Source organism: Eschrichtius robustus, chromosome 10 (genome assembly GCF_028021215.1).
Source record: "Eschrichtius robustus isolate mEscRob2 chromosome 10, mEscRob2.pri, whole genome shotgun sequence".
Lineage (NCBI taxonomy): Eukaryota > Metazoa > Chordata > Mammalia > Artiodactyla > Eschrichtiidae > Eschrichtius > Eschrichtius robustus.
The window spans coordinates 21,010,601-21,079,672 of NC_090833.1; the positions used below are offsets into that span (position 1 = coordinate 21,010,601).

The 69,072-nt window shown below is 41.9% G+C and overlaps 1 protein-coding gene and 1 pseudogene across 1 annotated transcript; one reads left to right on the top strand and one right to left on the bottom strand.

The window, feature by feature from the left end:
* Nucleotides 1-232: 232 nt before the first annotated feature.
* LOC137770597 (ferritin light chain pseudogene) lies at nt 233-963 on the bottom strand (annotated as a pseudogene).
* A 25,237-nt stretch (nt 964-26,200) lies between these two features.
* Nucleotides 26,201-31,198, top strand: LOC137770911 (allergen Fel d 4-like). Its single transcript, XM_068553970.1, is given in 7 exon segments — nt 26,201-26,296; nt 26,656-26,792; nt 27,543-27,616; nt 28,313-28,423; nt 28,785-28,802; nt 28,805-28,896; nt 31,058-31,198. Coding segments are annotated over 7 exon segments (669 nt in total).
* Nucleotides 31,199-69,072: the final 37,874 nt, after the last annotated feature.

A 69,072-nucleotide genomic window follows, 5' to 3' on the forward strand; every position in this document is an offset into this window, starting at 1 on the left:
CTGCAGAGATGGAAGTGTTACATAAAAGACTCAACAGTATGGTCTCCTTCTCACCAAAGCTGATCTAGCTAATGTTGCTGTTGAATACCTGAAAGTTCAGCAGCAGAGACTGGCTCTAAGCCTCTGTGGTAACATCTCTGAAGAGATCAGCCAGCCACTTGGTGGCAAGTTGATTACAATGGGCACATTCCATCCTGGAAGAGATGGTGATTTGTTCTTTTTTTTTTTTTTTTTTCTTGCCGCTGCAAAAAGCTTTATTGTTTCCATTTGGTCCAAGGCTTGGGAGAGGGCTCCAGGGTGGTTAAAAAGCTGCCTAGTGGCTGCAGAGAGGGGCTTCAGGTAGAAGCCCTAACACCAGAGGGGCTCCTCAAAGGCCACTGGGCTCCGGAGGCTCCTAATCGTGCTTGAGGGTGAGCCTTTCGAAGAGATACTCGCCCAGCCCAGCCTGGGGACCAGCCAGCCTGCGGAGGTTGGTCAGGTGGTCACCCATCTCCTTGATGAGTTTCACCTCCTCATCTAGGAAGTGGCTCTCCAGGAAGTCGCAGAGGTGGGGGTCTGCGCGGGCACAACCCAGGGCATGCAGATCCAGAAGGGCCTGGTTCAGGTTCTTCTCCATGTTAATGGCGGCTTCCATAGCGTCCTGAGTTTTACCCCACTCATCTTGAGATGGCTTCTGCACGTCCTGGAAGAGGGCGCGGCCGCCGCGTTGGTTTTGCATTTTCAAGAGACGCTCGGCGCTCTCGTGCTTCTCTTCGGCCAATTCGCGGAAAAAGTGGCCCACGCCCTCCAGAGCCACATCGTCGCGGTCGAAATAGAAGCCCAGAGAGAGGTAGGTGTAGGAGGCCCGCAGATGCATGTTGACCAGGCGGTTGACGGCGGCCTCCACCTCGGTGGAATAATTCTGACGAATCTGGGAGCTCATGGTTGATCAGTAATAAGGAGTTCGGCTCAAAAAATGGTGTTGGCTGGTCCCGGTGACCGAGGACAGCTGAGTGCCTGACTCCGAAGGTTGGAGGGTGGATAGATGAGTGGCTGGCTCCGAAGGTTGGAGGGTGGTCGGAGGCTGGAGGAAAGGGCGACCCTGGGTCTGTTCCGTCCAAACACTGTTGAAGCAAGAGACAGATCCGGGGAACCGCCGAGCGCAATGGAATGGTGATTTGTTCTTAATGGAATTGACATCTAACCTGGGTGTGGGTTTGCCTTTGCTGTGTGCAGTGACTCTGGTTGCATAAGTAATTGAGAGCTTACTGAATGCCTAAGTTATGAATGTGGGATCCTACAAATCATTGCCTCAGACCAATGTACCCAGTTTTTAAATTTATTTTAAAAATTTTATATAATTGTATTTTAAGTTTTTTAAAATTAATTAAATTTATTTTTGGCTGCATTGGGTCTTCGTTACTGCGCACGGGCTTTCTCTAATTGCGTCGAGCGGGGGCTACTCTTCGTTGCGGTGTGTGGGCTTCTCATTGCGGTGGCTTCTCTTGTTGCGGAGCACGGGCTCTAGGCGCGTGGGCTTCAGTAGTTGTAGCACTTGGGCTCAGTAGTTTTGGCTTGTGGGCTCTAGAGCGCAGGCTCAGTAGTTGTGGCACGTGGGCTTAGTTGCTCCACGGCATGTGGAATCTTCCCATAGCAAGGCCTGAACCCGTGTCCCCTGCATTGGCAGGTGGATTCTTAACCACTGCGTCACCAGGGAAGTCCCCCCAAAATTTTATACAATTTTAAAGGTTACATTCCATTTACAGTTGTTACAAAATATTAGCTATATTCCCCATGTTGTACAATACATCCTTGTAACCCATCTTACACCCAGTAGTTTGTACCTCCCCATGTTGCGCCCCCCCCTCAACTGGTAACCACTAGTTTGTTCTCTGTCTGTGAGTCTGCTTCTTTTTGGTTATATTCACTAGTTTGTTGTATTTTTTTAGATTCCACATATAAGTGATACCATATATCAATAGTATTTGTCTTTGTCTGACTTACTTCACTTAGCATAATGCCCTCTAAGTCCATCCATGTTGCTGCAAATGGCAAAATTTTGTTCTTTTTTATGGCTGGGTAGTATTCCATTGTATGTATATGTGTGTGTATATGTATATATATCACATCTTCTTTATCCATTCATCTGTTGATGGACACTTAGATTGCTTCCATATCTTAGCAATTATAAATAATGCTGCTGTGAACATTGGGGTGCATGTATCTTTTTGAATTACTGTATTTGTTTGTTTGTTTGTTTGTTTGTATCAGATATATACCCAGGAGTGGAAATGCTGGGTCATATGATAATTCTATTTTTAATTTTTTGAGAAACTTCCATACTGTTTACCACAGTGGCTGCATCAATTTACATTCCCACAGTGTACAAGTGTTCACTTTTCTCTACATCCTCACCAACCAACATTGTTATTTGTGTTCTTTTTGATCATAGCCATTCTGACAGGTGTGAGGTGATATCTCATGGTGGTTTTGATTTGCATTTCCCTGATGATTAGCAATGTGGAGTATCTTTTTGTGTGCCTGTTGGCCATCTGCATCTCCTCTTTGGAAAAATGTCTATTTAGTTTGTCGATGAAAAATTAATCAGTCGATCTAAGAAATAAATGGAAAAATTTTTTTGAGCCAAATCTGAGGGTTATAACCGGGGAAGAGCATCTCAGAAAGTTCTTAGAACTATTCCACTGGTTAGAAATCAAGGCAGAGTTATATAAGTCTCTTGAGACAGAGGGCTGTACATCAAATGACATATTATTGACAGTTTACATAATCCAGATCTAAGCGTTATTATGGTGGGTCATATGTACCCTCACAGGATCAAGAAGAAATGTTACCTTTTAAGGAGTTGTCTTGTTGATGGTAGGAGAATGTTGCTTTTTATGGTTGAGGAAGTATTAATGCCAGTGGGGGAGGTTTGGTTGATGCATAATGCAGATACACAATGCACAGTGTGGGGAGAGAGGAGGTTAAAGGGCAGAAAAAAATTTATGTTTAAATATTTCTTGTCTTGCCATAGAATATAAATTTTATTTCACAAGTTCTTCTGCCCATTTTTTAATTGAGGTGTTTGGTTTTTTGATGTTGAGTTGTATGAGCTGTTTATATATGTTGGATATTAATCCCTTTTTGGTCATATCATTTGCAAATATTGTCTCCCATTCAGTATGTTGTCTTTTTGTTTGTCCATAGTTTCCTTTGCTGTGCAAAAGCTTTTAAGTCTAATTAGGTCCCATTTGTTTATTTTTGCTTTTATTTCCTTTACTTTAGGAGACAGATCCCCCCAAAATATTGCTGCGATTTATGTCAAAGAGTGCTCTGCCTATGTTTTCCTCTACGAGTTTTATCGTATCTTGTCTTACATTTAGGTCTTTAAACCAGATCAGTGTACCCATTTTTGGTGAAGGATGTGTGAAAATGGGTGTATGATCAAGGAATCCACTGGTCCTCCCGTATGCTGTATGACCTACCAGCTGCCATTCTAGTAGAATTTTGCGCTGGCCTCTTCAAGACTCAGCTAAGGCACCAGTTTAGGAATGACACTCTTCAGGGTTCAAGTGCTGTTGTCCAAGTTGTGGCACATACATTGAAGCTATGCCCCCCAAGTTGTCCTCCATCCCTGGGCCAGAAAAGCTCAGTTCTTTCCCTCCTGAGTGGGGCAAACCCAGTCCCCCACCTCCTGGGTGACTCTTTTATGCTCACACCACTGCCACGCTCACACAGAACTCTTCACTTCTGGTCACCAAATGTGTGGGTTTGTTGCCTCACAACAAGCAGTTCTGCACAGCACCAGCTGGTGTCCTATACTTTAACTCAACTTTAACACTATCTACTTGGCAATGGCGTCAGATCCCGCAGGCTGAGGGCTCGGTCCCATGAGACTGCTCCCACCTTAATCGGACGCCAGTCACAAGTAGTAGGTCCCTGAGTTACCCACAACTTCTGTCTGGTTTGGCTACAAATCAGAGGTTCACACGGCCCCCTCCTCAGTTTCAATTAATTTGCTAGAGTGGCTCACGGAACTCAGGGAAACACTTACTTACGTCTACTTGTTTATTAAAGGAGATGATAAAGGATACAGAGGTCTGCCAGATGAAGAGATACATACGGTGAGGCCTGGGAGGATCCCGAGCTCAGGGGCTTCTGTCCCTGTGGAGTTGGGGTGAGTCACCCTCCCGATGTGGATGGGTTCACCGACCCAGAAGCTCTCTGAACCCGGTACTATTAGGACTTTATAGAAGCTTCCTCACACAGGCATGATCAATTATTAATTCCATTTCCAGCCCCTCTCCCCTCTCTGGAGAAATTGGGGTGGGGCTGAAAATTCCAAGCTTCTAATCATGGCTTGGTCTTTCTGGTGACCAGCCACCCTCCAGGAGGCCAATCAGAGTCGCCTCATTAGAACAACAGATGCGCTTAGTGCTCTTATCACCTAGGAATTTACGAGAGTTTCAGGAGGCCTGTGTCAGGGACGGGGTCAAAGACAAGCATTAAAACAAGAGATGCTCTTAGCGCTCTTATCACTTGGGAAATTACAAGGGTTTTGGGAGCTCTGTGCCAGGACCGGAGGCAGAGACTAATACACATTTTCTGTTATCTCACAGCCCCCAGTGGCTGTTAGACACAGGCCCAGGAACCAAGGGTTAAAGTAGGACCGGCTCCTGTCACCATCACTCCCAGAGTCCCACTTGTCCTTCCTTTCCCACAAACTTAGGCTGTGCTGGAGTGGAGGTCCTGTTTTCCAGGGCAGGCTGTCCACTGAACGTGAAGCTGTGACCTACCACTGGTCTTTAGGGCTCTCATGTCAGTAGATCAGCTGGTACAAAAAAAAGATATTGCTGGGTAAACTGTGTGACCCCAACCGGTTAGATATTTTCTATTTGTCTCTCTGTTGTTCTTTATTCTTCAACCTATAAAAGCTTCATGCTTTCTGCCCCGTTTTGCAGTTCTCTGAAAAGAGACTGGCCACTTCATGAAGTGTTTAATAAAGTTTGTCTGTATCACCTAAGTGTTTGACAGCACTAAGAGAAAGTGGTCAGAAGGGCCAGGCTAGGAGGGTTCAGGGCCTGCTCTGGGCGCTTCCTCGATCTTACTCCTCTTTTCAGAGTGAAAGTGGTCCAGGATGAGAAGATTCATATTGGTAGAAACCACCAGCCTGTGGGACTGGGGCTTTAAATGAACTACCGCAGCACACCCAGACCTCCCACCTCTAACCATTAGCTGCTTCGGGCCTGCACACAGACAGCGGCTCTCAAACCACCACGTGCCCTCTGCCTAGAGGGAGGATCTGCCAGGTCTGGGACCCTGGCACTGAGGGGCACCAGGGGACCCAAGGAGCAGAGCAGTGGAGGTCATGCTGGAGGTGCCCACCTCCAGCATTTCCAGTTTACTTTGCTTTTCTTCTACAAGCCTTATGGAGTGAAACGTTGGGTCATTGATTTTTAGACTTCTTTTTTCATAAAAAGGAAGCATTTAAAGCTACAGATTTTCTTCTAAACACTGCACTGGCTGCAGCCCACAAATTTTGCTATATCACATCTTCATTGTCATTTAACTGACCCAAGTATTTTCTAATTTTCTTGTGATCTCTTCTTTGGCCCAGGCCCTAGCTGCCCATTCCCAGCTCCAGTGGGCGTCTGGGCCAAGCCCTGGATGCCTTCATCTCAGCCTGTTAGGTATTCAAGCCAATCTCACCTTCCCACGATCCGGCCCCTGTGCACTTGGCCTTAGAGGCAACTCGCGCGTGCGCGCACACACACACACACACACACCCTGCACCACCACGCTCCAAACGCCATGTGCGGGGCCTGGGCCCTCTGCAGTGCCGTCTGCTCTCCGGCTCAGGTTTGAGTCAGGTTTGTCCTTTCCTCTCCCTTTGGTTGGGCACAGTTGCCCCTTCACTTTCTTTTCATGGTCTCCATTTTCTTCTCATCACCTGCAGAGGTTTCTTTCTTTCTTTTTTTTAAAAATTTAAGTATAGTTGATTTACAATGTTTCAGGTGTATAGCAAAGTGATTCAGCTATATATATATGAAATACATGTTCAGGTTCTTTTCCATTATAGGTTATTACAAGATATTGGATATAGTTCCCTGTGCTATACAGTAGGTCCTCGTTGTTTATCTATTTTATATGTAGTCGTGTGTATCTAATTTATCCCTCCTTCCCCGCTTTCCCCTTTGATAACCATGAGTTTGTTTTCTATGTCTGTGAGTCTATTTCTGTTTCGTACAGAAGTTCATTTGTATCATTTTTTTAGATTCCACATGTAATTGATGTCATATGATATCTGTTTTTTTTCTTTGACTTACTTCGTATGATAATCTCTAGGTCCATCCATGTTGTTGCAAATGGCATTATTTCATTCTTTTCTATGGCTGAGTAATATTCCTGCAGAGCTTTCTTGACCGGCCTCCTTGACCTGTTGCCATGGCTTGGTGAGGGCCCTGTGGGGAGAGAGGGATGGAAAAGAGCGAGTGGTTGGCTGATCTCGCTATGGAAGTCTGGCGCAGCGGGCATTAGACCAGGCATCCAGTGGCGCCAGAAGTGACCTCACTCTCAGAGCTTTGTCGCCGCCTAGCGGCCACTAGCCTCAACGACAACTTCCCAGGGCCTTGCCTTGCCGGCAACTGCTGATTCTTCCGATGAATAAAGGAGTTTTGGCCTCATTTTAGTATGGAACCTGAGACCAGTATGGAGATTTCTTCTGGCCTGGTGGTGAATGAGGAAGTCAGAATTTAGACTCGAGGGTATGTCAATTAGAATGGGAGAAAATAAAGAAAATAATTAAATTCCCATGTGCACTGTGGGACCGTGGGCTGTGCACCACCCGTGGGCACTCACAGGAGGCTGGCCCCCGGAACCGACAGCTCGCCCAGGGCTACTACCCCCAGTGCACCCATGTGCATGAAGAACATGAATGTAGGCTGGGCGCTCAGGCTGCCAAGACAGGTGGCTTGAACCCAGACTTTACATTATTTGGTCCCTTTAAATACGATTTACACTGGAACGTCATAGTGTAATATTACATTATCTTTTCTTCTAAAAACTTACGTTTTCCTTGGAGTTGTTATTTCTTTATAGGTTTAGTTTCTTTATATACATCTCCCTTATTTGGGTAGCTGGCAGAAGTGTAAATTACCTTTTAGTTATTTCTTTTCTTCTTCCTCTTTCTCGGTTTTTTCCTTCTGCCCCTCCTCCTTCTTCTTTTAAACCTGGAGACATATTCCTGGAGCTTTTCACCCTCTCCAGTCAAATATTTGCTCTTGTGCCAACTTTGCTGCTTTGGTCTTGGGACGATCCTTTCCCATTATCCTGAGTTCCTTTTGCTTCTCTCTTGTGTATCATCCCATTTCCCACATCTTTCTTTTTCTTTGTTTCCTTCCTCATTTCATGAATATCTTCCTCCAGAAACTTCCTGATAAAGGATACAAGGAAGTAAAAATGTTCACTCTTCATCTGTGAAACTGTCTTTATTCTACTCTTACCCTTGATGGATAGCTTGGCTGGATGTAGAGCTCTAGGTTGAAAAATCATTTTCTCTCAGAATTTTGAAGATATTTCTCCACCATTTTCTTACTTCCAATGGTCCTGTGAGGAACGCCATTCTGATTTTGTATGTGACTTATTTTTTTCTTTGTAACTCTTAGGTTCTTTTGTTTTTCTCAAATTTAAGTGGGATGGTCCTTGCTTTTAGATTTCTTTCATCCATCGGCATATAAATCGGTCACTGTATCATTTTACCTTCCACCAGCAATGTATGAGAATCCTGGTTGTTCCACATTCCTCCAGTATGTGATGTTGTCAGGTTTTTGGTTTTGCCTTTTTTTTTTTTTGCCATTCTGGTTAGCACATAGCAATATCACATTGTAGTTTTAATTAAAGAATGTAAATAAACAATAAAATACCAATTTGGTCTCCAAATTACTTAACCAAAAACGATATTCCTACTCTTTTTTCTTCAGTGGGAGCAAACATAAATGACATTTTGATATTTATCACATTATTGCTGAAAGTTTAAATTTGTGGAGGCCCTTTGGAGGGCAATTATCTATTCAACAAATCCTCACTTACTGTCTGTCTACTACGCAAAGTACTGTCCTAGGCGATGAGTATAATGCGGAATAAGACAAGTCCTGCCTTCGTGGGAGAGACAAATGATAAAAAAGTAAATAAATACAAGATCTTATATATCATTATCAATGCTAAGAAGAAAACAAATAGGGTGCCACAAAGTAAAGCACAGGGGTCGGCATACCTAGATGGCAGGGTCATAGAAAGCTCTTCAAGGAGGTGATATTTAAGCAAATTTGGATACATATCTAAAGGTCAAAGGTGCTTACCTCGTGACCAAGAACTCCCACTTCGAGGAATCCAGATTACAGAAGTACACGCACACAAATATATGTGTGAGGATGTGTACCAGTGCTTCCTCTCTTGTCCCACCAACACTGCATCTTAGCTCACAGCAGCCAGTGTGATCTTTGGAAAACTTTATCTGATCTGATCATGTTCCCTTCCCAGCTTAAAACCCTTCAATTACTTGCACTTTGGACAAAGTCCAAACTCGTTACTTTAGAAATCCCACAATAATCTGACCATTCCCTGGTTATAACTTAACTCTGTTTCATACCATTCTTCCCCTGCTCCTTATGGTCCAGCTGCCCTGCTCTGTTTTCTGTTCTTCACATAAGCTAAGCCTTTACACATACCATTCCCTCTGTCTGAAAGCTCTTGCCTAGATTATTCCTGTGGTTGGCATATTCTCGACCTCAGGTCTCAGCTCAGGGCTCATTGCTCTCCGAAGGTCATGGTAGTCAGATGTGGTGATGGACAGATGGATGCAGAGGTGCCCAGCAGATTCCAGCTGGTAGTCTTTCTCCCTACCCTCATCCCACTGTGTCTGGCTCTTCTTTCTGACTCCTGGCCCTGCTGACAGCCTCAGGCCCACCTGCAGCAAAGGCAAGGGACGTAATTGAGGCATCCCACCCCACATGGGCACCGAGAAGCTGAGGCTCGTGAAAGGTGGTCAGTGCAGCCAGTAAAACAGGGAAATGAGATAATTCAGAGGCCTCCTGCCTGTTATGCTTCTTGGTCCCCAACACACATTGGGCAAAGTGGCTGTGATGATTTGCCCCTGGGAGGAGAAAAAAGACTGGATACCCACAAATTATCCAATTTGAACTATCTGAGGGAGAGTATATTAATCATTTTTATTGATTATTTCTGATATGCAATTTTCCGAGGTCTTTGCTTGGCTGTTTTTCTCTTTTCAGAAAAGTTGAAAAATGTTCAGTTGAGAAGATGCAACAAAAAACAAACAAAAAAACAAACAACTTTTGCATGAAACATCCAAAGCAGGATTTTTGACATGCCACATAGCCAGTGTCTTACTATTCCTTTATTCTTTATTTGCCGTGTGTTCATTTAGCTCCTGCTCTGTGCCAGGTGCTGTTTTGGGCATTAAGGACACAGCAGGGAACAAGCGAACAAAATCTCTGTACTTGGGGAGTTTATATTCTATTCAGAGAGACAGACAATAAGCAAACAAATGAAACAAGTGTATAATAAAATTGGAGGGACGATGTGCTAATGGAGGAACTAAGCAGGCTAGGCAGTGACTTTGGGAAGAACAAGCCTTGCCACCGGGTAGGAGAAACGTGTTTTAGAGGGAATAGCAATTGCAAAGGTCATGGGATGGAAACAAGCTCGACATGTTCAGGGAACAGCAAAAAGCCCAGTGAAGGAGGGAGCCAGCCAGGACATGAGGGTGGGCTTGGAGAGGTCAACATTGGAAGCAGTTTGGATGGTTTTTCTAGGAGTGATGGAAAGATCGAGATTTTCAGCGGTAAAGTGATCTCATTTCCATTTTTATAAGTTTTCTCTGGAAGTTGTGTAGAAAATAGATTACACTCGTGAATGAAAATCAACCAGATGAAGATTAGAGCCAATAGCCATTGCTGCAGTTCTCAAATTTGTTAAAATAACAGACATTCCAATTTTTTAAATATAAATTTATTTATTTATTTATTTATTTATTTATTTATTTATTTATTTTTGGCTGCGTTGGGTCTTTGTTGCTGTGTGCGGGCTACCTCTAGTTGTGGCGAGCGGGGGCTACTCTTTGTTGCGGTGCACGGGCTTCTCACTGCGGTGGCTTCTCCTGTTGTGGAGCACAGGCTCTAGGCACACGGGCTTCAGTAGTTGCAGTGCGCAGGCTCAGTAGCTGTGGCTGGCGGGCTCTAGAGCTCAGGCTCAGTAGTTGTGGCGCACGGGCTTAGTTTCTCCGCGGCATGTGGGATCTTTCCAGACCAGGGCTCGAACCCGTGTCCCCTGCATTGGCAGGCGGACTCTCAACCACTGCATCACCAGGGAAGCCCCCAGACTTTCCAGTTTTTAAAGGTCGCCATAATGGGTAACACTTCTGTACTCTGCTGAGACTCTTCAGCTAATAGTTGCAAATTATATTTACATGTGTGTATATGACAAAAATAAGCATTCAGTACTCCTGACCTCAGAAATCTTCTCACAATGCACAGAGGGGGAGAGGAAGCAGGAAGAGGCTGTGCCTGCGGGGCCAGGAGCAGCCAGTGTGGCTGTGGGGAGCAGGTCATCCCTCCGGCTGGCCACTAGGGGGCGATCCTGCACCTTGCTGCACTTTCCGTCTCTGCTCCGCTCTGCGCGTCTTCCTCTTCTGACTTCAACCAGCTTCAGCTGTGTCCCAAGCTGCTGATGGAAAATGTGGTTATGAATTCTTTCCCTTTCATCTCTGGATGATCTGGGACAGATCCAAGCATGAACAGTTACAGAGATCTTGGAGAGGCTGCTGCCCCTGTAGCTTCATAGAAACAGGTCTTTCTAAGGCCACCTGTTATCTTCAGAATACTAAATTGCACAGACCTTTTTTCAGTCCTCATTTTACTTGGCTTTTCATCAGCATTTGACCTGCCCCTTCCCTCCTTCATTTTTCTATATACTAAATTAAAACTCTATTGAATAAAGAACCCTCTCCAAAACACATGACTGGATGGACTACATGACATGCGGTTAGACTGGACACTACAGTTGTTTAACATGGAAAATCACACAAATCGGCACTTCTACAGAATCTAAAAAAGAATGGATATATGCATTTGTATAACAGATTCACTTTGCTGTACACCTGAAGCTAACACATCATTGTAAATCAATTATACCCCAATAAAATTTTTTTTAAAATTTGGCAGTTCTCACTGTACAAAGCTGTTTATATACTTGCTTTATAATAAACAAAGTGTATGTTACTAGACTTGCAAATAATGTATTTGAAGAAACTGGTAGATTTTTAAAGCATATATTTTAAAAAATCTGTTCCATATATACTATTCAAAAACTTTTTCATTGTTTTACATTCTAAATAAAACCTAAATGCCAACATCAAAACTATGGTCATCCCAGAAAATTGACTCTCAAACTCAGACTGCAAGTTCGGAATTAATGTCTATTAAGTGAGTTAAGTAAGGCAAAGATCAGGAAATACCAGTCATTTCCAAATTCATCTTGGCACACTTAATAGTCCAGTTTTAAGGATTTCTTTAGGCATTTTTAAAAGTTTCTCACATTAATGACAAAAATATATTTTAAAATTCTATGTTTTATATTGAAGTATAGTTGATTTACAATGTTGTGTTAATTTCTACTGTATAGCAAAGTGATTCAGGTATATACATATATACATTCTTTTTAATATTCTTTTCCATTATGGTTTATCACAGGATATTGAATATAGTTCCCTGTGTTATACAGTAGGACCTTGTTGTTTATCCATTCTATATATACTAGTTTGCATCTGCTAATACCAACCTCCCACTCCATCCCTCCCCCAGCCCCCTCCCCCTTGGCAACCACAAGTCTGTTCCCTATGTCTGTGAGTCTGTTTCTGTTTCGTAGATAAGTTCATTTGTGTCATATTTTAGATTACACATATAAGTGATATCATATGGTATTTATCTTTCTCTTTCTGACTTACTTCACTTAAGTATGATGATCTCTAGGTCCATCCATGTTGCTGCAAATGGCATTATTTCATTCTTTTTTGTGACTGCATAGTGTTCCATTGTATATATGTACCACACCTTCTTTATCCATTCATCTGTGGATGAACATTTAGGTTGTTTCCATGTCTTGGCTATTGTAAATAGTGCTGCTATGAACATAGGGGTGCATGTATCTTTCTGATAAAATCCTATAATTTTTTTTTTTAACATCTTTATTGAAGTATAATTGCCTTACAATGGTGTGTTAGCTTCTGCTTTATAACAAAGTGAATCAGTTATACATATACAATATGTTCCCATTTCTCTTCCCTCTTGCATCTCCCTCCCTCCCACCCTCCCCATCCCACCCCTCTAGGTGGTCACAAAGCACCGAGCTGATCTCCCTGTGCTATGCGGCTGCTTCCCACTAGTTATCTATTTTACATTTGGTAGTGTATATATGTCCATGACACTCTCTTACCCTGTCACATCTCACCCCACCCCCTCCCCATATCCTCAAGTCCATTCTCTAGTAGGTCTGTGTCTTTATTCCCGTCTTGCCACTAGGTTCTTCATGGCCTTTTTTTTTTTTTCCCTTAGATTCCATATATATGTGTTAGCATACTGTATTTGTTTTTCTCTTTCTGACTTACTTCACTCTGTATGACAGACTCTAACTCCATCCACCTCATTACAAATACCTCCATTTCATTTCTTTTTATGGCTGAGTAATATTCCATTGTATATATGTGCCACATCTTCTTTATCCATTCATCTGTCGATGGACATTTAGGTTGCTTCCATGTCCTGGCTATTGTAAATAGAGCTGCAATGAACATTTTGGTACATGACTCTTTTTGACCTATAGTTTTCTCAGGGTATATGCCCAGTAGTGGGATTGCTGGGTCGTATGGTAGTTCTATTTGTAGTTTTTTAAGGAACCTCCATACTGTTCTCCATAGTGGCTGTATCAATTTACATTCCCACCAACAGTGCAAGAGTGTTCCCTTTCCTCCACACCCTCTCCAGCATTTATTGTTTCTAGATTTTTTGATGATGGCCATTCTGACCGGTGTGAGATGATATCTCATTGTAGTTTTGATTTGCATTTCTCTAATGATTAATGATGTTGAGCATTCTTTCATGTGTCTGTAGGCCATCTGTATATCTTCTTTGGAGATATGTCTATTTAGGTCTTCTGCCCATTTTTGGATTGGGTTGTTGGTTTTTTATGTTATTGAGCTGCATGAGCTGCTTGTAAATCTTGGAGATTAATCCTTTGTCAGTTGCTTCATTTGCAAATATTTTCTCCCATTCTGATGGTTGTCTTTTGGTCTTGTTTATGGTTTCCTTTGCTGTGCAAAAGCTTTTAAGTTTCATTAGGTCCCATTTGTTTATTTGTGTTCTTATTTCCATTTCTCTGGGAGCTGGGTCAAAAAGAATCTTGCTGTGCTGTATGTCATACAGTGTCCTGCCTATGTTTTCCTCTAAGAGTTTGATAGTGTCTGCCCTTACACTTAGGTCTTTAATCCATTTTGAGTTTATTTTTGTGCATGGTGTCAGGGAGTGTTCTAATTTCATACTTTTACATGTACCTGTCCAATTTTCCCAGCACCACTTATTGAAGAGGCTGTCTTTTCTCCACTGTATATGCTTGCCTCCTTTATCAAAGATAAGGTGACCATATGTGTGTGGGTTTATCTCTGGGCTTTCTATCCTCTTCCATTGATCTATATTTCTGTTTTTGTGCCAGTATCAAACTGTCTTGATTACTGAAGCTTTGTAATATAGTCTGAAGTCAGGGAGCCTGATTCCCCCAGCTCCATTTTTCGTTCTCAAGATTGCTTTGGCTATTCGGGGTCGTTTGTGTTTCCATACAAATTGTGAAATTTTTTGTTCTAGTTCTGTGAAAAATGCCAGTGGTAGTTTGATAGGGATTGCATTGAATCTGTAGATTGCTTTGGGTAGTAGAGTCATTTTCACAATGTTGATTCTTCCAATCCAGGAACATGGTATATCTCTCCATCTATTTGTATCATCTTTAATTTCTTTCATCAGTGTCTTATAATTTTCTGCATACAGGTCTTTTGTCTCCTTAGGTAGGTTTATTCCTAGATATTTTATTCTTTTTGTTGCAATGGTAAACGGGAGTGTTTTCTTAATTTCACTTTCAGATTTTTCGTCATTAGTGTATAGAAATGCAAGAGATTTCTGTGCATTAATTTTGTATCCTGCTACTTTACCAAATTCATTGATTAGCTCTAGGAGTTTTCTGGTAGCATCTTTAGGATTCTCTATGTATAGTATCATGTCATCTGCAAATAGTGACAGCCTTACTTCTTCTTTTCCGATTTGGATTCCTCTTATTTCTTTGTCTTCTCTGATTGCTGTGGCTAACACTTCCAAAACTATGTTGAATAATAGTGGTGAGAGTGGGCAACCTTGTCTTGTTCCTGATCTTAGTGGAAATGGTTTCAGTTTTTCACCATTGAGGACAATGTTGGCTGTGGGTTTGTCATATATGGCCTTTATTATGTTGAGGAAAGTTCCCTCTATGCCTACTTTCTGCAGGGCTTTTATCATAAATGGGTGTTGAATTTTGTCGAAAGCTTTCTCTGCATCTATTGAGATGATCATATGGTTTTTCTCCTTCAATTTGTTAATATGGTGTATCACATTGATTGATTTGCGTATATTGAAGAATCCTTGCATTCCTGGGATAAACCCCACTTGATCATGGTGTATGATCCTTTTAATGTGCTGTTGGATTCTGTTTGCTAGTATTTTGTTGAGGATTTTTGCATCTATGTTCATCAGTGATATTGGCCTGTAGTTTTCTTTCTTTGTGACATCTTTGTCTGGTTTTGGTGTCAGGGTGATGGTGGCCTCGTAGAATGAGTTTGGGAGTGTTCCTCCCTCTGCAATATTTTGGAAGAGTTTGAGAAGGATAGGTGTTAGCTCTTCTCTAAATGTTTGATAGAATTCACCTGTGAAGCCATCTGGTCCTGGGCTTTTGTTTGTTGGAAGGTTTTTAATCACAGTTTCAATTTCAGTGCTTGTGATTGGTCTGTTCATATTTTCTATTTCTTCCTGGTTCAGTCTCGGCAGTTTGTGCATTTCTAAGAATCTGTCCATTTCTTCCAGGTTGTCCATTTTATTGGCATAGAGTTGCTTGTAGTAATCTCTCATGATCTTTTGTATTTCTGCAGTGTCAGTGGTTACTTCTCCTTTTTCATTTCTAATTCTATTGATCTGAGTCTTCTCCCTTTTTCTCTTGATGAGTCTGGCTAATGGTTTATCAATTTTGTTTATCTTCTCAAAGAACCAGCTTTTAGTTTCATTGATTTTTGCTATTGTTTCCTTCATTTCTTTTTCATTTATTTCTGACCTGATCTTTATAATTTCTTTCCTTCTGCTGGCTTTGGGGTTTTTTTGTTCTTCCTTCTCTAATTGCTTCAGGTGCAAGGTTAGGTTGTTTATTCGAGATGTTTCCTGTTTCTTGAGGTAGGCTTGTATTGCTATAAACTTCCCTCTTAGCACTGCTTTTGCTGCGTCCCATAGGTTTTGGGTCGTCGTATCTCCATTGTCATTTGTTTCTAGGTATTTTTTGATTTCCCCTTTGATTTCTTCAGTAATCACTTCGTTATTAAGTAATGTATTGTGTAGCCTCCATGTGTTTGTATTTTTTACAGATCTTTTCCTGTAATTGATATCTAGTCTCATAGCGTTGTGGTCGGAAAAGATACTTGATACGATTTCAATTTTCTTAAATTTACCAAGGCTTGATTTGTGACCCAAGATATGATCTCTCCTGGAGAATGTTCCATGAGCACTTGAGAAAAATGTGTATTCTGTTGTTTTTGGGTGGAATGTCCTATAAATATCAATTAAGTCCATCTTGTTTAATGTATCATTTAAAACTTGTGTTTCCTTATTTATTTTCATTTTGGATGATCTGTCCATTGGTGAAAGTGGAGTGTTAAAGTCCCCTACTATGATTGTGTTGCTGTCGATTTCCCCTTTTATGGCTGTTAGTATTTGCCTTATGTATTGAGGTGCTCCTATGTTGGGTGCATAAATATTTACAATTGTTATAGCTTCCTCTTGGATCGATCCCTTGATCATTATATAGTGTCCTTCTTTGTCTCTTGTAATAGTCTTTATTTTAAAGTTTATTTTGTCTGATATGAGAATTGCTACTCCAGCTTTCTTTTGATTTCCATTTGCATGGAATATCTTTTTCCATCCCCTCACTTTCAGTCTGTATGTGTCTCTAGGTCTGAAGTGGGTCTCTTGTAGACAGCATATATATGGGTCTTGTTTTTGTATCCATTCAGCCAGCCTGTGTCTTTTGGTGGGAGCATTTAATCCATTTACATTCAAGGTAATTATCGATATGTATGTTCCTATTCCCATTTTCTTAAATGTTTTGGGTTTGTTATTGTAGGTGTTTTCCTTCTCTTGTGTTTCTTGCCTAGAGAAGTTCCTTTAGCATTTGTTGTAAAGCTGGTTTGGTGGTGCTGAACTCTCTCAGCTTTTGCTTGTCTGTAAAGGTTTTAATTTCTCCATCACATCTGAATGAGATCCTTGCTGGGTAGAGTAATCTTGGTTGTAGTTTTTTCTCCTTCATCACTTTAAGTATATCCTGCCACTCCCTTCTGGCTTGCAGAGTTTCTGCTGAAAGATCAGATGTTAACCTTATGGGGATTCCCTTGTGTGTTATTTGTTTTTTTTCCCTTGCTGCCTTTAATATGTTTTCCTTATATTTAATTTTTGACAGTTTGATTAATATGTGTCTTGGCGTGTTTCTCCTTGGGTTTATCCTGTATGGGACTCTCTGTGCTTCCAGGACTTGATTAACTATTTCCTTTCCCATATTAGGGAAGTTTTCAACTATAATCTCTTCAAATATTTTCTCAGTCCCTTTCTTTTTCTCTTCTTCTTCTGGGACCCCTATAATTCGAATGTTGGTGCGTTTAATGTTGTCCCAGAGGTCTCTGAGACTGTCCTCAGTTCTTTTCATTCTTTTTTCTTTATCCTGCTCTGTAGTAGTTATTTCCACCATTTTATCTTCCAGGTCACTTATCCTTTCTTCTGCCTCAGTTATTCTGCTATTGATCCCATCTAGAGTATTTTTAATTTCATTTATTGTGTTTTTCATCATTGCTTGGTTCCTCTTTAGTTCTTGTACGTCCTTGTTAAATGTTTCTTGCATTTTGTCTATTCTATTTCCAAGATTTTGGATCATCCTTACTATCATTATTCTGAATTCTTTTTCAGGTAGACTACCTATTTCCTCTTCATTTGTTAAGTCTAGTGTGCTTTGACCCTGCTCCTTCATCTGCTGTGTGTTTTTCTGTCATCTCATTTTGCTTATCTTACTGTGTTTGGGGTCTCCTTTTCACAGACTGCAGGTTTGTAGTTCCCGTTGTTTTTGGTATCTGTCCCCAGTGGCTAAGGTTGGTTCAGTGGGTTGTGTAGGCTTCCTGGTGTAGGGAACTAGTGCCTGAGCTCTGGTGGATGAGGCTGGATCTTGTCTTTCTGGTGGGCACATCCACGTCTGGTGGTGTATTTTGGGGTGTCTGTGGCCTTATTATGATTTTAGGCAGCTTCTCTGCTAATGGATGGGGCTGTGTTCCTGTCTTGCTAGTTGTTTGGCATAGGGTGTTCAGCACTGTAGCTTGCTGGTCATTGAGTGATGCTGGGTCTTGATGTTGAGATGGAGATCTCTGAGAGATTTTTGCCGTTTGGTATTACGTGGAGCTGGGAGGTCTCTTGTGGACCAGTGTCCTGAAGTTGGCTCTCCCACCTCAGAGGCACGGCCCTGATGCCTGGCTGGAGCACCAAGAGCCTTTCGTCCACACGGCTCAGAGTAAAAGGGAGAAAAAATAGAAAGAAAGAAAGAAAGAGGCTATAATATAGTGAAGTAAAATAAAGCTATTGTAAAGCAAAGCTATACAGACAAAATCTCACCCAGAAGCATATACATATACACTCACAAAAAAAAAAGGAAAAGGGGAAAAATTAATATATCCTGCTCCCAAAGTCCACCTCCTGAATTTGGGATGATTCGTTGTCTATTCAGGTATTCAACAGATGCAGGCACATCAAGTTGTTTGTGGAGTTTTAATCCGCTGCTTCTGAGGCTGCTGGGAGAGATTTCCCCTTCTCTTCCCTGTTCGCACAGCTCCTGGGGTTCAGCTTTGGATTTGGACCCGCCTCTGCGTGTAGGTCGCCTGAGGGCGTCTATTCCCCGTCCAGACAGAACGGGGTTAAAGGAGCCGCTGCTTCGGGGGCGCTGGCTCACTCAGGCCGCGGGGAGGGAGGGGTACAGAGGAGGCGGGGCGAGCCTGTGGCGTCAGAGGCCGGCGTGACGTTGCACCAGCCTGAGGCGCGCAGTGTGTTCTCCCGGGGAATTTGTCCCTGGATCATGGGACCCTGGCAGTGGCGGGCTGCAGCGGCTCCCGGGAGGGGCGGTGTGGAGAGTGACCTGTGCTCACACACAGGCTTTTTGGAGGCGGCAGCAGCAGCCCCAGCGTCTCACGCCCGTCTCTGGGGTCCGCGCTGATCGCCGCGGCTCGCGCCCTTCTCTGGAGTTCGTTTAGGTGGCGCTCTGAATCCCCTCTCCTTGCGCGCAGCGAAACAAAGAGGCAAGAAAAAGTCTCTTGCCTCTTCGGCAGCTGCAGACTTTTTCCCGGGCTCCCTCCCGGCTAGCTGTGGTGCACTAACCCCTTCAGGCTGTGTTCACGCCGCCAACCCCAGTCCTCTCCCTGCTATCCGACCGAAGCCCGAGCCTCAGCTCCCAGCCCCGCCTGCCCCGGTGGGGGAGCAGACAAGCCTCTCGGGCTGGTGAGCGCTGCTCGGCGCCGAGCCTCTGTGCGGGAGTCTCTCTGCTTTTTCCTCTGCGCCCCTGTTGCTGTGGGATCCGCGCTGTTAGCTGCGGCTCGCGCCCGTCTCTGAAGTTCGTTTAGGCGGCTCTCTGAATCCCCTCTCCTCGCGCACCAGGAAACAAAGAGGGAAGAAAAAGTCTCTTGCCTCTTCGGCAGCTGCAGACTTTTTCCCGGGCTCCCTCCCGGCTAGCTGTGGTGCACTAACCCCTTCAGGCTGTGTTCATGCCGCCAACCCCAGTCCTCTCCCTGCGATCCGACTGAAGCCCGAGCCTCAGCTCCCAGCCCCGCCCGCCCCGGCGGGGGAGCAGAGAAGCCTCTCGGGCTGTAGAGTGCTGGTCGGCACCGCTCCTCCGTGCGGGAACCTCTCCGTTTTGCCCTCCGCACCCCTGTGGCTGCGCTCTCCTCCGTGGCTCCGAAGCTTCCCCCCTCTGCCACCCGCAGTCTCTGCCCGCAAAGGGGCTTCCTAGTGCGTGGAAATCTTTCCTCCTTCACAGCTCCCTCCCACTGGTGCAGGTGCCGTCCCTATTCTTTTGTCTCTGTTATTTCTTTTTTCTTTTGCCCTACCCAAGTACGGGGGGAGTTTCTTGCCTTTTTGGAGGTCGGACGTTTTCTGCCAGCGTTCAGTGGGTGTTCTGTAGGAGCAGTTCGACGTGTAGATGTATTTCTACTGTATCTGTGGGAAGGAAGGTGATCTCCGCGTCTTACTCTTCCGCCATCTTCTCTCCTCCCCAAAATCCTATAATTTAAGAACAATAATTACATGTCAGGAAAAGAAGATCATTAATGTCAACAGTAGCATCACTACTATTCAGTTGAACCATAAGAGACTGCCAATTATCAACTGTCTTTTCACCTATAAAATGAAAATTTTGTATGGTTCAACTCTATACATGTCATGTTTTCTGCAGTTGTCCCCTGAATATGATCCAATGAATTTGGTATAGTTTTCTGAGTAAGCTGCAGAAAGCTGGAGAAACTAACAACAAACAAAATTGTCCCACTTTATGTTGAATTAATTAAAATTGAAAAATTATTTCCTTTAAAAAAAGTCATTTCAACTGATAAGCACATTTTAACTGTTCACCTGTGTTATCATGATTCTTATCAATACATCACAAACAAACAACTTTCTAAGTGAAAACAGCTAAGACACTTTCTCATTAGTTCTTTCTCCTGGAGGAAAATAAAATCTCTCCTCTTCTGCCACCTTGTGGCCACTTCATTTTCCTGCTTTGCCAGTTTTTAATAAAAGACTCTCAATGGTCTTATGAAGACTTTGTTTTTCCAAAAGAAAAGTATTTGGTTCCTTGGCTTAAAGGACTTGCTTCTTTTCAAGATGCCAGGCAAAAAGGAGAATTGGTAGGCAAACTAGATTTGGTGTAAAAAGTATAAATTTAGTGCCTGTTGTGTACTAAGCCCAGGAGGAAACAGAAGAACGGGGACCAGTTATTTCCCTTTGGAGCTCAAGTCAGTATCTGGTGGGGAAGAGATTAAGACAGTTGCCTGATGCAAGGCCATAAGCAAAAGAATGAAAAGAAGAGCAGTGTTTTTGAAAGGGATTCACTCAGAATGCAGCTAGGATGCCCCAAGCTTTCTCCTGGAACACTGGGGTTGCCTATGTTATAAGCTTGTTTTTTTCCCTCCTGATGGTAGAACCTTGTCTTCAACTTCCCTACTATTATTTGCACTGGGCCTGGATACTCAGCAAAGACTAGTTGGTTCCCAATAAGGGTGCCCTGGAACAATCTCTTTCTCCAGAAAATAGATGAGCTCAGTGTGGCTGGCAGCCGCAAAAAGCAAAGACCTATTCTTCAGACAAGATCCAGTCAACAAAATGAGGCTGTGTTTCAGGCACGGAATAATCTGGGGAATTACTAAAATGTATGGAAATAAAACATACTTTTTTGTTTAGCAAAACAGGACTTTGTAGTGTACGCATCCTCCATCCTTTGAAAACACACACACACACACACCAGAGAAGCATTAATTTGTTGTCAGAAGGTGTACATTTGCAAACCCCTGTAGATATGGTTCAGTATTTCCCAATGGGGACGCTATTGATGTGTTGGATGAAACAGTTCTACTTCGTAGGGGGCTGGCTAAGCACTGCCGAAGGTTCTCATCCCTGGATCCTGGGCACCAAATGTCGGTAATACTCTCCAGTTACTGTAAAAACCAAAAATGCCACATCCACCACCCCCCTTTCCAAAATCTCTCCCTGGACTAGTGTTGGCCGTAGTTAAGAACCACTGAATCTTCACATTTTATCAGTTGAGGCCCAGAGAAGGGAAGGAACTTGCCTAAGTCACAGACAAGACTCGTAGCAAACAGCCAGAGAAGATTTATTGAAAGTCTATTACGCAGGGAGACTTACAGGTGGAGGGAGCACAGTAAATACAAAACGTGACCTCTGTTCTCAAAAAGGAGGGGAAGAGAGTGAAAGAACTCATATTTATTGGGGACCTATTGCATTCTAGCCCTTTCTAAACCTTTTCACGTTATCTTTGCAACGACGCTGAGGAAACTTGAGTCGCACAGAGATTAAGTGTGGAAGCAGAATTTGAACTCAGGCTTTTCTGACTCCAGAGCCTGTCTTTTCACAATCACCTTTCCAGTGTGTGTGTAAACACAGAAACCAGTGTTTTATAGTTATCCCAAAATGGAGAAAAGGTAAAAGATAACCATGTCTCCTTTCAGAGTCATACAAGAGCGCTACCTAATAAGCCGTCCTAGGGTCACCTGGTTCTCTTTGTCATGGTCCGAGCGCCGGTTGGAAAAGAATTTCCAGACACAAGGCAGAATGTGAGGAAGACAGAGTTTTCGCTGCAAGGACTGCGGGCCGACTTCCCGGTAGCCAGGGAAAGTCGACCATGAGCACGGGCTGCTTGTCTGTTTTTATAGCCAGGGAACAAAGGGACTTCTTTGGGTAGGGTCTGCATGTTTCCAATGGGATGAATACCTTTCTGTATATGGGATGGGAAAGGGGCAAGGCATGCTACTTGGGAAAGCTCAGAGATGTTGGGTGGTTGCTGCGTGACAGTGACAAGGGTCTGGTAACCCTCTGTTCCGGTGACGTTGGCCCTTTGAGTTTATCTTGTTCTTTGTCCTTGGAGCACACCACACTCTTGGCAAATGTGACTGTGTTTAACTTACTGTTTACTGTTGTTTAGGGGCGAGGCTCTGTGAAGTTAGAGATTAATTGATAAAAAACTGAGAAGGTGCAAATTATTTTTGTCTGGTAAATATGTAAATGCTTTCTGTCCAGTGGAGACAATAGCCGCAAAAGTTGTGGATTTATTGCCCTGTAGGACATTAACCACGTGTGTCTAACTTAGCAATTTTATCCCAGCAGTTTTTTCTTTCACTGACTTACACATACATCAGCTTCTCATATCCTCCTTTGAATCAGCTGTCATTCTTTTGGGTCCTTCAAAAATGATTTAACATTAAATCTTTGACACAGGCTCGCTATATAGTTGTATGAGAGTTATATTATTTAACTCTTTGAGAATTATGTTTTGACAGTAGCACAATCCAATAAGTGACGGACTGCTATAAAGTAAGCGTGAAACTCTAGGTGCTATGGGGACATACAAAGGATGAGAAGAGTGAGCCCTGGGGAATCAAAGGAATTCTTGAGCGGGGCCTTGAAGGAAGGGTAAAATTTGAACAGGAAGAGAAGGGAGGCTTTCCAGAAGGGGTTGCAGCATGAGGAAAAGAAGAAAGAAGTCAGGGGTTTTTGTAGATGCTACAATTAAAGGAAAGGCACCTAGTTTGGTCTTTTTCCTCAGGTCATGCTCCTGGCCTTATAGGATCCAGAATGTGAAGATTAAAAAGAAAATGGACAACTGTAGAAGCTCAGTAAGGGCAGGAATTTGAGCTATTTTTGTCAAATTGTACTCTCAGAGCTTGGACATAGTAAGCCAATGATGACTGCTTGTTGAATGACTAAGGTGATCAAAAGAAAAGAATATGATTAGCTTCCATTAACTGACCACTTACTATGTGCCAGACACTATGCTAAGCTCTTTTGAAAAAATTTTTATTTTATATTGGAGTAGAGTCGATTTACAATGTTGTGTTAGTTTCAGGTGTACAGCAAAGTGATTCAGTTATACATACACATGTATCTATTCTTTTTCAGATGCTTTTCCCATATAGGTTATTACAGAATATTAAGTAGAGTTCCCTGTGCTATAGAGTAGGTCCTTGTTGATTATCTATTTTATATATAGTAGTGTGTCTATGTTAATCCCAACCTCCTAATTTATCCCTCCCCTGCCCCACCTTTCCCCTCTGGTAACCATAAGTTTGTTTTCAATGTCTGTGAGTCTGCTTCTGTTTTGTAAATAAGTTCATTTGTATCATTTTTTTAGATTCCATATATAAGTGATATCATATGGTATTTGTCTTTCTCTGTCTGACCTACTTCACTTAGTATGATAATCTCTAGGTCCATCCATGTTGCTGCAAATGGCATTATTTCATTCTTTTTTATGGCTGAGTAATATTCCATTGTATAAATATACCACATCTTCTTTATCCATTTATCTGTCGATGGACGTGTATCTTTTTGAATTATGGTTTTCTTCAGATATATGCCTGAAGTGGGATTGCAGGAGTGGGATTGCTGCATCATATGGTAGTTCTATATGTAGTTTTTTAAGGAACCTCCATACTGTTCTCCATAGTGACTGTACCAATTTACATTCCGACCAGCAGTGTAGGAGGGTTCCATTTCCTCCACACCCTCTCCATCATTTGTTATTTGTAGACTTTTTGATGATGGCCATTCTGACCGGTATGAGGTGATACCTTATTGCTGTTTTGCTTTGCATTTCTCTAATAATTAGTGATGTTGAACATCTTTTCATGTTCTTTTGGGCCATCTGTATGTCTTCTTTGGAGAAATGTCTATTTAGATCTTCTGCCCATTTTTTGATTGGGTTGTTTGTTTTTTTTGATATTGAGCTGCATGAGCTGTTTGCATATTTTGGAGATTAATCCCTTGTTGGTTGCATAGTTTGCAAATATTTTCTCCCATTCTGTAAGTAGCCTTTTCGTCTTGTTTATAGTTTCCTTTGCTATGCAAAAGCTTTTAAGTTTAATTTGGTCCCATTTGTTTATTTTTGTTTTTATTTTCATTACTCTAGGAGGTGGATCCAAAAATATCTTGCTGCGGTTTATGTCAGAGAGTATTTTGCCTATGTCTTCCTCTAAGAGTTTTATAGTGTCCGGTCTTACATTTAGGTCTTTAATCCATTTTGAGTTTAGTTTTGTGTATGGTGTTAGAGAATGTTCTAATTTCATTCTTTTACATGTAGCCATCCATATGCCAAGCACTTTACATAAATAATTCCATCAGACCCTTACATTGATGATATGAAGCAGATTTTCTTATTTTTCAAATTAGGTCCAGCCTATGGCAAAATGGTTACACGAATGATTTTTATCTTTGGGGCTCCTTGACCCTTTCCCGAAGGGCACAGAATCCGAGACTTATGATTATTCTTCCACTGCCCAAACTCTGTTCCTGCCCCCCCAAGCCTGGTGGTGTCAGTACCATTGGAATAAACTGGTCCTACTACTGACCAGCAACTGATGTGCTACCAGGAGAGTCCCAGATGGACCTCTGGGTAACCTGGGCCCATGTGTATGTAAGTACTTGCTGAATTTTGATGAGTGAATCTGGAGGTGACAATCACTGTTATCCTTGGGTTTCTTACCTACAGGGAACCCTCAGGTTGTGGTAGAAATTTCAAACTAGAAAAGAAGGAAAGGGTTTCTGCTTCCACCCCTACCCCATGTGGGAAGAGAACTCTGGATCCCTTTTGACGGGACTGCCTCCTTCTGGATATTAGGATGGTGTGCCAGACATAGACATGTATTGCTCAGATTCCCTCTTCACGAAAGGGCTCATTGCGCAGCCTTGAGGAGTGTGGTTGGCTCACAGCCTCCACTGTTAACTGGTTCAGATTGGCCTCAACTCCTGAGCTGAGGTAGTGGTCTTCTTGGGGTGGCCCCATCCAATGACTGTGCAAGACTGTGGTACAAGGTCCCATCCATTTCTGCCTAATACAGGACTCTTCTCACATGCTCAGAGATCCCTGCTGGGCTGACAAAGACTTTGTCAGATCTATGTCATGGTCTGGCAACTCCCCTTCCCTAATCCCATTTCCTCCTTTTTCCTTTCACAAGTGTTACTCCCAGTAAGGCTTTTATACTCCTAAATCTGTCTCAGGATCTGTTTTCCGAAGGACACAGATGACACGATGGGATGCTGTTAGCTCCAAGCAACCTTTCATCAGTGAAGAGAATGGATATTTTAGAACTGGATTTGAGCTAATACCAGCAGAATATAATCACCCCGGGTGCTAGGGACCAGGGAGTACTTCCACTGTGGCGCATGAATCAAATAAGCTTTATTTCTTGGTATTCTTCTTGGCACTGACTATGTCTTGCTATTATATAAGATGGCTTGAATGTTCCTACTGGCTTTCTCAATGAGTCATTTGTTCAATTAATTAAGAGTGTGACTAAAGACAAGGTCATTAAGTCCATTTCCAGTCAGCCGTTAGTTTCAATCAAGTTACCTGTTATAAATGGATTGTTATCTGGTCATATATGGACTCCATAAGCCCTTTACCCATGCTGAGTCATGACTTTGGCTAGTTGTTTCTCAGCCTCCTGGCAGACTGTCACCCTTCCCGTGGGTCACTTATAAAATGCTCTATGCAGTATTTTGGTTTTGGGCAAGGAAGTCTTAGTGTGGTTGGTGACCAGCTACTTAACTTGCGGCCACAAATGGGAGGGCATAGTTTTTGCTTTTTTGGTATGGAAGCATCTCCTAATTCCTTATTGGAAGAGCAATACTCCTCAAATTATCCATTCATCCGTCAAATATTTTTTGACCAAGAGAGAGTTGCTACTTGCCCTTCCCTTGATCAGACTCACAGCTACATCCCTAGGGTCACATTTTAGGGAAATCTACATGCAGCTTCTTCAGTAGTAACTACCAGCCAGACACACCTGAGGGTCTAAAGCATTACTTATTCCTCTTCCATCTGTCCTTCATGCCAAAGACATCAAGCCTCAACCTGTGTCGTGGAGTCAATAATTATAGGGTCTCTGGGATCAGATAGTCTTGGGTTCTCCCACTTCATGGAGGAAAGGTGGTGCCTTGTGGACAAAAAACTGGACCCAGAACAGATATAAAAACAGAGGCCCTGGGGAGAGGCGCCACCGTCAGGGAAAGACTCACTCCCAGTGACTACAGAGAAGACAGCACTGTCCCCTGCCAAGATGAAGCTGCCGTTGCTGTGTCTGGGGCTGACTCTAGTCTGTGCCCACAAGGAAGGAAACCCTGATGTTGTGAGAAGCAACTTCGATATTTCAAAGGTAGGGGCAGTGGAGAATAGTGACCTTGGATTTTGGGGGTGGTTTGGAGGATTCTGAAACAAGGTGACCCTCCTGGAGGGCAGCAGTTCCTTGACATATTAGGCAAAAGGGGTGATTTCAGACCTTAGACTAAGGGCAGTTGTGCCATGTTAAAAGACGACAACATTTGGGTACCTCCATTCTCACTGGAGGGACAGTGGAAAGAGTCCTAGGTGTGGTGCCAATTGATCTGAGTTCTAATTTCATCTTCACATCACCATGATGAGTCCTGGCCCACAGGCCAGAGTTCAAGGAGACAAGTGTTCATGTTGTATCTCTTTCCTCTTTTCTCACCCAATCATTTTATTGATTTATTGCAGATTTCAGGGGAGTGATATTCCATTCTCTTGGCCTCAGACACCGAAGAAAAGGTAGAAGAAAATGGTAGCATGAGAGTTTTTGTGGAGCACATCCATGCCTTGGAAAATTTTTCTTTGTTCTTTAAATTTCATACAAAGTAAGTGGGTTTTTTGCTTGGGAAAGAAAAAACAGAAGCCCGAATATGGTCTTGGACCTCTACACACACACACACACACACACACATACACAAACACACACACGTATACATACATTCTGGGCCTGTACCTAAAATCAGGGTCCATCATCTGGCACTGATTTGGGGTTTGGTGAACCTGTGGCTTTTCTAGATTCAGAGATAAGAATTGGTGACAGGCATGAATTTAAACAGGAGTAGAGGAGGTAAGGGGTAGAGGGGTATCAGAATCATAAGTAGTGTGGCAAGACAGCATAGGTTAAGAGCATAGGATTCAGAATCAACAGCCTATCTCGTTCTTGAATCTATATGTGTGACCAAGAAAATTCATCTGTTTCTTCCCCAATTTTCCCTAGAGTCAAAGAAGATGATAATAATTGTCTCTCATGGTTTTTTGTGAGGACCAAGTGAGGTTATGTTCATAGGCACATATCTGAGAGGCTGGCATGTGGTAAGAACCCAGCTAATTCTCTCAACAAGTAGCTATCTTAATAGTAATAGTGGGAAGTAGTGGTAGAGTAATAGTGATAGAAGTAGTTGACTCATTCTCAAAGCAGCAAATAAAGTGAATAATGTAAATAAAAGTTCTTTGGAAACTATACCCAAAAATGTTCAACAGTTAATCAGTGGAATCGTAAACTCAAGTTACAGGTAGAGTGTGAAGGAGCCAGCCCCATCAGTATCTCTTGGGCATCAGCTCATTCTGTTTTACAGGGTAAGTGGAGCATGTACTGAAATGTCTTTGCTTTCTGACAAAGCAGGAGAGGATGGTGTATATAGTGTTATCTGTAAGTATGCCAAAAAAAAAAGGTCTTTCTAAATTCTACTTCCAACTGCAAGGAATTTGCTAAAACCCAGTATCTTCAGGATCTTGATCAGTTCCTGATATGCTTGTTTAGGTAATACAGTGGGGCCATCTAATAGCCAATATCCTGAATTTGGGAGAAATGTGTGTGTAAAAGCCAGTGCCTGGCACACAGTACCATCAGGTATAGAAGGCAGTTTGGTCACATGTACCTCCTGCAACAAAAGAAAATTGGCAAAAAAAAAAAAAGAAAGTAAATTGGCAGGACAGCTTCTCATTCCTTGCCCACTTTCTGATGATGTCTGATGGCCATTGCCACAGCACATTATTCAGGATACAGCCCTGGGTATATAATGCAATGGGGCTTATAGAGAAGACAGAGACACACAGTTGGCAGAGATGGCTGAGGGAGGGTAGGTGAGTTTCAGGGAGCATGATAGAGGGAAAGCTGCTGCTGTGGCTGAATTTTTCTACCCCTAGTGGTCAGTCTACCAGTGTTCCTTAGAAGTTGCCTCATGAATCCCAGAGAGATGCAAATGGAAGGCAGTAGATATCACTCTCTATTTCTTCCAGGACATGCACTTGAATTTGTTTTGTGGGAGAGAATAGGAAGTGAAAGGGTTTCACTTCCTTCCCATGGACCAAAGGAGTTCTGAGCTGTGTTCTGTTTCCTCCACAGATGATGAAGACAATAAATTTCACATACTTCAAACGAACTATACTGAATATATTATTTTTTATCTCATGAATGTCAACAACAATGAATCATTCCAACTGCTGGAGCTCTATGGTAGAGTATTTTCATGCTGACACTCATCGTGGGGTGGGGAGACTGGGGAAGGAAGGAAGCCTGGAGACAGAGTGGTCTTCCCAATCTTATCCTGGGACATCTCTCCTCCTCTGAAGATAGATGCTCACCCCTGGTGAAATCTCTCAGGCTCAGTGTTGGGAAGATGATGAATCTCTCATCATGCCAGAAAGATATCCTAAAGATGTCAAATTCAAGACAGGTTATTTTTTCATCCCCAAGACTTCTGCCTAAGCACCCAATCAGTACCATTCATTTTCCCGTCTGGCTGGAGCCCCGCCCCTCTGATGAGCCTCAATGACCAATAAACAAGACAAAGCAGTTACTGTCACGCTTCCCACAGCCCGAGAACCAGACGTGAGTCCAAAATCAAGAAAAAGTTTGTGAAAATTTGCCAAAAATATGGGATTGTTAAGGAAAACATATTTCCACATGTTTCCATATTACCAAAGTCGGTTAAGTTGAGCTCTCTCTGGCTTTCTCTGCCTAAATTACCATTTTACTGAATGGGAATGTTCCTGAAGGGAAAAATCCAAGAGAAGTTAATATCCCAGTCAGTCCCCTTGGTCCTAACCTGGAGAATCATCTGGTTTCATTCTGGGAAATAAACCAGGGTTGGTATTTGAATGTGCTCTTCTCTGCCTCTGTAGATCACTATCTCCAGGCCCAAGGGAGTGGAGTGGCCCAGGCCTCCAGGTTGGTGAGCTCTGCTGGAGAGGGGCTGGCTCAGGGATCCATGCCTCCCAAAAGCATTAGAGGTTTATGTCCAACGATTACAATAAAAATAATTTGGTAAGGAAGCTTGTTGGGAGAGCTTGAAATTCGGAGTTGGAGGACCTGGGTTCAGGATCCACTCCTGCTATGAGCTTTTTGAGCAAATGATGTAGCAATTAAAAGGGAAAGAATGATGTCTACCTTACAGAGTTACTGTGTGGATATAACGCTGGAGAAAAGGGCTCAGTAATTGATAATGTGCTAAAAATCATGACTTAAAGTTTTAAATGGGAAAAGAGTGTGAGTGTGAAACTCAAATACATTTCTGTGTTCGTGGTCCATCTTCCAAGCCCAGAGAGCCATCTCACCCTCCAATTTATGGAAAAATTTTCTTCCTTCGATCTCTTCCTTTCTTCCTGCACATCCTTAACTTCTAATCTGGGAATAGAGTTGTCTGACCTTCCAGTTGTCTTCCAACCTGGAAAATAGACTCTAGAGTTTCCTCATCTGACATCTGCTAATCCCAAACTCCCATTCCATCCCTCCCCCAGCCCCCAGCCCCCTTGGCAACCACAGGTCTGCTCTCTATGTCTGTGATTCTGTTTCTGTTTCATAGATAGGTTCATTTGTGTCATATTTATTTATTTATTTAATATTTATTTTGTCTGCTCCAGGTCTTCATTGCGGCACGTGGGATCTTCGTTGCAGCATGCGGGATCTTTAGTTGCGGCATGTGGACTTCTTAGTTGTGGCATGCAGACTCTTAGTTGCGGCATGCATGTGGGATCTAGTTCTCTGATCAGGGATCGAACCCCAGCCCCCTGCACTGGGAGCGTGGAGTCTTACCCACTGGACCACCAGGGAAGTCCCTGTGTCATGTTTTGAATTGCACATATAAGTGATATCATATGGTATTTATCTTTCTCTTGGTCAGTGTTTTTTCATACTCTTGGAACACCTCCTTCAACCACTGCTTTTATCTACTGTGAACGTGTTAAGTGAGATTCCATGAAATGTGAACAACACTTATCTTCAGCAATCTATATGTGGTACATTCAGGAGGCATCAAGGAGGCTGAGTGTTATTAACCTCTTCTTTGGGGAGCTTACAGGCTTTGGAGAAAGGGAAATTAAAGATCCTCTTCCAGTTATAATCCTTTCCCAACATCAGCTGATGATAAAAACAGTGTAAGAGTTACACATGGGTGTTGGGGCAGAGCAAGACGTGGGTAGGGGTTGTCATGCAGAAAGAATGACATTCATTATGGACATAAGGCTTATGTTAACAAGAGGAGGCTTTCTAGGCATCTGACTCTCCTCACCTCTTACTCTGCCTCCAGATCAGAAGAGTAAGTTAGGTTCAGACTTATTGCTCCTGACTTAAGTGCTCAGTCTGGTTTGCTGAAATATGACAAAAGGCTATGTAGAAAGTCAACCAGTCATGCTAGGATCACCCATTTTCCAAAAGTTTGCATTTAAGGGACAGAGCAGCTGATACCCAGAAGGGCATGGCCTAGCATATCCTTGAGAATGCTTAGAACATTAACAACAATAGTAATCAATGCACAAGAGCGCCATGTTGATGATGGGAAATGGCTGGAGACTACAGCCATACACGTGTCAGGAAACTACAGCCAATCGGGAGGCACAAAAAGACCCTCAGGGGTTCCCAGATCAAGTTGGCAGATGAGCTCACACTGAAACCTATACCTCAACCCCAAACATTTTATGCAAATGAAGCATGAAATGTTAAGGATGCTCAAAAGCAAGGAGTGAAGATGTCTGTGGATCAGAAACAGAGCAGTCCTTTTCAAGAGGAGCAAAAAGAAAGAAAACAGACAGGAACCATGTGGGTAAACAGGCCAGAGCAGCATCGTCCTCTGGGTTTGGGGTCTGGGGACAGATCTGGATCACCCATGCAGGGCTGGGGCCGATCATGTGGGGCTGCAGACTGAAGATGCGGACCTCTGAGAAGCAGGGGCTGAGCCTGAATGAATTTGAGGACAGTTCCTCTCCCTCACCTGGAGTCACAGAGAGAAGCTGACTGCAAAGGAGGCACCACCACCTCTTTCTTTCATTTGAGAAAGAAAAGAGCAGTCCCTGCTCTCCTGGAATTGGCCTGACTCCCATCATGAGGCTTCAAGGTTATCACCAGCTGGCCTGATGCTCACAGCTAGGCCAGGTTATTCTGTTGGACATAAACAATCTCCTGAAACATCAACACAGACAAGGTCACTCAGAGATCATTAAAAAAAATCACTGTGCAATCCAGAAACACGCCCCCCTCTTGGCTAAAATGAGTCACTGCTACTTCTCTACTAATTACAGCTTTATCCTCATGCTGGTCTTCTCTTCCTATAGATAGGATTTACTGAGAGATGCATTCATAGACTTGCCCCTGCTTTCTGACAGCACCCAATCTAGAGCTTCCTTAGATCCTCCCCCAAACCTGCAGGAGGTCCTTCCTAACACGCCCCTACTGAGACACCCATGGTTCCCCATGGTGAGTGTTCTTCCCAGCTGCAGTAATAAACCCAGTTTTTCAATTACATGTATGTTCCTGGTGGTCTTTAGCTGAAGAGTATTAACATTTTTAGGACTTGAACCCAGGCCCACTTCATGCATGTGCCGCCCGGAATTCTGGGAAGCACCAAGCTAAATCACAAATGCAAGGCCTGGTTTAATGCTGTGCACTTAAGTAGCACACAGGATGCCCCCAAGGATTTTGGCTTGAGCAATTGGAAGGATGGAATTGCCATTTCCTCCAGTTACCTAGAGGAGCCAGTTTAGTGGGGAAGGATAAAAAAAATCTCTGTTTCAGACATTTAATTTGTTTATCTAGCTTGGCTACTATTAAAAAAAAGAGACCCAACCATAATTTAGTATGGGTTAGTGAAGATAGAATTAATTTCATAACTTAATAATAGATTTCATTATCAGTAACATAAATGTGAATTTTCTTCAGCAAGTTAAAAGGGAATGTACTAGATCTATATTAAGATTGTTAGATCTCAAAAACAAATTGTAAGATGAAAAAAGCCAGTTGTTGAATGATATGTGCAGTATGACACCATTTATATAACTTTTTTAAAAAAATTTATTTACTTATTTTATTTTTGGCTGCATTGGCTCTTTGTTGCTGCACGCGGGCTTTCTCTAGTTGCGGCGAGCGGGGCTACTCTTCGTTGCGGTACGTGGGCTTCTCATTGCGGTGGCTTCTCTTGTTGCGGAGCACGGGCTCTAGGCACGCGGGCTTCAGTAGTTGTGGCACGTGGGCTCTAGAGCGCAGGCTCAGTTGTGGCGCACGGGCTTCGTTGCTCCGCGGCGTGTGGGATCTTCCCGGACCAGGGCTCAAACCGGTGTTCCCTGCGCTGTCAGGCAGATTCTTAACCACTGCGCCACCAGGCAAGTCCCATATATAACTTTAAAATAACACACAGAACAATGCAATACATTATTTATGGATTTCTATTATATGTAAGATAACACAGCGCTTCTGATAATGTGCATACGAATCACCTGGGAACTTGTTAAACAGCAGGCTCTGATTTAGCAGGTCTGGGGTGGGGCCTGAGATTCCAACTTCTAACAAGCTCCCAGAGATGCCAGTGCTACGCCGCCTTGGGAGAGGGGAGATGCAGGTAAAGTGAAACTGTTCTTACTTTCTTCAATTATTTTGCTCTATCTGGGTGCTAGAACCTCTCTGTTGTACTTCCGGACACTCATAAAGGTATTCATGTCCATGAGTGGTTGTTAAAATAGGTGCGTCTGTGGGGTTACGAGGGCTGGCATCTCCTATTCCACCATCTCGCTAATGTCAACACAAATCAGTTATCATTTTACCCAAAAGACAGAAAGACATTGAGTTTTCAAAACTTTTAAATTTTTCTAGAATATCTACAGAAATCAGGGATCAAATGAAAATTACGGTGGAATTGTTACTGATTTGGGTCCTCGGACTCTTTAATCAATAGAAATTGGTAAGAAGCCAGACGAGGAATTCAAACAAGGCTTTACTGGGTCTCGTGCTTGCTGCAGCGTGAGGGAGAGAAAACAAGAAACAGGTGCCCTTATTTTCTCCCGGAGAGGGGACGAGCTTGTTCCTTAAATAGGATAACAACAGGGGCGGGTCTGCAGGTTGAGCGGGAGGGGCGGCTTAGATGGTCCGCGCACCCCCGTGGTGGTGCTGTGTGCAGGGACCATGCGCAGTACCCTGCTTTTGCTCTTAGCACCTCAGACATGGCAGTTTGTGACTTTTTTGTATCTTATTGTTCATAATTACCCTGACTGTGCATGTGTGCAGCTATTTCCAGCCCCTTATCGTTTCTTTGTATTCTGTTGTGGGAGGAGACGTTTGTCCAGGTGCAAGCACTGCAGCAAAGGGTGCCAGGTCCCAGCCCATCTTGGAATCAGCCATCATTGGGATCTCTACTGCTTCCCGGTCCACTTTGCTCAGGGATGGAGGGCCAAGCTCACAGCCAAGTCCCATAGGGCAGGGGTCCTCAACCCCCTGGCCGGGCCGTAGACCGGTACCAGTCCTCGGCCTGTTAGGAGCCAGGCTGCACAGCAGGAGGTGAGCGGCAGGCGAGGGGGCGAATCTTCACCTGCCGCTCCCATCGCTCGCATTACCGCCTGAACCATCCCCCCTGCCCCGTCCGTGGAAAAATTGTCTTCCACGAAGCCAGTCCCTGTTACCAAAAAGGTTGGGGACCGCAGCCATAGGGGATTTTTCCATCATGATATTGAAATCCTAAATTGTGTTTTATTAGTTCCTTATCACCCTACTACCACCTCACTGCCCGTGAACACATTCTTAGGGCCTGAAAACAAATTGAGTCGATTAAAGGAAGGGAAATAAGTCTACTGCAAAGAGCACCACAAAATAATATTCCAAATGCAGGCAAGTGTGAGTTAGGATTGCACAGTAGATCATATGTGCTGCACTCCCTTCCAAGAGTTAAAATTTTATGTTAGGAAACTCTGCTGCTGTATCAAAGATACAGTTAGGAAGCTCTATTCTTGGCATCCAGCTGGACAGGAGAAATGGGTCATATATTAGTTTCTGCTGCAACAAATAACCACAAATTTGATGGCTTCAAACAGCACAAGTTTATTATATTACAGTTTTGGAGGTCAGAAATACGACATGGGGCTCCCTGGACCAAAACCAAGTGAGCCCAGTGTCTATAAATGTGTTCAAATCATCTTCTATGTCTTTTCTTAGAGTTTTAAAGGTCTCTCCTTGGTGATCTTCTGGTGTATTCTCAGTTGTTAATTCCTATATACTTTCACAGGTTTTTTGTTGTTGTTTAATTTTTTGTTTTTTTAACTGTTAGTTATTATCATGAGTTTTTGCTGGTATAGAGAAATGTTATTGAGTTTTGTAAGTTGATCTCTCTAGCAACCTTGATGAAATTTTTCATTAGTTATAATAAAATTAGTCCTAATACTTTGGGGATTCTGTTGGCTTTATAGGTACCTATATATGATCATATTATCTGCAAGTAATATCAGTGTATCTCTTCCAATCCTTACACGTCTCTTTTTTTTCTCTCTTCTTATAACTTCAGCCAGAACCTCCAGAAATACTTTAACTATTGAAACCATATTTTCTATACCAGGGGTTGGCAAACTATGGCCCACAGGCCAAATTCAGCTCCCTGCCTATTTGTTTATAGACCCTGAGCCAAGAACATTTGCAATTGATGTGAGATTAGAAACACTAATTTTTAACCCCAATTAAGCAAGATGTTATTCTAAAACAGAATTGTATTCTTCTCATTAATAGGCCTGTGTTTTTTTTTAAATTGTCCTCAATATTATATTTTGAATTTTATCAGAAAATTTGGAAATGTGTTTTCTCTATTACTATATTAGTATCTACATAATATCTTCAATTTTGCCTCTTGGCGTGCAAAGCCTAAAATATTCACTATCTGGCCCTTAGAGAAAAAGTTTGCTGATTCCCTTTTCTACATCCTGCTCTTTCCCCTGACTGTTATTTACGATAGTTATTTGTACTGCATTTTCTCCCAAATAAACAAGTTCATCAAATTGAACCCCTCAGAATGCCTTCAATTAAATGGGCATGAAATGATAGGATTGTGGATTAAGGAGATATTTTTAAGTTGTTCTGTTACCGCTCCCCTTTAAATATTATGAATAACTTAAACCTGAATGGAGGGAATTTAGATAAATGTCAAATAAACTTCCAGAATAAATATCAAACTAGGACACCCTGAGGTTATTTGGGGGTTTCAGAGACAATGATGAAGACTCCAAATCTCTATTCTTGGCTTAGGGGACTTTGTCGCTTGATTCTCGTGTCCCAGGACAGGTCTTTAGTTGAAATTGTCTGCTCCTGGGGGCAGCCCCATCAGGATGCTAACTGTCGTTCTTAAAATTTGGCATTTCAGAAACATTGTTTTGTTGGTTTCAAATATGTATGATGGATCTATTTTGGTAATAGTAGACAACCACTGGCTAACCACTTGGTAAAGAAAGACAGAGAATGGAGTGCCGGGTTGTTCAGGAGAGCCTGGCCCCGGAAACAAGGTCTAGTCAGCAGTGCTGACGCGGGTTATCCAGCTGCCAGGATTCCCACAACCTAACACAACTACCTTCCTTTCCCCGTGTTTCCGATAAACCTGAACTAGTTCTGCACACAGTTTTCCTCAAACACCCCACGAGCAAACCCATCTCTGGACCCCAGTCCTTGCTGCTTCCTTTGTATGAAATACTTGTCCCCCAGATACCTGCATGACCTGCTGCCTCACGGCCTTCTGGCCCCTCTGTGTCACCTCACACAGAGGACTCCTCCAAACCCCAAGTATAATTAGCACTCTTTCCCCACCTTTCCTGACTGCCCTCTCATACTTATTTGTTTATTGCCTATACCCACTCCCTCTAGAATGTAAATGCTACAAAGTCAAGGAGTTTCTTTTATTCACTGCGTATCCAACAGCTGAAACAGCGCTTAGCATGACACAGGCATGCCATGTTTGTTGCCTCAATAAGTGGCCTTCCTGACCTACACGGGAAGGATTAGAGAACCCATCCTCTTTCTCCCTTGTCTTGTCCTAATATTTTCACAAGTGTGTCTCAGCTCACACCAAAGAATGTGGGGCCTGTAGCATTTTTCCCATTGGTGAAATTGGAGAGATGGGAACTCTAAGGAGACTGCTTCAGAAAATCTCTTCATAAAACACTGGGCTCTGGGAACGGGGCCTAGTTGTCACACACACACACACACACACACACACACACACACACGAGAAGAGCAGGTTTAGCACTCAACCTCTGAGAGAAGAGCAGGGAATCCATGACCCTTCTTCCCCGCCTCCTACAACCCGGCCATCGTGCTACTCCCATTCCATTTCTGTCCAGCCTCCTGGGGGTCTTGAAAAAGGCTGAGATTCAAGAAGTTACTGACATGGTAGGTACAAGACTTGTCCAGATGGAGGGAGATGGATGTTTCTGGAATGTGACCCAGTCTTCTGAGTTGAGCCTGGGTGGGCTGAAGGCACTAGAGGTCTCTGTATATACAGATAAAAATGGAAAAGCAGGGCTTCCCTGGTGGCGCAGTGGTTGGGGGTCTGCCTGCCAATGCAGGGGACACGGGTTCGGTTCCTGGTCTGGGAGGATCCCACGTGCCGCGGAGCGGCTGGGCCCGTGAGCCACAATTGCTGAGCCTGCGCGTCTGGAGCCTGTGCTCCGCAACGGGAGAGGCCGCGGCGGTGAGAGGCCCGCGCACCGCGATGAGGAGTGGCCCCTGCTTGCCGCAACTAGAGAAAGCCCTCGCACAGAAACGAGGACCCAACACAGCCAAAAATAAATAAATAAATAAAATATTTTTTAAAAAAAATGGAAGAGCAGATTTGCAGGGTTCAGAAGAAAAGGAGGGACTGTGTGTGGGAAGCTCAGGAGACAGCCTTTACAGACAGTAAAGCCTGTGCTTTACTGTTTTACGTTCCCTCAAATCAGTTTGAGTAATTTGACTCAGACTCTTGTAGATAAATGAGTCTCAGCTCAACAAAAACAAAGAAATTACTACATTAGTGGTCATGTTGTATGATACATATATTGCTATACCTCTTCCGCAAACTGACAGCTATGTCCACATCTCCACATTCCTTTAAGGCCAGGAAAAAATATGTAGAAAGCTTCCCCCCACCACTGAGCTGCTGCTTGCAATACTCCTTCACTGTACTTTTTCATCTCAGCTCTAAAGCAAGGAATATAATACAGATCCACTTATGTCTTCCCTATCTGTAAAAGGGGAATAATAATCCTAATACCTAAATAATAGATTATTGTGAAGATAAAATTAGTTAATATTGCAAAGCATTTGGAATAGGGCCTGACACACAGTACGTACTATCTAATGTGTTGGCTGTTATTATTCTTTTAATACATTTCTTGATTCAGTTTGCTAATAATTGTAATTTTTGTATCTATCTCCATAATTGAGATTCATCCACAGTGTATTTTTATTGAATGATTCTTATCAGATTTTGATTTTATGATAACGCGAACTTCATAAAACATATAAGGGAGTTTTCCATCCGAAAATGATTCAAATAGCTTTGGGAGGATTTGTTCTTTAGAGACTATCATTAAATTACAAAAAATGTATCCGTAAAACCATTGGGCCATCATCTTTGGTAACTGGTTTCTTCTAGTTTTCTATTCTTCTAGGGCTGTGATATTTGTGTCATCCACCAAAGATTTATGTTTCTTCTAGGCACATGGAAATTAGATCTGGCCTTGTGCCTTGCTTTAATCAGTGAAAGTGAGCGGAAGTTCCATATGTCTCCGGCATCAAGATTTTTTTAAGCTCCCCAGGTGATTCAAAGGTGCAGCCAAAGCTGAAAAAGTGCTTATGTAACGATGGAATGAGTTGGTTCCGCCACATATCTCTAAACTAGAATTCTAGAACTGGAGCCGCGGAGACCTCAAACAATGCTCTGCAGATGCAGGCCTGCCGGCTGGGAGGTAAACAGTAGGAGAGGAAATTGCAGATTGGCCCCTTCGTATTCTCCCGGTGCCCAGAGGAGCCCCAGGGAGTGTCTTAGGTCCGCTCACAGGTGGCCTCCCGAAAGCCGATGGTTCAGGCTTGTCTCCACGCAGCTGGGAGAGATGCAGCCGGCGGCGGGCCCCTCGGGGTGGGCAGAGGCGCGGAGCCTGGCGCGACGCTCCGAGGACATTTGCGGGATGCCTGGCGCCGCCTGGTGGCCGATCGCGCGCATCGCAGCCGCTGCCGCCCGCGCGCTGCTCTGAAAGAGCCCGGTGTCCTAGGGCCAGGGCAGGGTCCGGGGCGAAGAGGCCACACGCCACTTTGGGAGGCCCCTTCCGGAAAGCCTGGGGCCAGGGGCTCATGCTGAGGTCCCTCGGATTCCCTGCGAGCCGGAGAAACTAAGTCGATGTGGAGCATGGAGGGGAAGGCCACCCAAGAGGGCCGTGGGTTGACAGGGAAGTATGAGGCTGGTACCGAATCTTTTTAGAACCTGGGTGTCTAGAATCCCCTAGACCTCTCAACGCAGGAGTTGCAGAGCTTAGAATTAGGGCCTGCAGGGGCCCTGTGTTGGCAGAACCTACAGCCAGTGGGTGGTTGGTTGTTCTCTGCGGGTTAGAGGTAACCCCCAGATGTGTTTGGGAACCAGAAATTTTGCCTATCAGAGCCCAGGGCCCCCCCTAGGTATGTCCAAAATCAGGACCTCAGAACCAGGGCCTGGTGGGGAACTAGCATCGCGCTGGAAGCGAGTGAATTTGGAGTCTTCATTTACCCAGCGACCCCAATGCCTTTAGGAACTAAGGAAGCACCCACCCACAGTAGCCTTCCAGCCTCCTCTCTGAGGCCTGTGAGTCAGGACAGTGTGGGGAAGTCATTAGTTTTGTCCTCCAAATATAGGCATTTCCCACTTAACATCAGAAATGAAAATCAGGTTCATGAAATCAGAGGTTCTGTGTGAAAATGCTAACTGGAAATTTATTTCCTATTTTTAATAATAGCTTTCTTGAAGTATAGTTGACAGCCAACTGCACATATTTAAAGTATAAAATTTGATGTTTTTACATGGATGTTCCCATGAAACCATCACCGCAGACAGGATATTGAATATCTCCATCATCCTCAAAAGTTTTCTCTGTCCCGTTGTAATCCTTTCCTCCCACTGTGCCACCCAAGCCCCCCGGCAACCACCGGTCCACTTTCTGTCTCTAGAGTTTGCGTCTTCTAGAGATTTATATAAATGCAGTCATCAGTATGTACTTTTTTGTTGTTCTACTTTCACTTGGCATAATTATTTTGAGATTTATTTACGTTGTGTTTATTAATAGTCTTCTTTTTTATTGCTGAATAATGCTCTGTTGGATGGATATACCACAATTTGTTTACCCATTCATCAGTTGATGGACATTTGGGTTGTTTCCTAGTTCTCGGCTATTACAAGTAACTACTCTGAACATTCATTTACAAGTCCCTTTATGGACATATGTTTACATTTCTCTTGGGTTATACCGAGGAGTGGAATGGCTGGGTCATAGGGTAGGTGTATGTTTAATTTTTGTATGAAGCTGACATATTTTTCTAGAGTGGTCATACCATTTTACATTTTCATCAGCAGTATATGAGAGTTCCAGTTCCTCCATATCCTCACCAACACTTGGAATTTTAAGTAGAAAAAATTGTAGTGTGTTACACAGAACCCAAAACTTCCCAACAGTTTCCTAAAATCCAGATAAGACACATTAAGTGCTTATATGAAATAAACAGTAAACTGTAATGTTGGGAATAAAAAGCTTAAAACATTGCTATTTCATCACCAAAAACTAACAGGGTTACCTTGTGTTCACCTAAGCCTGTGATGCTTTTCTTAGAATATGAGATGCATATCACTTTTGTTGATGATCCTGAAGTTCTACCAGTTGTATGTGGAATACAACCCAAGCTTTTTCCGGATTGTTAAAAATGTTGCACTGTATTTTTTTAATGTAAACATAAGTTTTCCCCCAAAGAACTGCCAAAAAACCCCATTATATTGAGAGAGAGAAATACTCCATAAGGATTTGGGTATTAAAAACCAGAAGACTGGGAGAACATTCTGTATCATATGCCTTTATTTCTGCTTTTCCCCTGGGGCACACGGTAGGTTTGCTCTCTCCACCCACACCCTGACCTGGGAGTTGAGTGTGAACATGTGACTTCTTTGGCCAGTAACATGTTAGGAGAAGTGATGTGTGTCATTCCTTGGCAGGAGTTTTGAGAGCCAGTGTGCAATTTATCCATCTCTCCCTTTGTCACATTGCCAGCACCCCATGGCTACTCCATCTACCTGGTCCCAGAGAATGATGGTCCAAAGTCTGGAGTCCTCAGCCATCTTGTGATGGGTGGTTTGGTTTGAGAGAGAAACCTTTATGGTGGTAAGCCACTGAAATTTGAAGGTTGTTACCACAATATAACATGACTATCTTGCTGAATACATGGAATCAATTTTGGACACTAAGCAAAATTCCTCTAGGTTTTCAAGTTTATTGCCACAGAGTTATACCTATTATTCTCATGTATACATCTCATGTCTTCTAATTATGTTGTGAGGTATGTTGCCTTTCTCATTCTCAATCATATTTTTACTGAATATCTGAATCAATCTTGCCAAGGATTTTTATACTTTACTGCTCTTTTCAAAGAGCCAGTTTTGGGTTTTATTTGTTCAACTTTGTTTTTTCTGATCCATCAATTTCAACTTTTATATGAAGGGAAGAGTCTCTCATGGTAGTTAGTATCATGAACTCAAATCCTGACTCTCCAGGGCTGAATCACAGCTTTGTCAGAGTCTAGATATGTGATCTTGAGTAAGCTTCCTATTCCCCGTGCTTGTTTTCTCATCTGTAAAATAAGATTATGAAAGTACTTACATCATTTGGTTTTTGTAAGGATTAACACATGTAAAACAGTGCCTAGCAATTGTATATGTTCAATGGTATTACTGTTTCTCTTTGTTTTGTTCTCTTGTTCATCTTGGAAGATGGATCAGAGATGCCCTTTGGCACCACCTCTGCCGCCAGCCATCCAGACTGGTACCAGGGTAGGGGTAGGGGAGGCAGTGAGAAGTGGCAAGTGTCTGGATGTCCGTTCACAGTTTCGGAGGGCCAACTGTGCTATGTCATTTTATATAAGGGACTTGAGCAAATGCAGGGGATCCTGGAACGGAACCAATTCCCCCTGCAGTTACTGAGGGATAACTATTTTGGTTTTTTGCTTTTTAAAATTTATTTTATTGAAGTATAGTTGATTTACAATGTTGTGTTAATTTCTACTGTATAGCAAAGTGATTGAGTTATATATATACATTCTTTTTCATATTCTTTTCCATTATGGTTTATCACAGGATATTGAATATAGTTCCCTGTGCTATACAGTAGGATCTTGTTGTTTATCCATTCTATGTATGATAGTTTGCATCTGATAATCCCAAACTTCCACTCCAGCCCTCCTCCACCCCCCTCCCCCTTGGTGACCACAAGTCTGTTCCCTATGTCTGTGACTTTGTTTCTGTTTTGTAGATAAGTTCATTTGTGTCATATTTTAGAGTCCTCATATAAATGATATCATATGATATTTGTCTTTCTCTGTCTGACTTACTTCACTTAGTATGATAATCTCTAGGTCCATCCATATTGCTGCAAATGACATTATTTCATTCTTTTCTATGGCTGAGTAGTATTCCATTGTACTGATATATATGTACTACATCTTCTTTATCCATTCATCTGTTGATGGACATTTAGGTTGCTTCCATGTCTTGGCTATTGTAAATAGTGCTGCTATGAACATTGGGGTGTGTGTATCTTTTCAAATTATAGTTTTCTCTGGATATATGCCCAAGAGTGGGATTGCAAGATCATATGGCAACTCTATTTTTAGTTTTGGGGGGAACCTCCATACTGTTTTCCATAGTGGCTGCACCAATTTACATTCCCACCAACAGTGTAGGAGTGTACCCTTTTCTCCACACCCTCTTCAGCATTTGTTATTTGTGGACTTTTTAATGATGGCCATTCTGACCAGTGTGAAGTGGTACCTCATTGTAGTTTTGATTTGCATTTCTCTAATTAGTGATGTTGAGCATCTTTTCATGTGCCTGTTGGCCATCTGTATGTCTTCTTTGGAGAAATTTAGGTCCCCTGCCCATTTTTCGATTGGGTTGTTTGTTTGTTATTGAGTTGTATGAGCTGTTTGTATATTTTGGAAATTAAGCTCTTGTCAATTGCATCATTTGCAAATATTTTCTAGCTGTTCATAAGTTTTTTGTTCTGTTTATTGTTTCCTTCACTGCACAAAAGCTTATAAGTTTGATTAGGTCCCATTTGTTTATTTTTGCTTTTATTTCTACTGCCTTGGGAGACTGACCTAAGAAAACATTGGTACAATTTATGTCAGAGAACGTTTTGCCTATATTCTAAAAGTTTTATGGTGTTGTGTCTTACAGTTAAGTCTTTAAGCCATCTTGAGTTTATTTTTTGTGTATGGTGTGAGGGAGTGTTCTAACTTCATTGATTTACATGCAGCTGTCCAGCTTTCCCAACACCACTTGCTGAGGAGACTCTTTTCTCCATTGTATACTCTTGCCTCCTTTGTTGAAGATTAATTGACCATAGGTGTGTGGGTTTATTTCTGGGCTCCCTATTCTGTTCCATTGATCCATATGTCTGTTTTTGTGCCAATACCATGCTGTTTTGATTACTGTAGCTTTGTAGTATTGTCTGAAGTCTGGGAGGGCTCTGCCTCCAGCTTTGTTCTTTTTCCAAATTGCTTGGCAATATTTGGTCTTTTATGGTTCCATATAAGTTTTAGGATTCTTTATTCTAGTTCTGTAAAAAATGAGGGACAATTATTTTGAGAGAGCCAACAGGATTTCATGATGGATGGGTCACTTAGTGTGAGGGAAAGAGGAGAAAGAACGACATTCTAATAAGAATGTTAGATTTTCAACCCAAGTGACAGGAAAAGTTGAGTTGACATTAGTTGAAAACCACAGGAGTTACAGGCTTAGGAGAGAAGATCAGTTCAGATTTAGATAAGTTTGAGATGCCTATTGGACATCCAAGTGCCAATGGTGATCACTATCTTTGCAATCCTGGTCAAGAAATAAACATGTCCTCTACCCTAGACAGGGACAGTATCTGTCTTCCCAGGCTGTTTGCCACACAAACGTCACAAGATATATAGAAATGCTATTGAGGATTACCTTCCCAATGATATCCACCCCTGGTTTCTATATTGTCTGGCTTCTGGCAAGTTTTCCTATGAATATACCATTGAGTCAGCCATTATGATTAATTAAGCCAACAGGAGCTCACACCAGGTCCATTTAATTTGTATTCTATGCAGAATTAGACCTGCTGGTCACCCTGAAATATTGACCTCAGCTATGTCCCCCAAGGTTCCAGCTGAACAAAGTTCAGCTATCAGTGTCTACCTTAGAAAGCCAAGTGGCTTTCTCCTTAAGGTTCTGTATTATCCAAAACATTAATCCAAGTGGGGCAGGATGTATTAGCAATTGCACAGATAGTGTCCTTGGAAAGTTTACAGTTTGGGCAGGGGGGAGGGCCTCTGAAGTAGGATCTATCAGTACATCAGTCGGAAAGCACAGGTTGACAGTAGTTACCAGTAAACTGGCAAACCTTCAAGTTCCCAATTATGTCCATTCGGAGGGTCTGCCTAAGGACAGTCAGTCTAGTTTGTTCCCCGACACCAGCTGGATTGTATCTAGCCACCTCAGAGTGGTCAGAACCATCTGGCTGAGGATGGCAGAGTTAGCCCGTTGAATTTCTTGCAACAGTTTGGGAGAGATATATCATGGGTTTTCCTCCTGTAGGAAGGCTCTGGGCAGGTTCACCTCCCAGGTGCTGCTTTTGTTACTGAATAAATCAGGTGAATTGGGTCCCACTGCTCGCCACTTACAAAATCAATTACATACTTACAAATGGTGGAAGAAAAAGGTGCCTTTAATCAGAATGCCAGCAATCTGGGGAGATGCTGGACTGAGCGTCCCCCCAAAACCACCTCCGAAGATTCTGCTCATCCATGAAACTTTTTTTTTAAACATCTTTATTAGACTATAATTACTTTACAATGGTGTGTTAGTTTCTGCTTTATAACAAAGTGAATCAACTATACATATATCCCCATATCTCCTCCCTTTTCCGTCTCCCTCCCACACTCCCTATCCCGCCCCTCTAGGTGGTCACAAAACACCAAGCTGATCTCCCTGTGCTATGCGGCTGCTTCCCACTAGCTATCTATTTTACATTTGGTAGTGTATATGTGTCCATGCCACTCTCTCACTTCGTCTCAGCTTACCCTTCCCCCTCCCTGTGTCCTCAAGTCCATTCTCTACATCTGCATCTTTATTCCTGTCCTGCCCCTAGGTTCTTCAGAACCTTTTTTTTTTTGGATTCCATATATATGTGTTAGCATACGGTATTTGTTTTTCTCTTTCTGACTTACTTCACTGTGTATGACAGTCTCTAGGTCCACCCATCTCACTACAAATAACTCAATTTCATTTCTTTTTATGACTGAGTAATATTCCATTGAATATATGTGCCACATCTTCTTTATCCATTCATCTGTCGATGGACACTTAGGTTGCTTCCATGTCCTGGCTATTGTAAACAGAGCTGCAATGAACATTATGGTACATGACTCTTTTTGAATTATGGTTTTCTCAGGGTATATGCCCAGTAGTGGGATTGCTGGGTCGTAAGGTAGTTCTATTTTTAGTTTTTTAAGGAACATTCATACTGTTCTCCATAGTGGCTGTATCAATTTACATTCCCACCAACAGTGCAAGAGGGTTCCCTTTTCTCCACACCCTCTCCAGCATTTATTGTTTGTAGATTTTTTGATGATGGCCATTCTGACCGGTGTGAGGTGATATTGAGGTATATTTCATCAATAGCTTTGTGGAATTTGTACTTTGTTGTGATTTATTTTCTCATTCTTAATAAGTACTTACTTCAGTGTTTACTTTTATTTGGGTAATTTGGAATTTTGTTAAGAAGGTCCCCCAAATTACATGAGCTTCAGGCCCCACAAAAACTTTGATTTCGGGGAATTCCCTGGCGGTCCAGTGGTTAGGACTCTGGCACTTTCACTGCCAGGGCCTGGGTTTGATCCCTGATCAGGAAACTAAGATCCCACAAGCCAGGTAGTGCAGCCAAAAAAAACCTGATTTCAATGTGATGTCCAATAAGTTGCTTTCTCTCTGAGCCGAGAAATTAAAGAGGGTCTGTGGGGAAGTGGCAACGATGACCTTGGAAAAGGGAATAGAGGTTGAACCACAGAGGATCTTGATGCTAAGGGAGTTGAGGGCTTCTCTTCTGCAGAAAGCAGGAGCTGAAGGAGAGTTTTAGGCAAGGGATTACTGTGATCAGAACTTCTGTGAACGCTGTGGGAGAGGCTCTGGAGTCGGGGAGACCCTCAGCCACCGAATGCCAGAGTCTAGGTGAGAAAGCGTAAGGATCGGCTTATGCCTTTCAGCAGCTGAGGATCCAGCCATGAACTTACCCAAACTTCAGGAGGGACTGTGGCGAGAAGGGTTGCTTCAGGTTATTCCCTTTAAAATGTTTGTTTAAGCATCTACTTGCATTTTCTGCCCCCTTTAGATATCTCTGTAGAAATAATTTATTACATGATTCCACAGCTGAATCAGATTGCTAACATAGTTTTTCAATCAAGTGCAAACACATGGGACTTTACTTCATTTCACTTATAAGCAATATTATAAAGGTGCTGTAGCTCAAGCATCAGACCACCCTTCGGCATAACACATAGCATAAAACTGTAAACAAAAAAAAATTCACAGTATCGCTTGTGTAAATCAAATTAGATCCCAATATGCAAATGTGTTTCACACAATGGACAGGTGTTGCTACTACCACAGTCAACCTGGGCCAACTTTCTATTTTATAAAACAAAAAATTATCTAGCAGTGTTGATTTGGAATGCCTCTCTGTTTGGAGACTTCCCCACATGGCCACCATTTGTTAGAGAAACATAAGTCATTTAGCATTTTTCTCAAAGAGAAACAGGTACCTTCAGTAGCCATCTTTCCAAATACCAAATAGATTTGCACTGGCAGAAACAGTCTAGGGTAACGCAGATTACAAAATAATGGCCTTAAGAGGATTATTCATTACACAGAAGTGTTATACATTAATTTGATTCAACAGCTAAACTAACATGTCTCTGGCCTTTATTTGCCAAGTGCCAGAATCCTTTAAGATTTTGATTAAGCGTGAGCAAATGAGAAAGATAAGAAACCCATGCGTAGAAATGCTGAACTTGAGCAACTTTCTGTTGAGTCTCAGATCGTTTTTAAACAAAAAATCCTTTCTACTAATTAAACTGTCGAAGTATGAATAGAGAAACTGTTCTTTTCAAATATTTGATTGGAAAATGATCACCTGTATTTAACAGAATTTGTGATGGATAGTAATACATTGTGAGACACTAAATTATATGCTATTTTAACTATGTAGACAGCATTTAGACTCATCAAAATGCTGAGAAGTTTTTCTATGGCCTTGTACTGGGGGAGCTTGAATGTTAATAAACACATATTTTCTACTTTAAGTACATATTTCCTCAAATAAAGCAGATTCTCGGGGGACATTGTCCAAGCTGAAAGCAGGCAAAGTTTGTGGGGTACTCATGGCTGATCAGGATGAGCCCTCTGATCTAAATCTCAGAAACATGTGAGGGGCAGGGGTGGCTGCAGGCCAATGAGGATGAGATCAAACCATTTACACAAGGAGGAGGAGGAGCGTGAGAACAAAATCTCTCTCCCTCTTCTGTCTGTGCAGAGTGTCCTCATCAATAGAGGACTGTTTAATCAAACGCACCTTTATATGTCAGGAGTTACTTTAAGTCACATAGTCTTAATTCTGCAATTAGAATGTCCACTTCAATATATTCAACATTTCCATGCTTAGTTCAAAGATTGGTCTTCTTCCTTCTCCCAGGGCCAAGGCCACTGTAGGCTTCAAGGGAGAGTTTTTTGCTTTTCCCCACTTCTCCTCTCTCAGATTCCTCAGGGCAGTTTCTGGCTTCTCTGAGATGGGAGCACAGGAAGGGGGAAAGAATAGGCAGGAGTGAAAAATTCACACTTGGCTGATACTCTCCTAAGGTGACTTTGTACTCTCTGGACTTGACGGCTATTTAAAGCTGATCCTTTCTCATGGTGGTTCCCCTGAGAGGGTCCACTGACTACCACCCCATGCTGGAGGCAGTGCTCCTTTGACTGGCTTCTTCCTATCTGTAGCCACACCCCCACTTAGCATCTGTCTTCCCGTAGTGCATCCCAGCATTTCCCTTGCAAGGCCATCCTCTTGGGCAGGATTCTTGTTAATCTTGGCCAACATTTTCTGCAACCATTTCTGAGAATGCGTCGGCTTTGCCCTGCCTTTTGGAGGGAATGCAGTTATCTTCCAAATGCAGACTCAACTCTATTCCATGGCCACTTTGGCTTTTGTAGCCCAAACTTGCATCTGGATCCTTCTGGATCCCCAACAGCAGAGAATAGGTGTTCAGACCCATCAGATAGACTGCATATCTGAAGGAGGCCAACCTAGGATGATAGAGCAACCACAGACAAAAAAGGCTGGCAGAACAGACCAGGTGAAATCACCAAGCCTAGAGTTTGGAATGAGCAGTCATTCTAAGCACAGGGTATGATTTCCAGGATTTGATCATGAAAAGGGGAGAGCTCGAGTACAAAACAAAGAGTTCTGTCACTAGAGACCCAACTGACAGGTGTTCTGTTCTGTAAGAAAAACATCTCTCCTCTACTTTTTTTATCCCAGGATTCCAAGAGGATAAGAGATCCTAATATAAGTAACACTTGGGTTACATTTGCAAGGATCTGGAAATGGCTAGGATTATTTGGGGTGCTGTTCCAGCAAAATAATGTGCTTCAGGCTAATAAACCAGCAGGGGCTTAGAGCATGCAACCTTGGAGCAATATTCTATATGTGAGAGTGGACTCCAGGAGGGTAGAGATTTTTATCTGTTTTGATTGCTGCTGTATCCCCAGAGCCTAGAATATTTTTGTGTAGTAAAGAATTAACCTTGCCCAAAGAGAATTCTGGCCTTTGCCCTCAGTTAATAGGAGGTGATCTCTAGGCTTTTAGAATATCCTATCAGAGAAGAGTGTCTTTGTTTACCTAGGAGCCTTGGGCCACACAAGATAGTCTAACAGTGTGATGTATGATGGGGGTTTGGGGCCATGCAGTATTACCTTGGCCTTCAGAGGGGCTAGAAACTACAGGTCAGCTACATGGGCTGTCAACCATATCTGCATAATGGAGCTCCAACAAAAAGTCTGGACACCAAGTCCCAGAAGAGCCTCTCTGGTTGGCCATACTCCATGCATATTGTCATTCATTTTAGCCAGGAGAGTAGCGCTCTCCATGACTCCCCTGGGAGAGGACTACTGCAGGCTCTGCTCTTGGAACCTCCCTGGACTCTGCCCTATGCATCTCTTCTTTTGGCTGATTTTAATCTGTGTGCTTTTTCTGTAATAAAGCATAATTGTGAGTATTCCAGCTTTCAGTGAATTCTGCAAGTCTTTTGAGTGAATTATCAAACCCGAGGGTGGACTTGGGAACCCCCCGAACTTTCCATTGCTGTCAAAAGTGAGGGTGATCTTGCAGGCGGTCTCTCTAACATTGCAAGTGCCTTGCACAAGCAGATGTTCAAACAGTGTTCACTGAATGAAGGAAAGGATGAAGGCATTTCCACATACCAACTGAGGAAGCCATGCCAGTTACCTAAAGATAGTGTCTTCTCAAATATAGCATAATAAAGTTTTGTGTTTACATGATTTGCACGACAAAATTAGACTTTATAATCCTGTGGGTGTTCTTCCCAAGTATACTTGGACTTTGCTGGCCACATCTTAAACATATTTCAATTACCACATTACTTCAAAAAACCAAACACCAAGCAGATTTCTGCCTGAAGAGTGGGAATAACAGCAATGTTATAAACCTCTTTACAGAGCGTTGGCAGGGTTGAGGCTGGCCCAGAAGGAAGGTGCCACTGTAGGTCTTCCTCTGGAGCTACTCCAGTGTGGACACCTAGAGAGCAGCTGGCCACAGGAGCGACACACCCTCTATGCATGGTTGGCAAGAGCCCCTCAGGGGCATAGCGCACTCTCTAAACTGCTGCCCATGGACAAGATGAGGTCTCTCCTCAGTATGAGATCATGTTATTTATGACCTCAGAAAAGGATGAAGGCTAAAGATGTAACTCTGAGGGCTTCTCCCTGCTCTCCCTTCTTTGGAGACCCAGGAAAGGTCTTCTTTGTCTCCTTTGGCAGCTTTGACTTCAGGGACAGATACATCACCATTAACAGGTTACTCTCCATAGGCATTTCAGGGCTGCAGTTCCTTCCCACAATGTTTTCAACACTGAATAGCTGTGAGGCAGCTGCTATCAAATCATTAGCAGAGAACAGAGTGTTAGTATGATAAGGAGGCACAGCCATGGGAGAAAAGAACTTCATATTCCTGATTCCTATCAGCTTTTTGATGGTCTGGTATCTGAGTTTTCTCCCAGAATGCAATTCTGGCCTCAGAAATCATTGAAGAAGGGGGAAAGCAGGGTGGGGGGTAGTGGTTGGTGGTGGGATGAATTGGGAGATCGGGATTGACATATATACACTAATATGTATAAAATAGATAACTAATTTTAAAAAAAGAAATCACTGAAGAAGTATGGGCTCCCTTATCCAGACCTGGGATCACTGGCCTTTCAACCTTTAGATCCCCAGTTTTGATCAGATATCCTCAGGTGATGCAAAATTTTGCCACATATACCCATAGTCTCTTTCCAAGAATTCCTACTTCATTTCCAGAACTGTAGACCCAACTTCCATGTTTAAACTTCCCTAGTGGGTCAATTCTGCATGAATGTAATCCAGATATTATTAGGTGGTGCTTCTAGCCCTTTAAGTTCTAGAGAACACTGGCTTGAACCCCCCTTCTAGAGTCTATGGGAGTCCAAAGCTTTTTCAACATTTCCTACAAATACCCAGAGGGTATATTCTCATGTTCACTCAGCTCCCATGCTCCAGCCTCCTCGTGGGCTGCTCCTTCTACACTTTTCACAGAATTCCCATTTACACAAACAACTTAAGTGTTTTATATTTTCTTTAAAATTTGGAGCAAGTCAGTAATGGAAGCAACCTCACTTGATATCTCCATTGAACTTGACATATCTCCATTCTTTAAAATATCCTTTAACTATCAGCTACGTAGAACACCCCATCTGATCATACCACCTCGCTCCATCCTTTCTTTTCCAACCTCTCCAAACAAATTTCATTCTTTATTGCAGCAGAGCAATTCAATCATTCCACTTTGTTGCCGTGGTTCTTGCTATTGAGTCCCATTCCCTACCAATCAGTTTATCAAGATATTTTCCTAAACAAAAGACAGTTCTCTGCCTGATAAGAATCCTTGTGTAATCAATTAAAGTGTTTTTCTTCATTTCATAAAGAACTACAGTTTACCCTTGAACAACGTGGGGGTTAAGGATGCCCACCATCTGCACAGTGGAAAACCCATATATATATTTTTTTCATATATATATATATAACTTGGCCCTCTGTATTCACATTTCCCCCATATACTTGGTTCCTCCGTATACGTGGTCCCACATCCATGAATTCAACCAACATGGATCGTGTAGCAATGTAGTATTTACTATTGGAAAAAATCCTGGTGCAAATGCACCCATGCAGTTCGAACCCACTTTGTTTAAGGGTCAAATGTATTTTGGCACTATTGGGTTCAGTCTACCAGTGATCACCCCTGATCATTGCTCATTCATGGAGATGGACACTGTTTTATATTGGGTTCTCTGGAGACAGACTCTGAAACAGAGAACTGCTTTTAGAAGGTTTATTGAGGAGTGTTCTTGGAGGTACCCTTGTAAGGAAACCAGGAAGGCAGGATTGGGCAGAGGGAGCTGCTGACCTGTAATGAGATTGCAATTGACACCTAGCTCTGTGGAGCTTGAACAACTCTGATAAGGACCTCTGGAGTTGTCCCAAGTTGAAGCAAGGGAATTGGGTTTTTATATCCTCTCAATAGCCAGTTGTTAGCTGGGGGATGCTCCCTGGGAAGGGCGTGGAAACTTGGACAAAGCAGTCCACTGTGCCGAGTGGAATTACCCTTGAGGGACACAGCTGTGGGCGGGCAGTGTCTGATATTCCCAGCAGCTGGGGATTAGGTGCATTGGCTCTGAAGAGGGGATCTGAGTAAACACTACAATATCCATTGTAGCTCACGTCTGGCACCTCTCAGATCCATCTTATCCATTCCATAATTCTGGAATTCCATAATTCTGAATTCCATAATTCATAAATACAGTTGACCCTTAAACAACGTGGGTGCGAACTGCATGGGTTCATTTGTACCAGGATTTTTTCCAATAGTAAATACTACATTGCTACACGATCCATGGAATTATCCATTCCATAATTCTGGTTGACCTGGTTTGCAGGGAAACTTACAAGAGAAAGGTTAGTGTGATGAACTACAGACCCCACTGCCACAGCTAAACTGAGGCCGTGAATGATACTCCCTCCTCCACCTCCCATTATATATTTCCCTCATTCCCCTGCTGGTCTAAGTGGCTGGTGAAGTGACCCAGATCATTATCCCGAAGGTGTCTGTGCCTAAATCTACTATGTCCTCCTCAGGCTGTGGCCACGGCCCTTGTCCATTTACTACCATTAAAACTGGGCATGCAAAGACCAAGAGACACTCCATGGATCTCCTGAGCACCAAACATATTCTTTCCTGCCCCGCTGAGTAGCAGCAGCCCTATTTACCCCTACATTTCCTTTTTCTCTTGGCACATGGGGCCTGAGCAACAGCCATAGCTTAAAGTTTGATGGGATTCTTACTGTGTCCCCTGATGGCAGTGGCCCCTTCTAGACATGCAGAGCTAAAGTTACAGGGTTGGGAAGCACATATGTGTGTGAATTTGGTGGGGCACAAACCTTCAGATTTCAGGGCTTTGCCCCTCCCAGAGGCAAAGCCTAATTATGGCAGCCACCCCCCAAGACCCGGCCCAGTCTTCTGCCCTCCTTGCTTGCTCCTCTTCCTGGCTTTATCTTCCTCCATGACATCCTGTATGTTGTGCTTATTCACCTCAAATGCTAGAGTGTTGATGGCTGACAGCTCTCAGCTGAGTCCCCTCTGGGAGCTGAAGAGCTGCCTAGCCCAAAGTTATGCCCCCTTCTCCAGGGCAGCCTGAATAGAATGGCTGATCAATCTTGTGGGGAGGGGAGCATAAAGGCTTGGCCCCCTTGCCTCAAGGTGGGACAGCCCTGAAGGATCATCCGAGCTGCCCATAAAATCAGCCTAGCCTTTATGGCAACCACATGCCAATTCAACTCTGCCCTCTGAGCCTTTCTCTTATTCCCCAACGGGCGTTCATCCCCACAGCACCCCACAGTAAACCTCCTGCACACAATCCCTGTCTCAGAATCTGCTTCTTAGGGAACGCAACCTAGGCTATTTTTTTTTTTAATAAATAAATAAATTATTTATTTATTTATTTTTGGCTGCGTTGGGTCTTCATTGTTGCCCGTGGGCTTTCTCTAGTTGCAGCGAGTGGAGGCTACTCTTTGTTGCAGTGTGCCGGCTTCTCATTGCAGTGGCTTCTCTTCGTTGCGGAGCACAGGCTTCAGTAGTTGTGGTGCGTGGGCTCAGAAGTTGTGGCTCGTGGGTTCTAGGCGCGCAGGCTTCAGGAGTTGTGGCGCGTGGGTTTAGTTGCTCCACAGCATGTGGGATCTTCCCAGACCAGGGCTTGAACCCACATCCCCTGCATTGGCAGGCATATTCTTAACCACTGCGCCACCAGGGAAGTCCCTGGACTATTTTTAGAAGTTGAGAATGTTTGTCTTATTTTTAATGATTAAAAAAAAACTTAAAAACTTTATTAGCCATAAATGTTATATAGGTTAAATTGTTTTTCAGTTCATTCTAATCTTTTGCAAAACAAGGTAAGGAAAGCTCTGTTGATACCTAAGTGTGATAGAAGAACAAAGAAGATACACCACTGTGAGGTCAGAAGGGGTGAGAGGGTAGGAGCAGCCAAGTGCACATATGTTGGCTTAGGGGGACTTGCTAATCTTGGTCTAGCTATCAGCTTTGCTCCTACGAGCTGTGAGATTTATGTAAAAGACCTTGTAAATGTAGTCAGTTCCAACCAGATGATTTGAGACTACTGAACACTGGGTGAATGGCCTATAGAAAAGGTGCCAATGGGAAAGCCCCACCATGCACGTGCAACAAACACTGTGCGAGAAGCAAATGAAAAAGTTAGATTCAGTTCACACAGCGTGTGCTTTCTCTGAACTTTAGATTTATCTCATTCTGGGCAACTCCTACGGAGGGCGTGGTACGAATGACCCCCCTCCAACACGACTATGCAGATTTTAGACTGTTGACCTGCACCCTGAACCTACTTTCAGCTTCAACTCTCAGTCCCCAGCTCCTTAGACTGCAAGACTCTTAACCCCCCGAGACACACTTGTACTCCCCTTCTAATCCCAGATTCAACATCTCTGTCACCACTACACACACACATCCCTATTCTTTCCCTGGCCTCGACAGTGCCCCACTTGGCCAGCTGTTCCTCACAGAAATGATTGCTCCTCTTGTATCCTGTATAACAGGACTCTCCTAACCCCCCTTCCCCATCTCCCTCTTCTGAGCCAAGACTTCGTATTTGATATGGAGGAGATTGTCGGCCCAAATCCAGGTCACTTGCAAACTCCTGAACTGGAGGCTCCCATGTCCGAGCCCTTCTCTCAGAACACAATAGGTGCTCCAGTGTCTTGGTCCTCAAAGGTGGTAAGATGGTGAGAGATTGAGCCCTACTCTCTTATCTCTAAAAAAACAAACAAACAAAAAAAAAACAACTGAGGCCTCAGCTAAGAAGGGTTGAGGTCCGAGGATACCAAAATAGGGTTGTGTAAGCTTGGGTTCAGGGAAAAGAGGAACAGTGAGCTAATAGGGGATTGGAGAGAATTCCCATATTGAGGGAAGTGAACCAGTAGAAAGGAACTTCTCCCACATTGGGAGAGAATGAGTAATTGTTTGTCCTCTGGACCCAACCCCATAAAAAGTCTAGACGTGGGCTTGCTGGTCTCCTACATGACAGAGGGACAAGAGTCAAGAATCTCTGATTTCAGAAAACAATTAGAGTGGGTTTCATTTTCTTGGTGAAAAGTGGTAAGTTTGGGAAAACTTATATAATGTTTTCCCAAGACATGTGCAGTGGAAAAGTATTTATCTTTGAGTAGTTTAAAAGCTCAAAAATGTCCAGAAAACAAGATATTCTCCCGTATGGTGCCTTCTTCCCACATAATATCTCATCTACATCTGGCCCATCCTACTTTCTTCTCTGACCTTCTCTAGTTCAGAGGGAGGCCAGCACCTCCATCCCTTCCTTTTTACCATAAGATCTTGATCCATTACTTGTTCCCTCTCCATGATAATTCTTCAACCAGTTCCTTTCCACTGGCTCTTTCCCATTAGCCTAAAATCCTTCCCAGTAACCACACTTGAAGGTCAGGGATGCCATGTTGCACAACTCTACAAGGCACCATTGACATCATCGTCTATGTAAATGGCGCCCCCCTCCCCCACCCCTCCCCGCTGGAGTTGAGCAGAGCACATAATATCAATAAAATGAACAATGAAGAATGGGAAAAGGAGCATTTCCTCTGCTCACTAGGTGGCGCTCTAGCAATTTTCAACTACCCGCTCTGGCAGTGGTTCAGAGATTCCATTCAGTGAGCTCACTGCCATTTTCTCAGCAAAGTAAACCTTTTTATTACATACGTCCTGGGATTATAGAGTCAGATTCTAAAAGAAATTTTGAGTTTGCATAGCCTCCCCTTAAAAAATCTTCCAGTGGAAGGAGTGTAATTCCCACTTAAAACAACTCAGTCAGCCGTTCAGTGGTTTCTGTGTACAGTCAATCAAGAAGCACTGATTGAGCACCTCCTATGTATCAGGCACTGTGCTCCATGCTGAAGATTCAGGTGAGGATAAAAAGAAAAAAGCATGGAACTTTCAGGCATTAATCAAAAATTCACACAAACACCATTAAATTATAACAGTGGAAAGAACTGCCGATTAGAAGTACATGGTGTTATGAGAACATCTAATAGACCTAAACAAGAAGTTCAAGGAAGACTTCCTTGAGAACAGGATGGTTGAGTTAATATTTGAAGGGAGAGTAGGCGTTGATTAGATAAAATGGAAGTGAAATGTCCTAAGCAGAGAAAAAAGCACGTTCTAGGGGCCCTGTGGGGAGTTCAAGGAAGTGAATGATGAAAACCAATGTGGCTGGACCACTGTGAGCAAGGAGGAGGGTCAAGTGAGATGAGACTGGAGGGGTAGGGAGGGCCAGACCTGGTAAGCCTTCAGGCCATAATATGGATTTTGGTCTTTATTCTAAGAATAACTGGAAGTCATTGAAGGGTTGTAAGCAGGCAAATGACAGGATGATATCTGTGCTTTAAAGGAATCACTTTGGCTGTAATGTGGCTAATGTGTTGGAGAAGCCTTTGAGATGTGGGAAACAAGTTGGGAGATTACTGAAATAGATCAGGGGAGAGAAGCCGGTGGCTTGTACAGAGGTGGGTTTAAAAAGCTTTATTAGAAATTCCTTCCTTATATCAAAGTCAAACATGTCCAGTGGCCCCAGCTGTTTGTTTCTCTGGGACCACAAAGAACAAGTCAACTCCACATCAACATGGTAAACCTTTAAGGAGATTAAGGAATGCATTGTGCCACCACCTCTTTTACTCTGCCCCATTTTACCCTCATCACTTAATCTCCTTTCTTCTTGTTTAAAAAGCACGATTCTTTTAACAGATCCTCAAATGACCTGAATATGAATTCCCTTTGCCATCCTCACTGCCCCTCCCAGAACAGCCTCAGTTCGTCAATAAAGACTAAATCCCTAAATGAGCCAAAGCTTCTGGAGATTAAGATGAATACAAAAGATAGGATTGAGATGTTAAACCCTGATTACAGTATGAAAATAAACAAGGAAGAGTTAAACCTACAACTGTCAGCTAGAAAAATCATTAATTAACTTCTGACTTCTCCATCAGGCTGTTGATAATAGAAATCAACATTTATTGAGACTTTTAAAAACATATTACATGCATTAACTCATTTAGTCCTCACAACAACCCTTGAGGTAGGTCCTAAGATTATTCCCATTTTACAGATGAGAAAACTAAGGTATGAGAGACTAAGGTTATACAATCAGTAAGCATCAGAGCCTGGACTCAAGCACTAATCTGACTTCAGGGACTGTGCTCTTAGCCACGACACTACACTGCCTTCCAGGGCAAGGAAAACTATCTTTGAACTTTTAGTAGGGAAAAATAAACATGATGAAAAGGAATTAAAGCCCAAAGTTAGAGAAGAAGATAGCCCAAGAGTTTATAATTACTTGATTTAATCCTAATCTAAAGCCCAGATGAAAAATATTTTAAGACACTGAAAGAACAGTCAGATATAAACCCAAAATAATAATTGGTCATCTTTAAGAAATAAGATGATTAGAGATGCCCAGTATATGGTCAGGCCACTCAAGATGGCTGTTCTACTCTTTGTACATCCTCTGCTCCACCAGTCCCTGCTTTGCCTGCTCCCTACTCACAGAAGGTGCTTCGCCCCCTGCCCCAGCTAGTGATTGTTCAAATCCTTAGGCCAGACCGGCTCCACCTGCTAGTTTATTGAAGGGAAACATCTGCCCTTGTGGTGGTTGTTAATCTGAGGGGCTGTGAGGGGCTGTGATGCCCCTGCTGCTGGTTTCCCTGGTAACTAATGAGCTAATCTGACGTCAATTCCCCCTATAAATGGTAGCCTCTCCGCTAAGTAGGACAGGTTGCTGCCATTGCCTGCCTGCCCGCCCGCTCGCTCGCTCGCTCGCTCGCTCCAGTGGGGTGTTGCTCCAGGACCTTTTGCTTCAGACGTGTAAGATCCCCTATTTAATAAACCACGTCTCTGTCGCTGTCTGTGGGCTCTTTCTTTGGTCTCGAGGCGGGGCAACTACAAGGCTTGCAGGCTGCAGGGTGCAGACCAACACCCAACAAATTAAAAAGAACACCTTTTCAAAACAAAGAATCAATTTGAGAAAACTGACTTTATCTTCATCTTTCATCTTTCCTCCCGTCTGTATTAGTATCTTTTATTATTGACCAGGAAGTGCTAAACGGCTTTAGAAAAGACTTTGAAATTCTAGCTCTTAACTAATCATCCACTGATTTATTCACAAATACTTATTGAATATCTGCTGAATATCAGATTGCTAGATGCTGGAGAGTCAAAACAGACAGGGTTCTATCCTCATAGAAATTTCTAGTGAGGAATATTACTGATAAAACAATGACACGAACGTGGGCATAATTACAAACTAAATCATGTGCTACAATTTAAAAAAAAAACTGCTTCCAGAGCAATTTCTACTTTTAAGTGACAAGCAAGAATGTAATACATATTTTTAATGAAATTTATACAGTGGAAAAAGATTTAAAATCTTTTACTGGTTTAAAAGCTTGGTCATACTCAGAGTAAGATTATCTCTAAAATTAGAATAAATTATAAAATTACATAAGTCATTGAAACACCATTAAAATCATTGATTTTAAAAAACAACAATCTGCTTTGAGTCCATTTTTAGAATTTGAGATATAATTTATATACCATAAAATTCATCCTTAATGTATCCAATGCAGATGTGGTATATTTATACAATGGAATATTACACAGCCATAAAAAAATGAAATAATGCCACCTGCAGGAGCATGGATGGATCTAGAGATTCATACTAAGTGAAGTAAGCCAGATGGAGACAAATATCATATCACATGTGGAATCTAAAAAAGATACAAATGAACTTATATACAAAACAGAAATAGACCCACAGACATAGAAAACAAACCTATGGTTACCCAATGGGAAAGCGGAGGGCAGATAAATTAGGCGTTTGGGATTAACAAATACACACCACTGTATATAAAATACATAACCAACAAGGACCTACTGTATAGCACAGGGAACTATACTCAATATTTTGTAATAACCTATAAGGGAAAAGAAGAAAAAAAATAGATATGTATAATTGAATCACTTTGCCATACACCTGAAACTAACCCAACATTGTAAATCAACAATACTTCAATAAAAGTATACGGTGCAGTGGATCTTATATATTAACAAGGTTGTACAACCATCACCATTGTATAATTCCGGAACACTTATCACCCCCAAAAGAAACCCCTTACCATTAGCGGCTTCTCATTTACCCCCTCCCTGCAGGCCCTGGCAGACACAAGTCTATTTTCTGTCTCCATGGATTTGCCTAATCTGCATATAAATTGAATAATAGAATATGGGGCCTTTTGTGTCTGACTTTCACTTAATGGTTTCAAGGTTTATCCATGTTGTAGTGTGTATCAGCACTTCATTCCTTTTTATGGTGGAAGAATATTCCATTGTATGGATATACCACATTTTGCATATCTGTTCATTAGTTGGCAGACATTTGGGTTGTTTCCACTTTTTGGCTCTTACGAATGACACTGCTATGAACATTTATGTTCAAGTTTTTGTAAGGACATATGTTTTTTTTAACATCTTTATTGGAGTATAATTGCTTTACAATGTTGTGTTACTTTCTGCTGTATAACAAAGTGAATCAGCTATATGCATACGTATATCCCCATATCCCCTCCCTCTTGCGGATCCCTCCCACCTTCCTTATCCCACCCCTCTAGGTGGTCACAAAGCACCGAGCTGATCTCCCTGTGCTATGCAGCTGCTTCCCACTAGCTATCTATTTTACATTTTGTAGTGTATATAAGGACATATGTTAATTTCCTTCAGTAAACATCTAGGAGTAGCATTGCTAGATCATATAGTAACTCTGTGTTTAACCTTTTGAGGAATTGTCAGAATGTTTTCCAAAGTGGCTGTACCACTTTAAATTCCACCAGTAATGTAGATGGCAATATTTGTCATTGTCCTTTTGATTAAAGCCATCCTAATGGGTGTGAGGTAGTATCTCATTGTGGTTTTGACTTGCATTTCCCTGATGGCTAATGATGTTGAGTTTCTTTTCATGCGCTGATCGGTCATTTGTGTATGTTCTCTGGAGAAATGTCTGTTCATATCCTTTGCCCTTTTTAAAGCTGGGTCATCTATTCTTTTATTATTGAGGTGTAAGGGCTCTTTATATATTCTAGATACAAATCTCTTATTAAACATGATTTGCAAATATTTTCTCTTGTTCTGTGGGTTGTCTTTTCACTTTCTTGATGATGTCCTTAAAAGCACAAACATTTCTAATTTGGATGAAGTCTATTGGCCAGTGAGGTTTGAGCAGAAGTGGTGGTGGAATACTTTCCTAGGCCAAGTATTTAATTGCCAGTGTGAGGATCTCTAGAGCTCTCTTTAAATGGTGACCAGAAATGTTTGAGTTGGTGGTGGTTCTATCAGCTTGGGTCCCTGGATGACTACAGTGAGCAGAGCTCCCCTGACAACCCATGACAGAAATGTAGCCTGAAACAAATCTTGGTTGTTTTAAGCCACTGAGATTTGGGAATTATTATTACAGCATAACCAAGCCTATCATGACTAATGCACATGTCTTCTGTAACTTCATTAGTTATCAGAATATTTTCAAATAAGAGCTAAAACACTTTTAAAAAGTTAAATGAGTTTAAAATCTTAGCTCTATGAACTATCAAGCCCTTTATATTGCTTCTCCTATTCAGTCAAGAATTTCGAATAGTCATTTCATGATGTGGGAAAATGTCCTTGAGCTATTAAGTGAGGAAAAATAAGTTTTAAACTTAAAGACAAAGTTCTAAAATTTTAGCAGTGGTTATGTCTCCCTGTTGTGTTGGATTTTTATTTTTTCTTCAGAGCTTGTCTGTATCTTTACATTTATTTTTATAATTTTATACTCAGAAAAAAATACTAGTCTCTTTAAAACATATTTCCACCTTAGAAATGGCATTTACATATATTTATTAGAAAAATCTAGCATGAAAGATGTCTGCCATTCTATACAGTCTTTTCATTTATTGGAGTATAATTGATGTACAGTATTACATAAGTCACAGGTGTACAACATAGTCATTCACACTTTTTAAGGTTATATTCCATTTATAGTTACTACAAAATACTGGCTATATTCCCTGTGTTGTATAATACATCCTTGTAGCTTATTGTATACATAATAGTTTGTACTTCTTAATCTCCTACTCCTGTCGTGTCCTTCCCCCCTTCCCTCTCCCCACTTGTAACCACTAGTTCTCTATATTTGTGAGTCTGTTTTTTGTTATATTCACTAGTTTGTTTTATTTTTTAGATTCCACATGTAAGTGGTAGCATACAGTACTTGTCTTTCTCTGACTTATTTCACTTAGCATAATACCCTCCAAGTCCATCCATGTTGCTGCAGATGGCAAAATTTCATTCTTTTTTATGGCTGAGTAGCATTCTTTTGTGTATATATAAATTGTATCTTCTTTATCCATTCCTCTGTTCATGGACACTTAGGTTGCTTCCAAATCCTAGCAGTTGTAAATAATGGTGCTGTGCACATTAGGGTGCATGTATCTTTTCAAATTAGTGTTTTGGGTTTTTTTTTTTTTTTTATATATTCCCAGGAGTGGAATACTGGGTCATATGGTAGTTCTATTTTTAGTTTTTTTGGGGAAACCTCCATACTGTTTTCCACAGTGGCTGCACCAATTTACATTCCCACTAACAGTGTACAACTGTTCCCTTGTCTCTACATCCTTGCCAACATCTGTTATTCTGTTTGATAGCCATTCTGACAGGTGTGAGGTGATACCTCATTGTGGTTTTAATTTGCATTTCTGATTAATGATATTAAGCATCTTTTCATGTGTCTGTTGGCCATCTGCATATCCTCTTTGAAAAAAATGCATATTGACGTCTTCTGCTCATTTTTTAATCCAGTTGTTTGATGTTGTATGAGCTGTTGATATATTCTAGATATTAACCCCTATTGGTCATATCATTTGCAAATATACTCTCCTATTCAGCAGGTAGTCTTTTCGTTTTGTCAGTGGTTTCCTTTGATGTGCAAAAGCTTTTAAGTTAGGTCCCATTTGTTTTTTCATTTTATTTCCTTTGCTTTAGGAGACAGATCTAAAAAAATACTGCTGCAATTTATGTCAGAGTGTTCTGCATATGTTTTCTTCTTGGAGTTTTATGGTTTCCAGTCTTACATCTAGGTCTTTAATCCATTTTGAGTTTATTTTTGTATATGGTGTTAGAGAATGTTCTAATTTTATTCTTTTACATGTAACTGTCTAGTTTTCCCAGCACCACTTATTGAAGAGACTGTCTTTTCTCCTTTGCATATTCCTGTCTCCTTTGTCATAGGCTAATTGACCGTAGGTGTGTGGATTTATTTCTGGGCTCTCTATTCTGTTCCATTGGTCTGTGTCTGTTTTTGTGCCAGTACCATACTGACTTGATTACTGTAGCTTTGTAGTATAGTCTGAAGTCAGCACAATTCCTCCAGCTCTGTTCTTTCTCAAGATTGTTTTGGCTATTTGGGGTCTTTTGTGTTTCCATACAAATTTTAAAATTATTATAGTTCTGGGAAAAGAATGCCCTTGGTATTTTGATAGGGATTGCATTGAATCTATAGATTGCCTTGGGTAGTATGGTCATTTTAACAATATTCTACCAATGCATGAACATGGTATACCTTTCCATCTGTTTGTCTCGTCTTCAGTCTCTCATCAGTGTCTTATAGTTTTCTGAGTACAGACCTTTTACCTCCTTAGGTAGGTTTATTCCTAGGTACTTTATTCTTTCTGATGTGTTGGTAAATGAGATTGTTTTCTTAATTTCTTTCCCATAGTTCATTGTTAGTGTAAACAGATGCAACAGATTTCTGTATATTAACGTTGTATCCTGCAACTTTACCGAATTTGTTGAGCTCTAGTAGTTTTTAGTGGTGTCTTTAGGATTTTCTGTGTATGGTATCATGTCCTCTACAAACAGTGACAGCTTTACTTCCTTTCCAATTTTTATTTCTTATTTCTTTCTCTTCTATGATTGCTAGGACTTCCAAAACTATGTTGAATAAAAGTGATGAGAATGGGTATTTTTCCTTGTTCCTGATATTACAGGAAATGCTTTCAGCTTTTCACCTTGAGTATGACATTAGCTATGGGTTTGTCATATACGTTGGGATATATTCCTTCTATGCCCACTTTCTGGAGAGATTTTATCATAAGTGGATGTTGAATTTTGTCAAAAGCTTTTCCTGCATCTATTGGGGGATGATCATACGGTTTTTATTCAATTTTTTAAATGTGGTGTATCACGTTGATTTTTGTGGATATTGAAAAATCCCTGCATCCCTGGGATAAATAACTCTTGATTGTGGTGTATGATCCTTTTAAGGTACTGTTGGATTCAGTCTCCTAATATTTTGAGAATTCTTGCATCTGTTAATCAGTGATATCGGCCTGAATTCTTCTGTAACATTTTGTTCTGGTTTGGGTATCTGGGTGGTGCTCGCCCTGTAGAATGACTCTGGAACTGTTCCTTCCTCTGCAATTTTTAGAATAGTTTGAGAAGGATAGGTGTTAACTCTTCTCTAAACGTTTGGTAGAATTCACCTGTGAAGCCATCTGGTCCTGGACTTCTGTTTGTTGGGAGGTTTAATTACTGATTCAATTTCATTACTGGTAATTGGTCTGTTCATATTTTCTACTTCTTCCTGGTTCAGTCTTGGGAGATTGTACGTTTTAAAGAACGTGTTCATATCTTCTAGGCTGTGCATTTTATCAGTGTATAGTTGCTCAAAGTAGTCTTTTCTGATCTTTTGTGTTTCTGTGGTGTCAGTTGTAACTTTTTCATTTCTTTTTTTAAATTTTTATTGGAGTATAGTTGATTTACAATGTTATTAGTTTCAGGTGTACAGCAGAGTGAATCATATATATATATAATCTCCATTCTTTTTCAGATTCTTTTCCCATTTAGATTATTACAGAATATTGAGTAGAGTACTCTGTGATATACAGTAGGTCCTTATTAGTTATCTATTTTATATATAGTAGTGTGTATATGTCAATCCCAATCTCCTAATTTATCACTTCCCCCACATTTCCCCTTTGGTAACCATAAGCTTGATTTCGAGATCTGTGAGTCTGTTTGTTTTGTAAATAAGTTCATTTGTATCATTTTTATTAGATTCCACATATAAGTCATATCATATGATATTTGTCTTCATCTGACTTACTTCACTTAGTATGATAATCTCTAGGTCCATCCATGTTGATGCAAATGGCATTATTTCACTCCTTTTTATGGCTGAGTAATGTTACCTTGTATATATGTACCACATCTTCTTTATCCATTCCTCTGTTGATAGACATTTAGGTTGCTTCCATGTCTTGGCTATTGTAAATAGTGCTGCAGTGAACATTGGGGTGCATGTATCTTTTTGAATTATGGTTTTCTCCAGATATATGCCCAAGAGTGGGACTGCTGCAACATATGGTAGTTCTATATGTAGTTTTCTAAGGAACCTCCATACTGTTCTCCACCACGACTGTACCAATTTACATTCCCACAAGCAGTGCAGGAGGGTTCACTTTTCTTCACACCATCTCTAGCATTTATTGTTTGTAGATTTTTTGATGATGGCCATTCTGACTGGTGTGAGGTGATACCTCATTGTAGTTTTGATTTGCATTTCTCTAATAAGTAGTGATGTTGAGCATCTTTCCATGTGATTTTTGGCCATCTGTATGTCTTCTTTGGAGAAAAGTCTATTTAAATATTCTGCCTATTTTTTGATTGGGTTGTTTTTTTTTTTTGATATTGAGCTGCATGTGATGTTTGTCTATTTTGGAGATAAATCCCTTGCCGGTTGCTTCATTTGCAAATATTTTCTCCCACTCTGAGGGTTGTCATTTCATTTCATTTATGGTTTCCTTTGCTATGCAACAGTTTTTAAGTTTAATTAGGTCCCATTTATTTTTGTTTTTATTTTCATTACTCTAGGAGGTAGATCAAAAAAGATATTGCTGCAATTAATGTCAGAGTGTTCTGCCTATGTTTTCCTCTAGGAGTTTTATAGTATCCAGCCTTACATTAGGTCTTTAATCCGTTTTGAGTTGATTTTTGTATATGGTGTTAAAGAGTGTTCTAATTTCATTCTTTTACATGTATCTGTCCAGTTTTTGCAGCACCACTTATTTAAGAGGCTGTCTTTTCTCCATTGTATATTCTTGCCTCTTTTGTCATAGATTAGGTGACCACAGGTGCATGGGTTTATCTCTGGACATTCTATCCTGTTCCACTGATCTATTTCTGTTTTTGTGCCAGTACCATACTGTGTTGATTACTATAGCTTTGTAGTATAGTCTGAAGTTAGGGAGCCTGATTCCTCCAGCTCCATTTTTCTTTCTCAATATTGCTTTGGTTATTCAGGGTCTTTGTGTTTCCATACAAACTATAAAATATTTTGTTCTAGTTCTGTGAAAAATGCCATTGGTAATTTGACAGTGATTGCATTGAATCTGTAGATTCCTTTGGGTAGTATGGTCATTTTGACGGCATTGATTCTTCCAATCCAAGAACATGGTATCTCTCTCCATCTGTTTGTGTCATCTTTGATTTCTTTCATCAGCATCTTACAGTTTTCTGAGTACAGGTCTTTTGCCTCCTTAGGTAGGTTTATTCCAGGTACTTTATTCTTTTTGATGTGATGGTAAGTGGGATTGTTTCCTTAATTTCTCTTTCAGATTTTTCATCATTAGTGTATAGGAATGCAAGAGATTTCTGTGCATTAATTTTGTGTCCTGCAACTTTACCAAATTCATTGAGCTCTAGTAGTTTTCTGGTAGCATCTTTAGGATTCTCTATGTATAGTATCATGTCATCTGCAAACAGTGACAGTTTTACTTCTTTTTTTCCAATTTGGATTCCTTTTATTTCTTTTTCTTCTCTGATTGCCATGACTAAGACTTCCAAAACTATGTTGAATAAAAGTGGAGAGGGTGGACATTATTGTCTTGTTCCTGATCTTAGAGGAAATGCTTTCAGTTTTCACCATTGAGAATGATGTTAGCTGTGAGTTTATCATATATGGCCTTTATTATGTTGAGGTAGTTTCCCTCTATGCCCAGTTTCTGGAGAGTTTTTTTTTATCATAAATCGGTGTTGAATTTTGTCAAAAGCTTTTCCTGCATCTATTGAGATGATCATATGTTTTTTATTCTTCAGTTTGTTAATGTGGCATATCACATTGATTTTCCATATATTGAAGAATCCTTGCATCCCTGGGATAAATCCCATATGATCATGGTGTATGATCTTTTTAATTTATTGGTGGATTCTGTTTGCTAGTATTTTGGTGAGGATTTTTGCCTCTATGTTCATCAGTGATATTGGCCTGTAATTTTTGTGGTTGTTGTTGTACCTTTGTCTGGTTTTGATATCAGGGTGATGGTGGCCTCATAGAATGAGCTTGGGAGTGTTCCTTCCTCTGAAATTTTTGGGAAGAGTTTCAGAAGGATAGGTGTTAACTCTCCTCTAAATGTTTGATAGCATTCACCTGTGAAGCCATCTGGTCCTGAGCTTCTGTTTGTTGGAAGTTTTTAAATCACAGTTTGAATTTCAGTACTTGTGATTGGTTTGTTCATATTTTCTATTTCTTCCTAGTTCAGTCTTGGAAGGTTGTACCTTTCTAAGAATTTGTCCATTACTTCTAGGTTGTCCATTTTATTGGCATATAGTTGCTTGCATTAGTCTCTTATGATCCTTAGTATTTCTGTGGTGTCCATCATAACTTCTCCTTTCTCATGTCTAATTTTATTGATTTGAGTCCTCTCCCTTTTTTTCTTGATGAGTCTGGCTAAAGGTTTATCAGTTTTGTTTATCTTTTCAAAGAACCAACTTTTACTTTCATTGATCTTTTCTATTGTTTTCTTCATCTCTATTTCATTTATTTCTGCTCTGATTTTTATGATTTCTTCTACTAACTTTGGATTTTATTTGTTCTTCTTTTTCTAGTTGCTTTACATGTAAGGTTAAGTTGTTTATTTGAGATTTTTCTTGTTTCCTGAGGTAAGATTGTATTGCTGTAAACTTCCCCCTTAGAACTGCTTTTGCTGTGTCCCATAGGTTTTGGATCATTGTTTTCATTGTCATTTGTCTCTAGGTATTTTTTTCCCTCTTTGATTTCTTCAGTGATCCATTGGTTGTTTAGTAACATATTGTTTAGTCTCCACATGTTTGTGTTCTTTTTACAGGCTTTTTTTTTCCTGTGATTGATTCCTAATCTCATAGCATTGTGGTCAGAAAAGATGCTTGATATCATTTTTATTTTCTTAAATTTATTGAGACTTCATTTGTGGCCCAAGATGTGATCTATCCTGGAAAATGTTCCATTTGAGAAGACAGAGTATTCTGCTTTTGGATGGAATGTTCTATAAATATCAGTTAAGTCCATTGGTCCAATGTGTCATTTAAGGCCCGTTTTCCTTATTGATTTTCTGTCTGGGTGATCTGTCCATTGGTGTGAGTAGGGTGTTAAAGTCCCCCACTATTATTGTGTTACTGTTGATTTCTCCTTTTACGGCTGTTAGCATTTGCCTTATATATTGAGGTGCCCCTATGTTGGGTGCATATATATTTACAATTGTTACATTTTCTTCTTGGCTTGATCCCTTGATCATTATGTAGTGTCCTTCCTTGTCTCTTGTAACAGCCTTTATTTTAAAGTCTATTTTGTCTGATACGAGTTTTGCTACTCCAACTTTCTTTTGATTTCCATTTGCATGGAATAACTTTTTCTATCCCCTCACTTTCAGTCTGTATGTGTCCCTAGATCTGAAGTGGGTCTCTTGTAGACAGCATATATATGGGTCTTGTTTTTGTATCCATTCAGCCAGTCTATGTCTTTTGGTTGGAGCATTTAATACATTTACATTTAAGGTAATTATCAATATGTATGTTCTTATTGCCATTTTCTTAATTGTTTTGGATTTGTTTTTGTAGGTCTTTTTTCTTCCCTTCCCCTTTTTTTCCTCCTCTTGTGATTTGATGACTGTCTTTAGTGTTGCGTTTGGGTTGCTTTTTCTTTTGTGTGTGTGTATATCTATTGTAGTTTTTTGGTTTGCAGTTCCTGTGAGGTTTTGATATAGCATTCTATATATATATCGACATAGATATAGATTTTTCTTGTTTCCTGAGGTAAGCTTGTATTGCTATAAATTTTCCTCTAGAACTCCTTTTTGCTGAGTTCCATAAATTGTTGGACCTTTTTCATTTTTATTTGTCTTCCGGTATTTTTTAAACTTCTTCTTTGATTTCTTCAGTGACCGTTTGGTTGTTTAGTAGCATATTTAGCCTCCTTTGTGTTTTGTTTGTTTGTTTGTTTTCTGTTTTTTTTTGTTTTTGTGTGTGTGTTTTTTTTGTTTGTTTTGTTTTTTGCTGTTTTGTAGTTGATTTCTAGTCTTATAGCATTGTGGTTAGAAAAGATGCTTGGTTTCAATTTTACTGAGGCTTGTTTTGTGGCCTAGATGTGGATCTATCCTGGAAAATCTTCCATGTGCACTTAAAGAATGTATATTCTATTGCTTTCGGATGGAATGTTCTATATATAATCAGGTCCATCTGTTCAGATGTGTCCTTTAAGGCCAATGTTTCCTTATTGATTTTCTGCCTGGATGATCTGTACATTGATGTAACTGGGGTGTTAAAGTCCCCTACTATAATTGTGTTACTGTTGATTTCTCCCTTTAAGTCCATTAATGTTTGCTTTATGTATTTAGGTGCTCCTACATTGGGTTCATATATTTACAATTATTATGTCTTCTCGGATTAATCCCTTGATCATTATGTAATATCCCTCTTTGTTGCTTGTAACAGTCTTCATTTTAGTTTATTTTGTGTGATATAAGTATTGCTACCCCAGCTTTCTTTTTCTATTTGCATGGAATCTTTTCCCATCCCTTCACTTTCAGTCTGTGTGTATCTTTAGATTTGAATTGAGTAATGTCAGCAGCATATATGTTTTTGTATACATTCAGTCACTCTATGGAGTCCTCCCTCTAGCTTGTTAGTCCCTGGACCCATCCCTGTGCTGCCCCAATAGCCTGTAGGCACCAGTGCTGGGATGCCTCAGGCCAAGCAACTAACTAGGCGTGGACACAGTCCCACCTGTCAACAGACAGGCTGTCCTAAGACCCCCTGTGCCCACAGCAGCCTCTGGACAAGGGCCTGCCCACCAGAGGGCCCAGGACTCAGCTCCACCCACCAGTGGGCAGGCACCAGCCCCAGAATCCCCTGAACCCCAGCCTTGTTCTCCAGGAAGCCTACTCTAGCCTCTGGACCAGTTCACCCACAAGGGGGCAGACACCAGATGCAAGAAAACCACCACCTCATAGCCTGCAGACCCAGCCTGACCATCAGCACGCCATCCCCTGTCCTGAGAACAGCTGGCCCCAGCCCTGCCCACTAGTAGGACAACACAAGCTTCAGAACACCACAGACCCTGTACCCAGCTGTGTCAGAAACCAGTCTCCCTCCCCCACCAGTGATCTGACACCAGCTCTGAGACCCCTGGACCCTACCACCAGACTCCAGGGCATGGCTCTGCCCAACAGTAGGCTGGTGCTAACCTCAAGACCTGGTTTCACCTACCAGTGGGCAGGCAACAGCTCTGGAGTCTTCTGGACCCTGGCTCTGCCCTCCAGTGAGCCAGCACTAGCCCTGGGGCCCCCTGGGATTCCATAG